We start from the raw sequence: 72089 nt of genomic DNA on the forward strand, positions 1-72089 counted from the left end.
AATATATATATATATATATATACACACACACACTTATATGTAATATATAACAATTTTAATTAAATCTCTTTAAAAAAAATTATTTAAACTTTGTATTATTTTATGCATAATTATAATTGACAGTAAATTATAGCATTTATTAATTATTAAATATTCTAATTATTATATAATGATTATTAAAAATCATAAACACATGTTAATATTAAATCTACTAAGTGATAAAATTAAGTAATAATAATAATAATAATAATAATAATAATAATAATAATAATAATAATAATAATAATAATAACAACTATAAATTGTACGATCATGTTATATAAGTTATATTATTAATAATAATATAAAAATAATACATAATCGTAAATAGTAATTTGATATATTTTATAATTAATATTTAAATAAATATAGTTAAATTTTAATATGTATGTTTTGTACACATATTTTTTTAATTAAAATTTAAGTTTTTCGACAATAATATTTTATAGTAAAAAGGTATTCAGAAAATTTTTATAATATTAATAAAAAAATAAATTTTGATAATGAAATAAATAAATTTCGATAATTAAAAAAATTTTATAATTATAATAAACAAAAATTTTACACATGTATTTTTAAATTATAAAAGATAATAAGAAGAAATAATTATATAATTCATTAACACTATTCATTAATCAAACTAAAGTTAGCCAGGTGAAGGAAAATTTATTTTTGTTTAATTTATAATTATTACGGGATCGACTCTCAATAGAAATACAATTCTATTTAATAATTATTAATTATGTTATATTGATTAGTAAAATATAATTTTAATATATGTTATAGGAAATAATTTAGCAAAAACTTTTAATTTTGATATAATTATAAAATGAAAGAATATATATATATAATAACCATTCTGTTGAGACGGATTCAATTTTTTATTTTTAGTATTTTTATTTTTTATATCTTCAATTTCAAAGAAAATTGAGGTTTAGGCACTATTTGTTTTGTAAAAAATATTTTTATATTTTTTAATATTTAAAACATTCAAAATATAAATCAATGAAAAATTTTTTTGATAAAAAGAAAAAATAATTTTTAAATTTTAATAATATTATTAAAATTTAAAAATATTTACACATATAAAATATAAATATATATTATAAATTTTAAATTATAATTAAAAAATAATTTTATGAGAAAGTTTTCCATATAAGATATTCTTTGCTTTACAAGTGAAGCTTTTTGAAATTTCTCAAACCCCGAATGGATTGCTGCCAGCCCACTTAACTTGATTGCTCCGAAGCCGCCATAATTTACCATGTAGCTTTGAATATGTGGCCATCGCTTTCCATTATATCTGTTCCTGCTGGAAGTCAAAAATTAAGACATCAATGTTCCATATTATTATTATTTTACTTGTTTTTCTTCAAATATCAGGTTAAATATAATATACATAAATGATCAATCAAATTAAAATTTATAATCTTTGATGTGTGACATTAATTAAAATATGATACAAATCAGTGTTTGGTGCTAATAATTCATTGACAAATATTATATTATTAGATTGAATATATATATATATATACAGCTAGGTAGCTAAACAATATTAATTCACATAAAATTACAAACAAATCCTTATATACGTTTTACTATTTGCAAGTTGATGCAACAAATTTTGGTATTTGGCTAACCATATTTTCGTCATTAGAAATTGTAAAATTGTCGCCTTAAGCTCTGTTGCTAATCACATATTGTGACGAGGATTAGTCAGAGACTAAAAAATAAAAGTTCATCACCTAAGCCCTTTCGTTGCCAAATGGTATACAGAGCTAAGTGGTATTGGCTCAAAATTTTAACCCTTAGCCTCGACATCCCAAAACTCAGAAGGGTCCAACCACATGCTTGAAAGTTGAATCTTGATAAATTTTTTAAACATTCATAGGGATACAACTCAACTCAACTCAATTAAACTTTTATTCCAATAATTTGGGGTCAGCTATATGGATTATCTTTCTCCATTCTAAATAATTTTGGATTAAATCATCGAAAATGTATAATGCTTCTAGGTCATGTTGTACTACTTTTCTCCAAGTAAGTTTAGGTCTATCCCTTCTTTTCTTTCTATCCTCTAACCTAATGTGCTCTACTTATCTAACTGGAGCCTTCGTATGTCTACGCTTCATATGACCAAACTACCTCAATCTTCCTTCTATCAACTTATCCTCAATTGGCACTACTACATTTTCTTTAATACTCTCATTACGGACTTTATCTAGTCTAGTATGACTACTCATCCACCTTAACATTCTTTTCCCATAACTCTTATCTTAGACATATATGACTACTTCAATGCCCAACACTCAATACCATATAACATGGTGGGTCGTATGATTATGCAGTAAAATTTTTCTTTCAACTTATTGGGAATTTTGCAATTCGTAAAACTCTCATAGCATTTCTCCACTTTAACCATCGGCTTTAATCCTATAACTAATATCCTCTTCACATCCCTATCTACTTGAAGGATTGAGCCTAGATATTTAAAGTGATTACTTTGGGGTAATACTACTCCATCCAAACTAACTCATTCCCTATCACTAGTTCGACTTTCACTGAATTTACAATGCATGTATTATATTTTCGTTCTACTTAACTTAAAACCCTTTGACTCTAGAGTACTTCTCCAAAGCTCCAACTTTCTATTGACTCATTCTCGCATCTCATCTATCAAAACTGTATCATTCGCGAACATCATGCACCAAAAGATACTCTCTTGTATATGTTTCGTCAATTCATATAAAACTAATGTAAAAAGGTAAGGGCTTACAGAGGGCTTACAATTGAACCTTGGTGTAATCCAATTGAGATAGGAAAATTTCTTGTGTTCCCTCCCACTGTGCGCACAATAGTAGTTGCTCCATTATACATATCTTTCAACATTTGTATGTACCTAATAGATACCCTCTTTTATTCTAACACTCTCTATAAGACATCTCTTGGAATACTATCATAAGCCTTCTCCAAATCGATAAAAATCATGTATAGATCTTTCTTCATATCTCTATATTTCTCCATCAAGCTTCTAATGAGAAAGATCGCTTCCATAGTTGAACGACCGGGCATTAAGCCAAATTGATTGGGAGAAATAGAAGTGTCATCACGTAGTAGATGTTTCACAACTCTCTCCCACAACTTCATAGTATGGCTCATGAGTTTAATTCCGCTGTAGTTTGAGCAACTCTATATGTCTCCTTATTTTTTAAAAATAGATACTAAAATACTCCTCCTCCGTTCATCAGGCGTTTTCTTTGAGTTTAAAATCTTATTAAACAATTTAGTTAACCATGTCACTCCCATATCTCCCAAACACTTCCACACTACAATTGGTATTCAATCGGGTCCGCAGGTTTTACCCACTTTCATTCTTTTAAGTGCTTTCTTTACTTCTAAAGATCTAATCCTTCTAGTATAATTCACATTTCTTTTTATTGCTCTGTAGTCTATATTTACGCTATTACCACTTTGACTATTGTTAAAGAGATCATCAAAATAATTTATTCATCTTTCTTCAATGTCCTCATCTTTCACCAACACTTTCCTTCTTTATCCTTAATGCACCTAACTTGATTAAAATCTTGACATTTCTTTTCTCTCCTCCTTGCTAATTTATAAATATCTTTCTCCCATTCTTTAGTTTCAAGTTTCTCATATAACTTTTCAAAGGTCTGCGCTCTTGCTTAACTAACTATCTTTTTTGCCTCTTTCTTTGCTATCTTGTACTGTTCATATGCCTCATTATTATCATACTTAGATAATTTCTTTTACCATTTCTTCTTTCTCTTCACCGCCTTTTGTACTTCCTCATTCCATCACCATCTCTCTTTTGAGGGTGGTCTATGTCCTCTAGACTCTAAGTACTTTTCTAGCTACTTCTCTAATCTTTGATGCCATCTGTATCCACATATCATCGGCCTCCACATTCAGCTTCCATGCTTCGGACTCCAGAAGCTCATTTTTGAACTTCACTTGCTTTACTCTTTTCAACTCCCACCACTTTGTTCGAGCTAGGGGTAGTCACGGTTCAGGAACTACCGATTACGGTTCTTGAACCGCCGGTTTAGGTTCAATGAAATCATGAACCTGAACTAAACCGCCAGGGGACGGTTTAGAAGACGGTTCCAACTCCGCTGGTTTCGGTTTAAGCCCCGGTTTATAACAGTTTGAAAGACGATTCGAAAGAAGCTATTTAAAACGATTTGGAGGATAGTTTGGAAGCGGTTTAGAGATGGTTTAAGAGTAGTTTAGACAAAAAAAATTAATGAAAAATTTTATTGATTCAAAATTTAAGTTATATTTGTAAAAATATTTTAATTTTTCTTAGAAATTATTCAATCAAAATAAAATAAGAAAAAAAAAGAAAGAAAATAATTTATCTTTAAGAAAAATTTAATAAATAAAGACTTGAACCTGATTAAAAAACTAGAGATGAAATTAATTTTTTTAAAAGAAATTAGCAAAAAGTGTATGAACTTAATTTTGCCTAAATATCCCTTTAGGATTTAGAGGAATAAAAATTTTTAGTTCTATTACTTGCCTTTTTTTAAAAATTATATAATAATTGATAATTAAAAGGCATAAAAGAAAAAAAAAATTAAAATAGAGGGTATTGAAAATTTTATTGAGGATTTAAAGTAATAACAAAGTAATTGAGATAGTATTGAAAATTTCAGTAAGTATATAAAATAATAAAGTAGGAAAATTGAGAGAGTATTGAAAATTAAAATGAGTGTAGAAAATAATTATTTAGAGAATTTGAAAAAAATTGAAAAAATATTAAGAATTGAAAAAAATGCAGAGAATAATTGTGTAGAGAATTAATGATATATATAAATGAATTAGGAGTGAGGTAACATATTTATTGAATTTTTTTATATTAAAATCGCAGATTTAATCCGGTTCGAAATCGTCGATTCAATCCAGTTCGGAATCGCCGGTTCACGGTTCTTAAAAAATAGAACCTGAACCAAACCGCAGAATAGCGATTTGGTCAGGTTGAGCGGTTTCGAATTTGATCGATTTTAATCGAACCGGTTCCGGTTCAAAACCGGACCGTGGCCACCCCTAGTTCGAGCCACACTATTTTTTTTAACCTTACTTGAATTGTTCCTAAACTTGATATCCAAGACCACTAACCGATGTTGACTTGTTAAAACCTCTCCTGGAATGACCTTACAATCTTTGCATAGAGTTTTATTTGTCTTCCTGGTTAAGAGGAAGTCAATTTGGCTTCTATGTTTCCCACTTTTAAAAGTCACTAAATGTGACGCTTTTTTTATAAAGTAGGTATTTGCTAATATTAGGTCATATGTTATAGCAAAATTCAGGATGCTTTTTTCCTCTTCATTTATTTGCCAAAACCAAAACTTCAATGAACATTCTCATAACCTTGCCTATTACTTCCTACATGTCCATTCAAATCTCCACCAATGAACATTCTCTTCATTCGGTATGCTTTGTATTAGAGTTAAATGAAAAAATTAATTCATATAATCAATTTTAATTAATTTAAAATTAAAGCTTAATTGTTATTAATATCGTCACGTCAAGGCATCTGACTGCTGGAATAAAGTTAATGACAAATTTTTGCGACATTCACAGTAGAGCACCGAATTTATTGAAAAACAAATTAGAGTTATCACTCTTTTCAAACGTTAGCATAAATTTGGAAAACTTGAGAAATTGATTCCCAGGCTTCCACTTGGGAAAATTATATAATTGAACACCAAACTCCTACTTACATTTTCCTTGGAATAGTTTTCTAGGAAACAGAACAGACCTCATTTTCTACAACTAAGCAAGGCCTAAATTGGCCAAGATTTGCAAAAAATAACTAAATTAATTCATGTCTAAGGTGCGTAAAATATCATGGGAGAACTGATGGGTTTATCCTGTTCTTTGTAAGAGCATCATAGAAGCATTCCCATCTGTGGCTCTTAACCATTTGTAATGTTTTCTAGAGCCAAACGCAATTTGAGTACGTATCCAGTGCTCAGAATCCACGATTTCTTATCCTTAGATCAGCAAATACTAGACCACTTTACCATTGATCACAGAAATTAGACCCCATAAAAGATTACTGTGCTCTATATTTCCTTATATAAACATTTGCTGACAAGAAATTTAATGTACAAGATGCATGAAGCACAAAGGCATTTCACAAACAAAATTTGTACAAAGTTGGTAAACAAGAATGGGGATAAAATACTTAGTCATGCTTGAGCAATCCCCTTTTTCACCAGCATATCATAAACTTTATCCACTTTGCTTGGCTCCACTTTGAACAGGATATGTGCATCAGATTTCTTGCTAACAGTGCCCTTCATAATCTCCAATGACATTTTCTGAAGCATGCTGAGATAATGTGAAGGTAGTATTCTCAGCTCACCACAAAGACGTTTCTCCTGTGTGCAAGAATACCACACAAGAAGTAAAAAAACCTCAAGCTTTGAACACAATTTGTGCACACATATATTTTAGATCAAGCAGTTTGGGTGGTGGCTTCCAAAATTAACTGAGAACTAAAAATTGTAAGGGCACAGTGGAAAATATAAACATCATCTGACAACTAAGAGTTAAAGATTAGAAAATTCCAAAGATTATCCAATTTCAAGTACAATCAATCCTTTTAATCTTGTAAATTGTTACCAAACTTGCACGGGCATTAAACTCTCAAATTGCTAACGTGGCATACATTCAACTCAAAAAAGATTCATACAAAAATATGAGATGGTCGTGTAAGACCCACAGAAAGAAAAAACACTAATGCTATATTTTAAAATGATTAATTATTTTTAACACAAATAAAAATAGGGAAAATAAAGATAATTCACGTCATGCTTTCTCTTTAGTTTACCCTTCACTGTTAAATATACTGTCATGATTTTAATGAAAAATATGTGCCACATCAGCATTTTGGAGTTTGGCATGTCCTTTGAAGTTTAACTGTAATGGACACTGATTTAAAACTGTGTATATAATTGACTAAAGAACTAGTTATCATTGCAAATTGGACAAAGGTGGAGTCTTTTGTTGATTAACCATAACAAAATTATCAATAAGTTGAAACAGCATCTTACTGATTCAGAGAGCAAATCCGCCCCAAGGAATCCAGAGATATCCCAATCATCTAGGGGGCTTGAGATATAAGCGGACCCCCTAACAACTCCACAGGGGCTTCCATCAACATCTCCTTTAACATTACTAGGCCTCTGCAACACTTTAGCACCTGGACCAGCTATTGTACTTTCTTTCACTCTTTGGGCACTTTCATCAGATTCCTTCTGTTGCTTCTGCTCGATAAATCTATTCACCTCAGCAGCTGTTTGACAGCCAGCAGCTCGAGCTTCCTGCACAATTATTTTTCTCAAACATTACAGAGAGACCACATCTTATTTGGTATGAGTACAAAATGGGCTCAAGTCAGTTACCAAAAGTGTTTTTAGAAGCAATATCTTGTCATAGGAATTAGGGGTGACCATTGGTTGGTTCAGTTTGGAAAACCGAAAAACAAAATAAATCGAAATTTGTAGCAAACCAAACTGAACCAGTTCGGTGCGGTTTTTCAGTTTGGGCCTCATATTGGTCTTTTTTTTTGGCTTATTTTGGACTTATTTCACAACTAATCAAAGTTATATTTTCTCATTTTAATTCTAATTTGAGACCCAATAAAAATTAATTCAAAACTAAAAACTATTCAGTTCGGTTTTATCAATTTTTTCCTCAAAAGACCGAACCGATCCAAATGGACCTAATTCCTTAAAATAAAAGCCCAAATCAAATTTCCAAATTAGATCAGTTTAGCCAGTATTTTCGGTTTTGAATTGAATTCTGCTTACCCCTAATAGATTGCTCAATTACAAATTCCAAGAAGAGCAAACAGCTTCTTTTTGTTTTCTTTTAGGCCTTTTATTACGGCATGGCGCATATATGTTTACTATTTTGTTGAGAATACATTTTTTAATATTTTTCAATTATTATCATTCATAAAAGACAAAATTGTATTTTGATGGAAGAGAAATGTGTTGTAAGCATTGTGAGTTTTTTCTCACTTGCTATTACACAATGATGCAGCTTGTACTATTTGGAATTGGATTTTTCATAGGGTTTGTATAGGTAACTCGAAGATGTTTGTTGCTTTAAAAATGAGAAGATTTGGTGGTAGAAACTATGCCAAATACCGTCGGAGTTGTGCTTTCGGAAGAGTTTTATGATGGAAAAAATGTCCAGATTTTCAAGGATAGGGTCGCATTTCCTAATCTATTGCAGGATAAGGTAGTTTTCCTGGCTTTTTGACAGGCTTATGCTTCAGGGACTTTTACAGGAGTTTATAGTGTCATTCAGTATGATTTGGAGAACAGTACTTTCATAATTGGCTTTTTTTGCATGTTTTCATCTTCTTCTTCTTTTTTTTTTTTTTTAAAAGGGGGTGGGGGGGGGGTGGGGGGGGGGGTGGTTGTCCTTGCTCTTTTTCCTAGAAAATGTATATTTTCTTATAACAACATAAACGGGAAATGCAATTGCAAAAGGGCAGAACAGGTTTGCAGTTCACTCCAAAGTAACATGGAATTAAGAAAAGAAAGAAAAAACTAATATTAATACAAAAGAGATGTACAATCATACTGATTATTCATCAAAGAAACCCTGGTAAACAGCAAGTGAGAATGCAAAAAAAAAAAAAAAAAAAATTTATATATATCCATCCCATAAAAGTCTAACATAATAATTTAATGAATAAGGAAAAAAAAAATTTTTTTTGAATTGGTTAAGAAGAAACAGATATAAATCCTAGCATTTGGGCAGTGAAAAATAGTTTGATAAAGTATCATTTTATTCTCAAACAGCCAGTTACTATTGATAGCACTAGCACTATAACAATGGCCAAAATTTACTGAGATATGATAAACTAGATAAGCATATGGAGGTCTGTTGAGTTATTTTTTTTAGAGGGAAATTACTGTTCACTAAGGCCCCCAGCAAAGGGAAGGAGCTCTGCGATGAGGGGCTGAATGCTTGTGTTCATTTTTCTCTCTATATTTTCTAATCTCTGTGTGTTCAATAGTGTTTTCGCTAACAAGGTCAAGTGTGAGGCATGCATCAAACCTGGAGATCCTGTATTCTTTTAACAATCCGATGTTCCTCAATAACACACTTCATCAATTCTTCATGCTCTTCTTTTGAGTGGAACCTCATGAAGACCTTGTAACGTTGATATATTTCTCTCTCTTCACGTGAAAGGGTATTCTCAAATGCATCTGGGTAAAGTAAATTTCTTTCTAGTATGAAATCTTTCCTACGCTTCCTCTCATCCAGCCTGTCAACAATTCCAAAAGTATAAGGTTAGTGGTCAAATTTGAAGCTAAAATTTCATGAAATTGAGTTCTAGTCTAACACCTACTTTCTTAAGATCTTTCAAGCTTGAGCATTAAATGCCCAAAGTCTACTGCAGTAAAAATAGGGATCAATAAATTCATGATATCACATTGTGGGGTAGTGGATTTGCTATTGAAGGACTACAACAGACCAAGACCAAAACCATCATTTGCTTGTGGACTGGATTAAAATATGCTGATAGTTCTGGCCCTAATGCCAAATAAAATTTCCTGATTTATCTCATTCTGAAATAAATAAAAGTGTAGACTGTTTATCAGTTTGCCTAAATATTTCTTATGTGCATATTTATGCAAGTCCATGTACCTTTTTGAGTATATATGCAGAACTCGTAGTTTCAGCTCACGTTCAGCATCAGTGTCAGTATCCTTGAACTCCATATCTGCCAACAACTGCTCTGCATCATTATCATATTCAATCTCAAATTCCTGCCTCTTGAAATTGTAGCCACTCAACTCTGTCATGGAAGGCCCTTCCTCCCTGAAATCCTAAGTTTTTCTCTCGATTACTCCTGTCTGCCAGAGAATCTGGCAATTATTCAGCCAATTGTCAAATAAGAACAGTCCCTTGAAGAATGCAGTTCTCAAACAGCAATGATTCTGATATACAATAAACTGTAGAAAGCATACCTTCCACTTTAATGCCATCCTTAATCTGGGCCATATTGGAGGCCTTCTTGACTGCACCTGTGGAAGTGTTACCACTGCTTGAACTCATAAAAGAACCGAATTCTGATGCAAAAAGAAAAGGACATAAACACATGGATTTACTTGCATATTCATCCACAAAAGGAAACCTTCAAGACAGCCAACAGAAAAAAAAAATGTGTGTCAAGACTCGAGAGTCAAGACCATCAATAGCCAATCCGTACCTGCTTTTAAGCTTGATGACAATTGACAAGCTACATCTTTGTTTTGTTCTTCACTTCTGATCAAGCACATTGATGATGACCAGCAAATTAATATTACAGTGCAAATGGAATTACGTAATTCTATAATGGAGAAGATGGATATACTTGATTCTTGCAGATAAATGAGACTCATCTTTCGGTGTAAGCTCCCCAAGGGCAGGAAACTCTGTGGCAATAAAACTACCTGTCAATATAGCATCTTATCTCACATATATATCCAAAATACCATGCCAATAAAAAAAAATAAAGGAAAATAGGAATACCAACAAATAGACTCAAGGCCCATTCAGCATTGCATTTTGTTGAAAATCTAAGTCCCACAACGGGAGTGAACAAGAATAAAAAGGTAAATATAAGTGGTTGGATTGCAACATTGAATCAGCTAATCATTTTGATATATAAAATAACTCAATCACTTATATAAGCCTACATTAAAATGAATTAATACGTAATTTGTCTGGCACTCTTTCCGAAGGTAGCAAACTTTAGTTGCTTTCAATAAAAAGTTTCAAGGTGTTTTTCTCAATAGCAATGTGCAACAGAACATTAGGAGAATGAACACAAGTAGACTCCCCATATAAAGAAAGGGTGAATTGAAAAACTTTAGATTAATGCAAGAGAATCGATTTAAAATATGTATGCAGAGCTTTAAAATATAAGACACAACTAACAAAAACATATAACTAATTGTCCCTTCAATTAAATTTGCCCAAAGGAAATAGCCCCCATATATAATGCAAACTCATATCAACAACCTATGAATTTTCTTAATGGTTTGTCACAACCACATAGTTTATCCAATTTCCAAAGAATATATCAATGCAAATAGTTTATCCAATTTCCAAAGAATATACCATTGCCAACTAGTCAAAATTGTTATTAAAAAACTGGTTATTCAATTTCCACATCACTTATAGCCTCAAAATGTCTCCAAGTAAAAATCAAATCAATGGGAATCTAACCTTTCTTGATTATACAGTTTTCTTTAGCCATTGCAAGGAGCTCCTCTCTGCTCTTTCCCATAACATGAGACATGTCCTAGGCAAATAAAATATAGTATTATAATTATTACCATTTGATATGCATGCATATTTTTATACTTTTATCTATTAGGCTGAATGACATATACTATGATATTAAATCTTACTGGAAGAGGAAAGCATGGAGAATTCATGTAAACAGCATTATAATGATCAATACATTGCAACTTGCTCTTGGTTCCAACATGTTCTGCAACTTCAGTCCAATTTCCAAATCCATACATTTCAATGCCCTAAAAATAAGAAATGTTCAGCCAAACATCATGTGTAAAAACATGCAGATTCACATTTACTGTTAGCAGCATTTAAGAGAGATTAGACGAATACTTAAAAAACATGAAGTAAATCTAAATTGATTCATAAAAGAAATACCTCAAGAAGTAAAATCTCTTCATCTGCATTCCAGTCTGGACAAATGAGAGGAAAAGACAAATTGTCCTGTGAAAAGAAATAATTCAATCGTATACCAGCTTAGGTAAATGACATTTGATCCATAATTTCAATTTTATTTCATAGTGGACCATAGAATAGAGGAATGAGGAATATGTTCTTCTACATGTGATTTTACATATACAAATATTGACGAGAAGACTCCTCATACATGTTTGTCTAAACATCAACAGAAGCACAGTACACAGACGATTTTAGTCACAACAAACTATATATGTTCGAAGGGATGTCTTACCATAACCCTGTACGGATGACTGCTTTTATGAGGAGTAACCTCAGCTCCAACAGAAAAGCACTCTATGCAAAGGTCAAAATCTGGACACACTGCACACTTAATGCGAACCATTCCAGAGATATCTTTATTGCAATAATTACAGTGATACAGTGCTGCTTTCCCTTCACTCATTTCTTGGCATACTGCATTTTATGAGACAAGAGACATGAATGCAACTAAGAATGTATGCTTGCTCTTGCAATTGTAAGGAAGGGCAACAAAAATATACCTGTAGATGCAGTCTGTGCACTCTCTAGACTGGAAGCTGTCTTTTTTCTCTTTGATCTGCTCAAAAAACAAAGGGGACAGAGACAGATATCATATCCAGTGGGGCAATGCCGAAGATAAAACACCACAGTCTAGAAGCCAAATCTAATGCCATGATCCAACACCAAAACAGCTACAAAAGGCTATCCAATACTCCAAAACCAAGTATGAATCAGAGAATCCATAAGGTTGCAATTGCACGGGTTCTCAGGACAAACATTAAGCACTTCTTGTATTTCATTTTTCATTGGAACTAAAAGAGCAGTCCTTTAAATGCTGAACTCGAGTGCTTGACCTCAAAGTAATAGTTTTAAATGAATTTTCTTTTATCTTTTTCCGCCACTTATGACTTCCAGAATGAGTTCTGGGAACTGAAAACAACCCTTGCTAATGAGTTGGACATTAAAAAGTGAATAATCCCTCATAAACGCTCACAAAAAAAAATCAGATTATTTGCAATATAGCCTATAAAAAACACAATCGAATTCTTTTTTCAACAGAAAAACTAAGCAAGCAAATTAATTGTGCATAACCTTGTAACTGAACCAAAAACGAAAAGGGAATTGAAAATGATCTCCGATTTTGCAGCTAGTCACGATTAGGCACTGTTTAATAGAGTATCACTGAAATAAAAACTAGAAATTCATTCAGAAGGGCAGCAAGTGTTCCCATTTTTTGTGAATTTCTCAGCAACAAACCAATCAATCAATGTCGGATAAAATTGATATTTTCTGCAGCAATTTCGAAATATAAAAGAATAAATAATTTACGGTACAGACCTTTGGTTGACGTCTTCAAGAACAGAATGGGACACTGCTCGCGAGCGGCCCATGGTCGACTAACTTGAGGAAGAGACTCAAAGAACAAATCCTCTAATCGCTGGGAACAGATAAATTACTATCAGAAAATCAGATGCCAAAAACTATCGAAAAGCTCAGCTTGATCGGAGCTTCTTTAGGCTTAAGTCCTAATTCGTTTCTTCCGGCGTAGAAACGTCGAGGTCCGCTGTTCCAGGTGAGGCGGTTGATATATGCCACGTCGACCTACTTGGATCCAACGGTTAAAAAAATTAAAGACTAAGGTGCAGGAGGTGGAATAATTTCCTGTTTATTTTCCTTTTTTTTTCTTTCTTTTCTTAAAATTTTCAATATCATTTCATAAATTGCTAAAGGGGATGATAATGTTGAAACAATTTTTATTATTTTAAAATTGCTTCTTATTTTATTGTATATTTATCGATTTTTTAGGTGAAATTTCTAAAGATTGTCTATTTTCTATGCTAGAGATTTTTTTTTTTTAACAATTTTATGCTCAATCCTATTTAAATTAGCCACTTTATTAGAATAGATAAATTCGGAAAGTATAATTTTGTTATATTAAAAAAAGTGCACTTCTGATTCGATTTTGGATTTACTTAAAAATTGAAATTAAATTAAAATTTTAATAAAGTTTCAATTTGATTTTTGATTATTTTGATTTCAATTCAATATAATTCTTAATTTTTCAGTTTCAATTTTGATTTGATTCTTAGTTCTTGAAATGATTTTATGTAATTATTTATTTAAAAAATATATATATTTGAATTAAAATTTCGATAAAGTTTCAATTTAATTTTTTATTGTTTCGATTTCAATTCAATATAATTCTTAATATTTTAGTTTCAATTTTGATTTGATTCTCAATTTTTGAAATAATTTTATGTAATTATTTATTTAAAAAAAATCATATTTAAATTAAAATTTCGATAAAGTTTCAATTTGGTTTTTTATTGTTTTGATTTCGATTCAACATGATTCTTAATTTTTCAATTTCAATTTTGATTTGATTCTCAGTTCTTGAAATGATTTTATATAATTAATTATTTTAAAAAAATCATATTTGAATTAACATCTAAGTTTTAAATTAGATTATTAATACATAATATATCGTATAATATATTTTTTAATTGTTTCTAAATTATACCATCATTAACTACAAAGTGTATATATAATATATGTATTATATACTATAATAGTACAGATATATTATATAATATATATTTTAAATATTTATTAATTATATAATATTTAAGTATAAGATATAAATATAATTATAAATTAACATATATAATAGTACATTCATAATTAAGAATTACAGAGTAATTTAATGTATTTATAATTAATATTATTAAAAAATATAAAAATAAAATATAATATTATATTGTATTTAATTCATGATTGTATTTAATTCATAACTATGTATTTATATATATATATAATTATATTAAAAGTATATAATATATCTAAAAAAATAGAAAAAAATATATGTATGAATTCAATTTTCTGTTCGATATGATTATAGTTTAGTTTCAATATAATTCTAATTCAGTTCTTTATAAAAAATTAGAACCGAATTAAAATATCATAATAATTTCAATTTAGTATGATTCTTGTTAGTTTGGTATGATTATTTAATTCGAAACTCTTGAAAATCGTGCACAACCCTAAAAGAAATCATTAAAATATAAGATATATTTTTAAGCTTTTTTTTTTCAATTCTACCATTAAATAATCAACCTAGCACTTTATTTTTTAGGAAAGAAAAGTAGTTTCATTAAACAGTTAAATTCGACTAATTTCTATTAAATTAAAATTAAAATAATTAATATTTTTAAAATTTTTATTTATAAGCTAGCTAGAAATAAAATAAAAAAAATAAATAACGATGGGCTTGTGGATGCAATAACGTTATTATAATTTTGAATAAAAAATTTTAAAATAAAATATTTATATAAAATATAATAATAATTATATTAATTTAAATGATCAAATTTTATTAATAAAATATTTAATTTGACCATTTGTATGAATTATATTTTATTATAATTTATCACTATTTAATTTCACGTTCTTTTTACAAGTTCGATTAAAACTATCAAATTTTGAAATACTCATCAAGAGAAAAATATGACTCTCTTATTATTACACTCTTACTTAAATAATAAAAGTAAAATACCTAATTTCATAATAATAAAAAAAATAACTTGCAATAAAAAAAAATAATAAATTCTGAAAAGTAGAAAAAATCAAATTCTCATATGAGAAGAGACATTAGATCTTTCCAAATAAGATAACAAAACTGATTTATTAAAATGATAAATACAAATATATTATAAAATAATACAAATCTAAAAATTATTAAAAAAATAACAAAAAAAAAGGAAAATGGAAAGGACCAATAATGAAAGCGCTCATCAATGGTTACCCTAAAAAACCTACAAGGAAAGAATGAGAGAGAAAAAAGAAAGAGAGTATGTTTCTTTAACCATTACTTAGAAAAAAATTGCATTGATTTCATGAAAACATTTTCATATGCATTTTTAACATATGAGGCGTTTAGAAAAATTAATTAATAAAAAATTTAAATAAAATTAAGTTATTTTAAAAAATTAATTATTCTTTAAATTTTAAAAATGTTATTAAAACTTTTAATTTATATATTACTATCAATTAAATTTAAATATAAATAAACTGATAAATATATGACTTAAACATATATCCATTAGTTCACCATCAACTCGGTACAGCAACTACCAACAACTATTATTAATCAATAACGATCATTTATATAATTATTTTCTTAGCTATATTCTTCTTCAATTCTTTAATTCTTGGGACTTCAAAACTACCCCTTACACTTGATTGAAATTAAGTTTATAAATTCAATCGTCACTTAAATGACATGGAGATGGTCCATTTATGATTTCGCCTCTTCTTTTGAGTTGAGACTTCGACTCTAATTTTTTTAACTAACCCCTTAATCTATCTAAATTTAACTCGTTATAGTATTACTCAACCTGTTTTTTTTTTTTATCTCAAATTATAATTTACTCTGATATATATAAGTATTTGAATTTGAAGAAAAAATTGAACGATTGATTATCATTCCTTAATTATAGGAAGATTACATAAATGTTTAAAGAATGTAATACACTTGCACTAACTCTACAAAATTCAACAAACTATCGCTGTACAAATAACTCAACAAAATAAAATAAATTAATTCTTTTTCTGCCAGAAGACACTTCCAGCTACTTCTCTCAAAATTTATCTATTTGATCGATTTCAAGGATTCATCGTCAATCACGTTATAAGTAAAGAACACCACTCAAATACTAAGCAATCTCATGAAATTAATTGGAAATGTCAAATTTTGAAAGTAATTTCTTCTTATATGCCGTATTTGAGAACATATCTGCAAAATAAAATAGACAATAATAAATACAAGCATGCATGAATGAGAATTATTGTCTAACTTGACTTAATTTGGTGACTAAATAGATGTAAATTCAATTCAAAACCAGTTGAATTTTAGGTGATGGTCTTATGTATAGTCATACACAATTTCAGCTTGTCATGTGCTACTTCTATAATATAAGAAAAATGTGACCTTTTACAGTTTATTTATAGCTTGGTTAATTAAAGCACTTTTAAATAAAAAAATATTTATAAACTAATATATTATACAATACCTTTTTTTTTTTTATCCAAGTAGTTATTTCTACGAACAAAGGAAATTTATAAAATATTCGAAATACATTAAAAAGTAATGCGTCTCTTATAAAATTTTCAATTGATGATTAAAATATGCAAAGTGAGTCTTACATTGATTTAAGAGAAAAAAAAAAAAAGCTAAAAAAATTGAATAATTTCTCATAAATTAAGATTAATTGCATCAATTGACATAGTATAAAGTAATCAGATGAGAAAGCAAAAACTACAATAATCCAGCAAGAAATAACCTAAATCTGATGAGGACAGGTGATAATTAGCTTTCAGTATATTTTTTATCTCAGTCTTTAAGATAAAGGAACACATGAGCAAATTAAATTCAACGATTGTTCGCTAAAGATACAAAGAGAAGCAAACAATTAATTAGAAAAATCAGAGGCTGCAATATATTAATAAATTGATAATATATCTCTTTCTTTTTCTTTCCTTATTTGTTGAATAAATAATCGAAAACGGCATTAAATGTTTTAAAACAACAACCTAACTATTTCCACTTCAAGAATGCAAATCCCAATAGACTTCTGCAAAATCAAAAGCTTTCTGTTTTTGTTTTTGTGTTGCAATAGGATCGTGGTTATTGTATGACAGTTTGATTTTTATCTTAGTGTAGTACTTTTTAATTTTTTTTCACCTAACACTTCAGATTTTAGGTTGGGTGTTTTTGAAAAAAGCCTATTAATTTAGGTTTAATTGAATCTGTTTATACTAAGTTTTTGCTGGTTTGATTTTAATAAGATTTGAATCACTTATAAAAAAAAAAAAAGTTAATAAAATAACTTGTCAACTAGGAAACTTACCATATATATTTAGAGGAATTATTACAGAAAAGGACAACCTATATATGCTAAGTGGCAAATATTTAAGCATACAAATATTGGGAGTGGCAAGAGACGTATATATTGCTCCTTCTACAATGGTTCCCTTTTATTATTCATAACAACAGGATTCCCATTCACTATTCATAAAAACATGGAGGCAGGCGAGGCGAGACTACAGCTTCCAGAGGGGTTGTTTTCATATTTGTTAGTCCAACGCCAGGAGTCATATCAACAGCAGCATCTGTAGGAGTAGAAATCTCAAAAGCCTGCAGTAAGGTGGCCAATGTCAAATGCACAATGTGAAGTCCATAAGATGCTGCAGGGCAAGCTCTTCTGCCACCTCCAAATGGAAGCAACTCAAAATTTTGACTCCTGACATCAACGTTCTTATGGGTTGTGAGAAACCTTTCTGGCTTGAACTCTGTTGGGTCTGGCCACACACGAGGGTCCCTTTGGATCTTCCAAACGTTCACCATCAGCCAAGTGTTTTTTGGGACGTAATAGCCACCTATATTACAGTCCTGAGTGAATTGACGAGGTCCAGGGATAAAAGCTGGTGGGTAGAGGCGTAGTGTTTCTTTAACTATGGCTTGGAGATAAACAAGCTTGCTGATGTCTTTATCATTTACTAGTCTTTCCCTGCCAACAATTTTGTCGAGTTCTTCCTGCGCCTTTTTCAATACAGGCTGGTTGTTCAGCAACAGTGCGAGTGCCCATGTCATAGCTACTGTAACGGTCTCATTCCCAGCAATCATACTCTGCAAATAATTTTGGCCTGTCAATTTCATAACAATCAAAATCTAGCCATAATTCTATTATACTACTCTTATTTCATTGGAATAATTTCTCTAAATAATTTTTTGTATTTTAATATCTTTTGGAGTAGAATTAGTATGAAAGATTGTTTCAATCAAGGGCTAATTAAGTTTTTTTCAAACAGATGGTCATTTTCACCTTTAGAAGTCATTTTGTGGATAATAAACTAATTTTTAAAATAGAAAATTTTATAATTTTATGTATTCAGAGAATATATATATATATATATATATATATATATATATATATATATATATATATAGGTTACCAAGGATGTAGCTTTGTTGATTGTATCAGCATCATAACCTTCAAGGCTTTTGCCATCAAGAAATGAAAGCATAACGTCCATAAAATCTTGATCTCCTTTAGATTTTTCACCCAAATACCTATTCCGTTTATGCTCTTGTAGCCATTTCTCCAGAGCATCGTCTAGTTCTTTAGCAGTTTTCTTCATTACCTTCTCATGTCCACCCACATCCATCCATCCAAGAAATGGAACAGCGTCCCTTAAAACAAGCGTACCTAGATAATGAAAAAGTATCGTTATCCCCTTCTGGAACAGTCGCCCTTCTTTCTCGTCACCAACAGCACCACCACCAAAATATTTCTTGCCTATAATCATCCTAAGAAGGACGTTCAAATTTAAGTCACTGAACCATTGCTTCATATCAACAACCTTTTTGTCCTCCCATGCTTTGTGCAACTCTTTTATGGAAGTTTCCACTTCCTGGATTCTAATGTGCTTGAGAAGCTCAAGCCGCCTGTTGGAGAGAAGTTCAAAGGTGGATATCTTGCGCGTTTCGCTCCAATATGGACCACCAGGGGTGAAAGGAAACAAACCATAGTTGTAGCCCATAAGTTCTGCGGCTACCAGTGCTGGACGGAAGGTCACAATCACGTCATTAGCACCCGTGAATAATTCCTTAGCCACCTCCGAACTATTCACCACGAGAACAGGGTGAACCCCGACTCGTATAGTGAAGACTGGACCATATTTGTCAGCGAGTGCACCCAATGTTACATGAGGAGGGTGGGATCCTGATAACAGAGACAAATGACCAGTTAAAGGCCATGCGCCTCGTGGTTGGGGTGCTAGTATGCCCTTGGAAGCTCTAGACTTCCATTTTCTTAGTAGATAGTAGGGGAGGATAAGCAAGGCAAAGACGCCTGCTGCTGCTATGGTGGTGTTAAAATATGGACATATATAATCCATTCTACAAAGATTTTGGTGGAGGGAGGGTGGATTTTGTTTTGAGATTAAGTGCAGAAAGAAGCTTAAGTTGCCCACATATATAGAGTATCAAAATCGTGGATGCCAACGTGATCCATGTTCTTAATATCTAATAAATAAAGTTACCGACGAATGTATTTTTAGCATGGTAGAAAGAAATTATATATATATTTTTTAAATAAACGTAAAAGGTTAAAATGTTTTAATTTTAGATCATAAATCTCAACTAACGAGATTGGATATAATTATAGGCAAAACTTAAAATTAATTTAGATAAATTTAAATTTTATTTATTAAATTTATAATCATATAATTAAATACTCTAAAAATATTTTATACTTTAATAATTAAGCTATTTGATTATTTTAAAAATTATTATCACATTAATAAAAAAAATAAAAATAACTCTTTTAAAATATATATAAATAGATTTTTTTATGAATTTGAGTAATAAAATTTAAAATTTGTGATGTTTGATTATCATAATTATAAATTTAGTAAATAAAATTTAAATTTTCTTAAATTAATTATTGATTTTGATTATAATTATATAAAATTTTAATTTAAAATCAGCACGTTTAATTATAATTATAAATTATTCAACTATTTGATTTTTTATATCCAGTTTTGTTTAAAAAAAAACAAACAAATGAGGAGGATTTTTTTAAAATACGGTACAAAAAATAAAATTATCAAAAAATATGGTATATGAAAATTGGATAAATTTAGCTTATCACACATCTGCTAAATGAGAAATTAAATAATATACTTTAATTATATTAGATTAAGTTAAGCTAAACAACTTAATTCATTTTCTTATTTATATAATATATCAATAATATCATTCCATGTCAAAATACTATTGGATTAATTTATTAATTATTTATAATTATTTTTAGATAAATTTAAAGATAAAATTTGGGTTGGCGGTTAGTCTTGGAAAAGTCGGATGCGGCGGCTACGATTTTATTAAAATAATAAAAAATCACGTGACAGACAATTTTTCTTCATTGATTTTGATTTAATTAATTAATATATTATAATTGTGAAAATCGATTATATTACTAATTAAAATTCATTAATCGCCTCGTGCAGCTGATTTCATGGCCAACGATGCAGCAATGTTGCCCATCCTTAAAAAAACAAAACATTAGTCACGTGGTGGACACGGGACAATAAGATAACTCTAATCAATTATAATATTGGAGAGTGTTTTTTTTTATAAAATATATTTTATTTTAATAATAATTATTATTATTTAATAAATTAATCTAATAGTAAAAGCATAAAATGAACACAAAGGTGACTTCAACACTTAGTCAACGCTTTATTAATTTTTTATGCTATGCTACTATTATTTATTAATATTATATTAAAAAACCATCTGCCATATTTATTTATAAATATTATTTCCAAATAAAAAATTTTATTTTTAAAAAAATCATATTCTTTTAATATAAAATTATATATAAAATGTTAAGAAAAAATTTATCTTATTATGGAATTAAAATTAAAAAGTTTATAACACTTATTTTATAATTTAAATAAAATTGAAAGCTATAAATATATAATAAAATGTCAGACAATAAAATTATTTTTTTACCTGGTTAAAATTGTTATTTACTATTTCGAAGAAAATTTTAATTAATCAATATATAGAAATATTTAATTAAATAAAATAAAATTTTAAATATTGGTTAAATAATTGATGTAGCTACAGTGGTCCATCTTTGAATAAATTTGGCTTATAAATTATTCTTATGGTTTATGGAGAGACACGTTTTGAATGTTTATGGCACTCTTTAATATTTTTTATTTTTACCACGTTCTGAAAAAAATAAAAAATCGCATGACGTTGTTCATGACGTGCAGCACAGAAAGCCGTGGTTCCAATATGGCAACATTTTATTCTACCTTTATTTGGATGTGGGGTTTGTATTATATATATATATATATATATATTTTTTAAATATGATATTGGAGTTCACATTGCTTCAATATATATTTATTTATAAATTTTATATTTTAAATATTTATATTTAAATATATGATGAATATATTATCTCGTATTAATTTAAAATAAAATATTTATATTATATATATATATTATATATAAAATTTGTATAAATTTCTCATAAATTAATTTTTAAAGTGAAATTAAATTTAATTAATTTTGTTTTATACAAGGGAAATTGCTTGTTTTTGAAAAATTGATTTAAAATTATTTTATTTAATATTTAAAAAATGATAAGAAATGATTATTTTGTTTTTCAAATTTATTACACTGAAATATATTAAATTTAAATTTACATTAAATTATTATTGAATTAGATTCTAAATATTCTTTGGATATATTAATTTTCATAAATTTAATTATTGAATTATTGTTTTTATAAAATATAAAATTAATTGAGGGAAAAGGCATATTATGCATTCAAAAATTTATTTAACTTTATAATTATACTGTAACTTTTTTAATAGTAAATTTTATCAAAATAAAATAATATAATTATATATGTGATAAATTGAGAAATAACTTTTAATTGTTTATACCAGATTATATATATTTAATAGTATTAATAATAATAATATATATTTTTTATTTTATAACTTTTGATGTATTAGATTTTGTTGAGTCGTACACATTAATTTAATTCACTCTCTCCTCTCATCTTCTCTTTTACTTTTTCTTTTTGAAATCTCTTTCTTGAGCGACCACTTGTGACTTTCTGTTAGCAGCTACCCCATACCACTTTTCATTATTTGTTTTTTTTTTTTTTTTTTTTTAGTTTTCTTTTTATAAACTCTTAAATTTGCATCCATTTTGTTTGAAATATATTTCAGTTTTTCTTCAAATATTTATATTCATTAGGATTAAATTTAAGGTTTTCTCCTTAATAATGGTCATATTCTTCTTATTACTAGGGTTTTATTTTAGTAGGAGTTTTATTTTATTTTTTTAGTATTTGAATGAATTTTTTGACAGTTATAAATATATCATGGATTATTGATTTCTTTAATTTGTTGAAGAATTAAAATTTTCAAGTATGAATAATAATTTTTTTATCAATTGAGTTTATTAGCATTACTTGTTCTTTCATTAATATTCAGAGGTTTAATCTCTTATGTGACCACAAAAATATCAAGGTTTCAAAATGATAATATTCTAAAATTTTATTTAATCATCCAAAATGAAAATGATTAAATTTAATTTATATATTTTAATAAAATTGACTATTTGATCTTTGTATTTAAAAAAATATAATGTTTAATCTATGTAAAAAGTTTGATTAAACTATTTAGTTTCTCTGTCAAATTTTTCGTTAGTCAATATTAGTCAATTTACTATTTAGTTTATATATTTTAATAAAACTAATTAATTAGTTCTTATATTTAAAAAAATATATATATTAGTTAGTCCATATAATTTGACTCTATTAAATATTTAGTTGCATAATTATTTTTTACACCTAAACTACCATAATTCTCTCCCCCTTATTCCTTTATTATCCTTTTTTTTTTAATTTTTTTCCACTATAATCACTCATTTTCCTTATTTTTTTTTATTTTAATCTGTTAATAAAAATAGTGTAAGTTATAATTTTTAAAAATTTCTAAATAATTAAAGAAATTTATTTCTAATTAAATAAAACATAAAAATAATATTCAAAGAATTAAAAATTAAAAAAATATAAATTAAAATTGAATTTTCATAGCAAATTTTATATTTTTATCTAATAATATATTTTTTAAAATATATTAAACAACTAATTAATTTTATTAAAATAAAAAGACTAAATAATAATATTTTTTAAAATATATACATATATATATATTAAATAATTAGTTTCTTTAAAATAAAAAATAATATAAATAATATGAATAAAAAAATTTAATAAAGAAATTAAGTAATTTAACGATAAATTTCATAAGAAAAAATAAAATATTTTTTAAAATATAAAAATTAATTAATTAATTATATTAAAATATAAAAATCAAACAGTAATTTTCCCTTAACAATTGGTATCATTTTCGAGCTGAAATTTGCCGGCACGAGTTGTAGAAGACGAGGAAAAGAAGAATCTTACGCGTGAGGACGATAGGGGTTCCTCGATCAAAATCATTCGATGACACAACAACTATGCCCATGATTCTCTCTGCCTCAAGAATAACATCCACCTCGCTCTTACGTATGGATTACTCCAAAATTCAGTTTATTCCTTTTTTTTTTTAATTTTTAAAACTTAGATTATCTTTTTCTATCTTGCTTTTTTATTCCTTGCTTGATATATATAAATTAATTTAAAAAAAAATAAAAAATCTACTAATTGTCAAAAATTTAAAATTAAATAATTGTTATTAAATAATTAATTATGATTATTAAATAATTTATTTATTAATAATTATTATTTAAAGTGTTATTAAATTTAATATTTAAATTAATTATTATAAAATAATTTATTTATTAATAATTGTGATTTGCTATTGTCGATAAATTTTTTTAATAATATATAGTTTTTTTAAAATGTAATTACACTATAAAAATATTATCTTATTACATTCTTATTAAAGAATATTAAAAAAATAGTTAATATTATTTAAAAAATAAAAAATATAATTTATTTTAATAGATATATAATTATTAAAAATTTAACTATAAATTTATATTATATTTAATACAATTAATTAAGAATTATCTAATTAGCTAAATTTTATAGTATAATTTATAAAATATAAAATTTAAAATTTATCATCAAAATAAAAAATAAATAAACGTTACATGATTATTTATAAAAGGAAGAAAAAGAACATTCAACCCTCACCGACTGGATTCTTGTTTTATATTTGATTTATAAAATGAAAAAAAAAATCTCTATAGAATAAAAAATTTCCCAATTGCCAAAAAAATAAAATATATATATAAAGAAAATCTCAACAACCATTATCCTAGCATTTGATTGGCAAACATTAAAAGAATATATATATATATATATATATATATATATATATATATATATATATATATATATATATATATATATATATTATACTATTGAATTGGTAATTACGCGGAAACAATCTGCCAGATGCCAATAATTATAATCAATAAATTTAAAATTATAAAATTTTAAATTTCAATTATAATTAATTATAGTATTACAATTTGCTAGAAGGAAGCATCTATTACCTATAATTAACAAATTTAGCTGTTACGCGTGTAGTCATCACACAATTACATTATCATGAGCAGCCAATCAGCAATAGCCTCCACGCCACCCTTCCAATAGAGGGAGGGGAAACATAATCTGATAATACTTCAAAATTTTCACGTGTAACACGTTCGCGCTGTAGATTTTTTTTTTTTTAATAAAAAATTAGGAAAGAAGACTGATTTTAATTATGGTAATTGTTGGACTAGATTGCTGCATTTAAAAATCAAAATTTCTTGACCCGTTCAACTTATAATAATATATTATTATTTCCATTAAAAATTATTTTTATATATTTAGAAAAATAAAATATTTGTCATTTTAAAAGAAATAAAATAATCATAATTTTATTTTATTATAAGAATATCTATGATGAAACTATTTATTTATAATTAAGTGTTTTTTGAAAATTTTTTATTACATAATTAATTATGTAAGATGTGAAAATCAATTATTAAGAATATAAAATTACAAAAGAAGATTGAAGAAAAAAAAAGTGATTATTCCACTTAGAGTTAAATAAGAGTAATCTTATCGTTTCTTTATTATTATTATTATTTTTAATGCTACTGCTTTTATCATAGGATGAGACTAATTATTGGCTATTCATTAAGAAGAATGATTTTCAAAAATGATGTCACGTAAATGAATTCACACCATGAAAGTGGAAAATTATGTCACGTATATGAAGTCACAGCCATCAATTAGTTTTTTTTTTTAATATAAATTTCTTATTTAACTTTAATCCTTTATTTAAAAATTAAAATATTAATTCAGTTTAATTGACAAGGTATTCAATTTTTAATTAAAAAAATTTTTAAATAATAGAAATTAAATTTGAATATGTGAAATTTCAATTGAATAAAAAATAAAAGTAAACAATGACATCACATGAATGAATTCACACCCATTAAATGAAAGTGAAAAATGATGTCACTTTTATGAAGTCACACCCTTCAATTGGGCTATAGGAAATTGCTAAATAGTGTAATTATACATATTTCAACTCTGTCCCATTTATTATTATTATTATTTTAATTTGAATTAAGATTTAACTGTTCATATTTATAACTTATTACATGCGTTGTAAAAAGTACAACAAAATTGATAATTTTTGTCATGATCCAACCTATGGACCGGACCGGCACTAGGACCTGAGCCAGCCTAAAGTCCCCGAAGTCCTTAGTAAGTCTAACTATTCCTTAACCCAACTCTAAGGCCCATTTGGGCTCAATTTCAAGAATTCAACCGGACAGAGTCTAGTCATAAAATTGATAATTTAACGGGGAGTTTTTGACTTGACCGACCTGTAAACACAATATGTAATAAATTCAGGAGATCAACTCAACCTCCACATAATCAAAAGGTCATAACTCAAATGGGAGCTCAACTCCCTCATTCAATACCATCATGCATACAGTTAATGATCTTACAGGTACAACATAACTTTTATAATACAAGCACAAATAAAATAAATGCTTCTAATACATGTAGAGTCTAAAAATTTAACTCAATTGTATAAAATATATTAAATACTATCAATGAACCTGCGAAGAAGAATAACAGGTTAGCCACAACAAATAATCCTTCTGTAGCCTGAAAAAATAGATGAACAGAAGTGAGCATTCGACTCAAAGAGTAAAATACCAATTTTAGTCGTAATCTCTATAGCTATCTAAAGCTAATACACCATGTGGAATGATATGCAACATCCTCATAATTTTCATACAAATCATATCATAACAGCAAAAAGATAATTTGGAGCACTCACACACCCAACACTGTCAAACAATACATATATGGGATTTGATCCCTATACAGCCCTCTTAATCCAACATCTGCCAGCGAGTGTCTCTCAAGCCGAACTTTTGCTTAATAAACCAAATGTGGGGTCCCAACGAGTGTCTCTCAAGCCGTGTCTACCCGTCCTGTCCATATCCAATACCAAACCACATGCACGCCACGCACACACAGTGCTCAAAATTACCACAAACAATATCCATGTCACTTCAATAATTATAAATGCAATATAAAATGTATATAGTGTTTAACTACATAGATACATATTTATAAGTGATGCATGGGCATACTTGAACATATAATAGTACCGAAATTACAATTAAAATTAATATTTTACTCACAAACTTGAACCGAGGTCACTGCGGCGGCTGGGCAAAGGAGGAAGGCTATCCCGGCTCACCTGATAATTTCATTGCAATTATTTAATATATTTGACTCAATACAAGTTTAGAAAAGACCAAAAACACCCTAAGTTGTGCTGAAAATTCGACAAAATCTCCCCTATACCTATAACCAACCCAACCTGCAAAATGGTTTAAATAATACTTCTAAACCCAACCTATATCTCATCATCATTATATGGCTCCTCTTGGGCCCTCCAAACCAAGCAATAAGCACAACATCAAACAACTCAATTATAAGACTTCAAAACTAATATTTTTCAAAGACTATCCAAACTAACTTTAAAAATTCTATAAACCTGTCCCGCAGTCCTTAACAATATTATAAGGCTATTGCAATAGGAATCTTAATTTTCTTATTATCCACGAATATTTTATAAATTTTATTCTAACCCAGTACAAGGCAAAAATTGAGTAATATAGAGTTCGAGTTTACATATGACAAATCGACAAGCTGGTCGTAACGTCTAAAAGCGGTGGAGTAGCATATAATCTTGACCTGGTTCTGAAATGGTTCCATGAGTTTATCTGCTCGGCCCGAAATTACAGATCCGGGTGACGATCGAATTTCCACGAAATGAAAGTACATACGTGAAGTTCACAATACCATAATTAAAATAAAATATACATATATATAAAATAATTATTTAAAAATTAAGGATGTTACAATTTTGAATTGAATTGAAGCACTAGTGTTATGAAAATGATATCCACCAAACATATTGGTGCAATAATTGGGAAAAAGGATAAGCACTTAGCTGGGTTCATTTTTAGAGTAAAGAGATATATTTCTTTTATAAAATATTCATAATAAAATTTATTTTTTGAATTTAAAATATTTTAATAAATTTGTTCTTTCATTTTTTTTTGTCATGTGGTGATTTGATCATGTAAAACGTAGATATACGGAGGCTCTAGTTATACAAGTTTGTAAATTGATTGCTAACAGCAAAGCAAATGATTTTTGAAAACCTATTTTGCAACTAATTTTTTTCCCTTAAAAAATTCTCGTCCATTTTTTTTTAATTTTTTATTTTATTTTAATTTGCAACTGATTTGCAAATTAGTTGCGAACAGCAACCGATTGCAATCAGTTACTATTAGTAATCAATTGTGAATTGATTACAAAATTTTCCTCCAAAATAATTCCGTTCAATTTTTTAAAAAAATTAGTAACTGACAATCGATTGCTAATTCACTTATATAAACTGCTGCTCATTTTCTTTCCCACTACTCATTTTGTTTCTTTTTATTCCCTTTTCTCTAAATTTTTTTTTAATTTTTTTTCTATTCTCGTCTTTTTTATTTACCATATTTTCTTTTTTAATATATTTTCTTCATTATTTTTTATTTCTCACCTATTTTCCTCATTATTTTTTTTCATCTATTTTATTCATCATTTTTTTTTCTTATCTATTGTGACACCCCTTACCCGTGTACAGTATACCCGAGTAAGTAATGCCACACGGTGTACCGGCACACTGTAATATTCCTCAATTAATTTATACAATGCTTTTGCATATAATTTATGAAATACAATTTATTTAAACCATTTATCAAAAGTATTATTCATTTAAGGTTCCGAAAATTTTAAAGAAAATCCGGCGGAGTACCGGCTAAAAATGGAGAAAACCGTTCTTCGGAACCTGTTAAAAACACTTCCAATATTTTTATTCCATCATCTCAAACTCCAATATCCACAATCTCAACAATATTTCTCAATTTCAATTCTCAATAATCTTTTCATTTCTCAACATCCATTTCTCATATACAAGCGATAAATATATGCTCAAATTTTGCATTCATAGTCATAACTTTCATTATTTACATGAACATCAAAATATATTACATGAGTTCAAATACATATGAGAAAGTAAAAATCTGCTACAAAATATCAAAATGACAAAATGACACCTAGTGCCCTACCAATGCACTGCAGGTGGTGAGGTGACACGGACACTGTGCAGATCTACAGGATGAACTCACCCAGTCTGCGGTCAACTGGGCTCACGATCAGGATCTCCAGTACCTACGCGTGGCAAAAGCAACGCGCTAAGCAATGATGCTTAGTGGTGCAATAATATAATAAAACAAAATAGCAAGAAAATAAATGTGTATAGAATGTGTATGCTTTCTTTGTTTGGTGTTGGTATATTCATTAACTTTGTTCACTTTTATTCATTTGGTTGCCCAAGTAACCTACACTAGATGACTGGACTGGATAACGGGTAAACTGGCACTGGGTACCTAGTACCTCGGGCCGTCACACCATCGGTCACATATGCATCTCCCGGTGTGCAACAGAACAGCTAACAAGCTGTAAATAATATCAGGCACAAGGCCAAGTCTCAATACAAAGTCAGAATGGCTAAAAGCCATGAAATCACGGAATGGCATATTGCCATGTGCAGTACTGCTAACTGAACCCTATTGGCATGCCAAACTATCAAAACCAATCTTGTTAGGTATACTAGGGCATTTGAAACTTTTAAATTCTTCAATTTGTGAATTTCATGTTTTTGGTGTCACTATTCATCATTGGTCAACAAAAATGTTGACTTTTAGAATAAAAATGTATACATTGACTTTGGCACTCCCAACACAGCACATTTGGTGTTTAAAACTTGTTGGCATTAAGTGTTAATACCATTCCAAAGTGTAACTCAACACAAGCAAAATTTTCAGTTTTGGTGAGTCAACTTCACTGTTCCATTGGACACTGTTACTGTGGGAATTTGAAGAAATGTAAAACATGAAAGTTGTTCCTTATTTTGTCTAGTTGAATTTCCTTTTTTGAATCACTCCATTTGGAGTTTTATAGCTCTAGATATGGCCCAAAAACCCAAGCTGGCCGGATTGCCAAATCTGCAGAATTACCATATCTACAGTAACATGAACAGTAACTAGAGCCACTTGGTTGGATAGGTTCTGGCCATAATTTGGGGTAGGTTCCTCCATTAAAGTTGTTTATCTATGTCTTAACTTGTTGCTGTAAAAATTTCAGGTCAATTGACCAAATCTACAGTGAGTTATGGCCAAATGAACATTTACTGTTCATTTGGTCAATTCTGCAGAATCAGTGCAGGGTATCCGGATTGGGACCAAGTTTTGGTCCTCTTGCTTTGGTCTTTTGGGCATGGTTTCTTCAGCAAAAATGTGCCATTATAAGCCTAGTTTCATGTCCAATTGGCCAAACACCAATTGGACTAACACAGCCCAAGTTATGGCAGTGCAAAGGGACTGAATTTTTAGTCACCATTCTGCCCCTCTAGGCAGCACACACCTTCCCTTTGCCATGCTTTATTCCAGTCCCAATTAAGGTCAAATTCCTTCAAATGGTCACTAATTGACCATTTGGATGTACTTTAACAATTTTCATAAGCCAAGCTAATTTTTACTCCCCAAAACCCTAGCTTCACAATATAATTTCTACAAAGATGCCTTAGTTAGCATACCAATTCATCACCTATATATATATATATATATATATATATATATATATATATATATATATATATATATATATATATATCCTCAACATCATTTTTAGTCCACTTTAAGACCAACAAAACACTTATTCCTATACCTTCAATAGGGCTGCCGAATTCTATATTGGACATACACATGAGTTTGGTTCATTTCATTCACAAATACTTGTTGGTTTCAAGTCCTTAACATAGAAATTAAAAGTTTTAAGTGTATATATGCACTAACCTCAAGTGGCAGAATTTTTCCAAGCCCTAAACTTCAATTTCCTTCCTCTTGTTGGCTGCCAAGAGCTTGGTTAAGATGTGAGATTAATTTTTGATGAAGGGACTTATGGGTTTTAGGGTGAGGAAGCATGGAAATTTGAAGCTTGAAAGAGCTTTCATGGAGGGTGGCTATGGGACTAGGGTTTCGGCTTGTTTCTTTTGGGGAGGATGGCTGCTGCAATTTGTGGTTATTTAGTCTTCATTTTGTCTCTTTATTAGTTAGTCAAATGGTAGATTAATTATGATTGGTTGAACATTTTAAATGGCATCACTTTGATGTCATAATTTGCATTTTTTTTTATTTTTCTTCTCTTTTTTCCACTACTCATTTCAAATTTCATTTTTAGTAATGTTTCTTCATATTTTATGTCATATTAATTATTTACTTAACTGGACAAGTCGGCCAAAAATCACCTCTGAAGGCGAAATGACCAAAATGCCCTCCGTTTGGCTCAACGGGCCAAAATCGTCTGTACCGATTGAAAAATTTTTCTAGGTATTTTCTTGGCATTATAATGCCATAGGAACCTCAATGACCCTTCTCTGGAGTCCCAAAAATTATTTTATAATTTTTCCCCTGGGTCTAGGGCTCCTAGTTGCGAGAACCGCAACTTCCCTCCGGTTTACCCCTCGCTAGGGCACCGGCTCGTTTAACTTGGTTGTATTTTATTTCTAAAATTTTTACTAAGTGTTTCTTATTAATATTTGAGTTAATTATGGTCCCTCACTTAAGTTTAATTATTTTTCCGGACGTTCTAACTGTCCGGACCGACATCGGTCACCGGAACAGTAGAATGTACGGAATGGTTACCGGGAGGGTGTTACAACTCTTCCCCTCTAATTTAAATTTCGTCCTCGAAATTTACCTGATGCAAAAGTTGAGGGAACTGTTGCCTCATCGTCTCCTCACTTTCCCAAGTTGCCTCCTCGGTGTTGTGGTGCCTCCAAAGCACTTTCACCAGTGGAATCTGCTTGTTCCTCAATTCTTTTACTTCCCAAGCCAGGATCCGTAGAGGTTCTTCTTCATATGTCAAATCCGGCTGTATTTCAATTTCTTCTCTGGAGATGACATGTGAAGGATCTCGAGCGGTATCTCCAGAGCATGGACACGTGGAACACATTATGGATCTTGTCCACTCGGTGGTAAAGCTAGCCTATAGGCCATCGGACCCACACGCTCAATGACTTCATATGGGCCAATGAACCTAGGGCTTAACTTACCTTTTCTTCCAAACCTCAACACTTTCTTCCACGGTGACACCTTGAGGAACACTTTGTCGCCAACCACATATTCTATTTCTTTTCTCTTGGTCGGCATAAGATTTACATGCATGCGAGGCAACCTTTAAGTTGGCTTTGATTGATTTCACCTTCTCCTCACTGTTTCACTGTGTCCGGCCCTACCGCTTGTCTTCGCCCAATTCAGTCCAAAGACACTGAGTTCTACATTTTCTCCCATACAAGGCTTCATACGGGGCCATTTGGATACTAGCTTGGTAGCTATTGTTGTATGCAAATTACCGCTGGGAGGTATCTATCCCAACTTCCTCAAACTCAATAACACAACTCCTCAAAGATATCCTCAAGGACCTGACAAATTTTTCATGTCATTACTATCATTTCAATTCAATATTTGTATCTATTTCGTTGGTTTCAATTGTTTACCTGGATTACTCTTTCTGATTGCCCATCCGTCTGAGGATGGAAAGCTGTGCTGAAGTGGAGTTGTGTACCCAAGGATTCATGCAACTTCTTCCAGAATCTCGATGTAAACCTTGGGTCTCGATCAGATATGATGGAAAGTGGAATTCCATGCAATCTAACTATCTCACCGATATACACCGCTAACTTCTCCGGTGAGTAGTCACCCTAATCGCGTAAAGTGTGCTGACTTTGTCAATCTATCCACTATTACCCATGCTGCATCATGTTTCTTCTGGGTGAGAGGTAGACCACTTACAAAATCCATGGTGACCCGATCCCATTTCCATTCAGGTATGCGTATAGGCTGTAGCAAACCCGATGGAACTTGATGTTCTGCCTTGACTTGCTGACATGTCAAGCATTTAGTCACATAGTCAATTATGTCCTTCTTCATACTGTGCCACCAATCTGAAGCTGCAGATCATGATACATCTTTGTACTACAAGGTAGCATAGCATATACACTATAGAGTGCCTCTTTTAGAATACTGGTCTTCAATTCCCCATCATCCGGTACACACGCCTTCCTTTGTAGTACAGACACCCATCCGCTTTCACCCCATAGTCGCTTGCTTTTCCTCCGAGATCTTGCTCATAATAGCCATTAACTTCTCATCCGCTTTTGCCCATCTAGTATCTGCTGTAGGTGTTTGGCCTCACTTGCAACTCACCAAAATAGCTCCATCTCGAACCAAAGATAGACGTGCATTCAATGATCTCAAGGTCGCATGGATTTTCTGCTCAAAGCATCAAGAACTACATTTGCCTTCCTGTGATGGTAGTCAATTACACAAATATAATCCTTCAGAACTCAATCCATCGCCTCATGCGAGGTTGAGCTCCTTCAGGTTGGCAAGTATTTCGTGCTTTTGTGGTCCGTGTAAATGTAACACTTTTCACCATACAAGTAATGCCTCCATATCTTCAAGCATAAGATAATTGCCGCAAGCTCTAGATCATGGGTAGGGTAATTGCTCATGTGGCCTTAATCGCTCGGAAGCATAGGCGACCACCTTCCTCACATGCATCAATACACACCCTAGCCCATTATGTGAGGCATCACTGTAGACCACAAAGTCTTTTCCTGACACTGGCTGTGTTAACACTGGTGCCTCTGTCAACATAGCCTTCAATTTCTCAAAACTGGTCTGACACTTGTCATTCCAGTCAAATTTGACATTCTTGTGTAACAACTTGGTCATTGGAGCAGCTATTAGGGAAAATCCCTTCACAAATCTCCTGTAATACCCAGCTAGCCCCAAGAAGCTTCTGACCTCAGTTGTATTCTCGGGAGGCTTCCATTCCATCATCGCTTCTATTTTCTTGGGATCCACCTAATCCCATCACCGACACTATGTGTCCAAGGAATGCAATCTCATCCAACCAGAAGTCACACTTGGACAACTTAGCATACAGCTTCTTTTCTCTCAGGGTTTGCAGAACAATTCTCAAATGCTCATCATGTTCTTCCCTGGTGTTGGAATACACCAAAATATCATCAATAAAGACCACTACGAACCGATCTAAGTGTGGATGGAAGATACGGTTCATAAGGTCCATGAATGCCGCTGGTGCATTTGTTAAGCCAAAGGGCATCACCAGAAACTCATAATGCCCATACCGGGTCCTGAATGCAGTCTTGGGCACATCTACATCCTTTACCCTCAGCTGATGATACCCTGATCTGAGATCAATCTTAGAAAATACTCCTGCTCCCTTCAACTGATCAAACAGATCATCAATTCTAGGCAACGGATATTTGTTCTTCATACCACTTTATTCAATCGCAGTAATTGATGCATAGCCTCAAAGTCCCATCCTTCTTTTTCACAAACAAAGACCGAGCTCCCCATGGTGACACACTAGGCGTATGAACCCTTATCAAGCAACTCTTGCAACCGAGTTTTCAACTCCTCAATTCAAGAGGTGCCATCCTATAAGGAGCAATGGAAATGGGTGCCAGATCTGCAGTTGTCTCAATAGCAAATTCAACTTCCCTTTCTGGTGGCAAACCAGGCAACTCTTCAGGAAACACCTCTGGGAAGTCTCTCACTGTGGGTATGTCACTCAGGTTTGGCTTAGCCTGCCTAGTATCCACCACATGTGCTAGGTAGGCTTCACAGCCTTTTCTCATCATTCTTCTTGCAACTGTGGCTGAGATGACATTGGACAGGAAATCTGTCCTTTCACCCACAACAGTAATCTCATTACCCTCAGGAGTTTTCAAAGAAATTCTCTTCAATTTGCAATCAACTATTGCCTGATGACATGATAGCCAGTCCATTCCCAAAATCACGTCAAACTCGTGGAAGGGCAACTCAATCAGGTCTGCCAAGAATTCATACTCCTGAATCCTTAACGGGCAACCCTTGTATACTTTGTTCACTACCACACTGTGGCCCAATGGATTAGTGACCAGAATGTCTTGGTCACTCTCCCCTACCAGTATCCCCCTTTCTACGGGTAGATTGATGCAGATGTATGAATGAGTGGATCCTGGATCCACCAATGCATGCACAGGTGTAGTGTAGAGGAAGAACGTACTCGATGACGCCCGGCATCTTGCTCCTCCCGAGCTCTAATAGCATAGGCTCTTCTGGTGGTCTCTGTCAGCCTCTCACGACTCGGATGTAGGCCTCTGTGATGGTCCAACGACCTCAGATTTACTGCATTTTCTACCCTCTGCGTGGTGCGGTGTCTGCTCGCTTGTGTTGGAGCAATGTAGTAGTTCTGCGTGGACAGTTTCTCAACTGATGCTCTGCTGACCCACACCTCAAGCAAGCACCAGTCACTCTCCAACACTCCCCCTTATGCCATTTCTGACAGTGTGGGCACGCAGAAGATGCTGGGGCTGGTCCCCTGAACCCCATCCCTGGAGAGCTGCCCACTGATGGTGTGGACTGACCTCTCCTAAGGGTTAATCGTGGCACGGGCCCCGAGACGACCACGACCGTGGCTGACCGAACTCGTGCGGGAGGACCCTTAAACTTCTTCCCAAATCCAGAGCGGAACTAGACCGACTGTCCCTCTTCTGCTGTCTATCCCTTCTGGTCTGCTCACTGATTCTTACTTTTTCCACCTTTATTGCAGCTTCCACTAACTTGGTAAATTCTGTGATTCCCAAGGCAGTGAGCTGGATCTTGATGTTGTCATTTAGTCCCTTTTCAAATCTCTTGCATCTTTCAGCTTCATTTGGGACTATCACCCTTCCATAGCGGCTCAATCTTACAAATTCCTTCTCATACTCAGCCACTGACAATTGTCTCTGCCTCAGGTTAATAAATTCTCTTCTTCTCTCTTCCAGGTATACAGTACCCACATATTTCTTCTTGAATTCAGAGAGGAAGAAGTCCCAAGTTACAGCTTCTGGCTGCACTTCACTGGACACGGTGTCCCACCTCTCATATGCATCGTCTTGCAGCAAAGATATGGCAGCTTCCAGGTTTTGCTCTGGAGTGCAGTGAAGTTGTTTTAGTACTCTACTGCCTGCTCAACCAATTCTACCGCAATGCAGTCATCTTCTCTCTTGCCATAGAAGTCCACGGCTCCAAACTTCCTTAGCCTTTCCGGTGTGATTTACTGTGGTGGGTGGTGGTGGTGGTGGTGCTGGCATTACCCCGGCCATTTGTCTAAAGAAGTCGGCCATTTATTGGAACATGGCCTGTGGAGGCTGAACAGGCTCTGCTTGAGCTGGCGGAGCAGATTCTCTCATGCCCCCAGTCTCAGCTGCTGCAGGTGGAGCATGACTCTCCACTTCCTCCTCGACGGCTCTCTGAGATGAGGGATCCATATCCTATTCAAAATAAGAAAGATAAACAGATCTGCGTTAGTGTTACCTCGACTCTTACAAATGCAATGCATGGTATGGACTCAATCTAGGCCCAGAAACGCCTAAACCGTGCTCTGATACCACTAAATGTGACACCCCTTACCCGTGTACAGTATACCCGAGTAAGTAATGCCACACGGTGTACCGGCACACTCTAATATTCCTCAATTAATTTATATAATGCTTTTGCATATAATTTATGAAATACAATTTATTTAAACCATTTATCAAAAGTATTATTCATTTAAGGTTCCGAAAATTTTAAAGAAAATCCGGCGGAGTACCGGTTAAAAATGGAGAAAACCGTTCTTCGGAACCTGTTAAAAACACTTCCAATATTTTTATTCCATCATCTCAAACTCCAATATCCACAATCTCAACAATATTTCTCAATTTCAATTCTCAATAATCTTTTCATTTCTCAACATCCATTTCTCATATACAAGCGATAAATACATGCTCAAATTTTGCATTCATAGTCATAACTTTCATTATTTACATGAACATCAAAATATATTACATGAGTTCAAATACATATGAGAAAGTAAAAATCTGCTACAAAATATCAAAATGACAAAATGACACCTAGTGCCCTACCAATGCACTGCAGGTAGTGAGGTGACACGGACACTGTGCAGATCTACAGGATGAACTCACCCAGTCTGCGGTCTACTGGGCTCACGATCAGGATCTCCAGTACCTACGCGTGGCAAAAGCAACGCGCTAAGCAATGATGCATAGTGGTGCAATAATATAATAAAAGAAAATAGCAAGAAAATAAATGTGTATAAAATGTGTATGCTTTCTTTGTTTGGTGTTGGTATATTCATTAACTTTGTTCACTTTTATTCATTTGGTTGCCCCAAGTAACCTACACTAGATGACTGGACTGGATAACGGGTAAACTGGCACTGGGTACCTAGTACCTCGGGCCGTCACACCATCGGTCACATATGCATCTCCCGGTGTGCAACAGAACAGCTAACAAGCTGTAAATAATATCAGGCACAAGGCCAAGTCTCAATACAAAGTCAGAATGGCTAAAAGCCATGAAATCACGGAATGGCATATTGCCATGTGCAGTACTGCTAACTGAACCCTATTGGCATGCCAAACTATCCAAACCAATCTTGTTAGGTATACTAGGGCATTTGAAACTTTTAAATTCTTCAATTTGTGAATTTCATGTTTTTGGTGTCACTATTCATCATTGGTCAACAAAAATGTTGACTTTTAGAATAAAAATGTGTACATTGACTTTGGCACTCCCAACACACCACATTTGGTGTTTAAAACTTGTTGGCATTAAGTGTTAATACCATTCCAAAGTGTAACTCAATACAAGCAGAATTTTTAGTTTTGGTGAGTCAACTTCACTGTTCCATTGGACACTGTTACTGTGGGAATTTGAAGAAATGTAAAACATGAAAGTTGTTCCTTATTTTGTCTAGTTGAATTTCCTTTTTTGAATCACTCCATTTGGAGTTTTGTAGCTCCAGATATGGCCCAAAAACCCAAGCTGGCCGGATTGCCAAATCTGCAGAATTACCATATCTACAGTAACATGAACAGTAACTAGAGCCACTTGGTTGGATGGGTTCTGGCCATAATTTGGGGTAGGTTCCTTCATGAAAGTTGTTTATCTATGTCTTAACTTGTTGCTGTAAAAATTTCAGGTCAATTGACCAAATCTACAGTGAGTTATGGCTAAATGAACATTTACTGTTCATTTGGTCAATTCTGCAGAATCAGTGCAGGGTATCCGGATTGGGGCCAAGTTTTGGTCCTCTTGCTTTGGTCTTTTGGGCATGGTTTCTTCAGCAAAAATGTGCCATTATAAGCCTAGTTTCATGTCCAATTGGCCAAACACCAATTGGACTAACACAGCCCAAGTTATGGCAGTGCAAAGGGACTGAATTTTCAGTCACCATTCTGCCCCCTCTAGGCAGCACACACCTTCCCTTTGCCATGCTTTATTCCAGTCCCAATTAAGGTCAAATTCCTTCAAATGGTCACTAATTGACCATTTGGATGTACTTTAACAATTTTCATAAGCCAAGCTAATTTTTACTCCCCAAAACCCTAGCTTCACAATATAATTTCTACAAGATGCCTTAGTTAGCATACCAATTCATCACCTATATATATATATATATATATATATATATATATATATATATATATATATATATATATATATATATATCCTCAACATCATTTTTAGTCCACTTTAAGACCAACAAAACACTTATTCCTATACCTTCAATAGGGCTGCCGAATTCTATATTGGACATACACATGAGTTTGGTTCATTTCATTCACAAATACTTGTTGGTTTCAAGTCCTTAACATAGAAATTAAAAGTTTTAAGTGTATATATGCACTAACCTCAAGTGGCAGAATTTTTTCAAGCCCTAAACTTCAATTTCCTTCCTCTTGTTGGCTGCCAAGAGCTTGGTTAAGATGTGGGATTAATTTTTGATGAAGGGACTTATGGGTTTTAGGGTGAGGAAGCATGGAAATTTGAAGCATGGAAATTTGAAGCTTGAAAGAGCTTTCATGGAGGGTGGCTATGGGACTAGGGTTTCGGCTTGTTTCTTTTGGGGAGGATGGCTGCTGCAATTTGTGGTTATTTAGTCTTCATTTTGTCTCTTTATTAGTTAGTCAAATGGTAGATTAATTGTGATTGGTTGAACATTTTAAATGGCATCACTTTGATGTCATAATTTGCTTTTTTTTATTTTTCTTCTGTTTTTTCCACTACTCATTTCAAATTTCATTTTTAGTAATGTTTCTTCATATTTTATGTCATATTAATTATTTACTTAACTGGACAAGTCGGCCAAAAATCACCTCTGAAGGCAAAATGATCAAAATGCCCTCCGTTTGGCTCAACGGGCCAAAATCGTCTATACCGATTGAAAAATTTTTCTAGGTATTTTCTTGGCATTCTAATGCCATAGGAACCTCAATGACCCTTCTCTGGAGTCCCAAAAATTATTTTATAATTTTTCCCCCGGGTCTAGGGCTCCTAGTTGCGAGAACCGCAACTTCCCTCCGGTTTACCCCTCGCTAGGGCACCGGTTCGTTTAACTTGGTTGTATTTTATTTCTAAAATTTTTACTAAGTGTTTCTTATTAATATTTGAGTTAATTATGGTCCCTCACTTAAGTTTAATTATTTTTCCGAACGTTCTAACTGTCCGGACCGACATCGGTCACCGGAATAGTAGAATGTACGGAATGGTTACCGGGAGGGTGTTACATCTATTTTCTTCTTCATATTTTTCTTTTCCATATATTTTATTCTTCATCATTTTGTTCTTTCTCATCTATTTTGTTCATTATCTTTTTCTTTTCCACCTTTTTTCTTTATCTTCTTTTTCTTTCTCATATTTTTTATTTAATTTATTTTTCTTTTACATAAAATAAAAATTTGTGTACAAATATATTTTTTTTAGTGAATTATTTGTAGTATTTAATATATATATAGGGGTAATTTTTTAGGTAATTTGTCTTATAAATATGTTTTTATATTTAATTTTTTGTTAATATTTTTTAAAATGGTTAATAATAATAATTTTTTATAATATTTTTATATTAATTCCAATGCTAATTTTCATTAATAATTTATTATTTTAGTAATTTTTGAAAATTTTATGCATTTGAATTTTTTATTTTTTATCTGAAAATTCAATTTTTTGTAATTTTTAAAAAAATAGCAACCAACTTTTCAATTACTAAAGCAAATAATTTATAAAATATTTATAAAATTATAAAATTAAAGACACCAAAATTTTTATTACATAATTAATTATGTCAGATGTGAAAATCAATTATTAAGAATATAAAATTACAAAAGAATATTGAAGAAAAAAAAAAGTGATTATTCCACTTAGAATTAAATAAGAGAAATCTTATCGTTTCTTTATTATTATTATTTTTTTAATGCCACTGCTTTATCATAGGATGAGACTAATTATTGGCTATTCATTAAGAAGAATGATTTTCCAAAATGATGTCACGTAAATGAATTCACACCATGAAAGTGGAAAATTATGTCACGTATATGAAGTCACAGCCATCAATTAGTTTTTTTTTTAATATAAATTTCTTATTTAACTTTAATCCTTTATTTAAAAATTAAAATATTAATTTAGTTTAATTGACAAGGTATTCAATTTTTAATTAAAAAAATTTTAAAATAATAGAAATTAAATGTGAATATGTGAAATTTTAATTGAATAAAAAATAAAAGTAAAAAATGACATCACATGTATGAATTCACACCCATTAACTGAAAGTGAAAAATGATGTCACTTTTATGAAGTCACACCCTTCAATTAGGCTATAGGAAATTGCTAAATAGTGTAATTATACATATTTCAACTCTGTCCCATTTATTTTTTTTTTAATTTGAATTAAGATTTAACTGTTTATATTTATAACTTATTCAAGTGTTGAAAAAAGTACAACAAAATTGACAATTTTGAATTGAATTTGGAGCACTAGTGTTATGAAAATGACAAACACTTTGCTGGGCCCATTTTTAGAGTAAAGAGATATATTTCTTTTTATAAAATATTCATAATAAAATTTATTTTTTAAAATTAAAATATTTTAATAAATTTGTTCTTTCATATTATTTGGTCATGAGGTGATTTAGTCATGTAAAGTGTAGGCATATAGAAGCTCCAGTTAGACAAGTAGAGCACATTAAATTAGATAATAGAAAGAAAAAAGAAATGAGCAGACCTAAATTGATTTTGAGGAGAGTAGTACAACATGTCCTAGAAACATTACACATTTGGATTTAATCCAAAATCATTTAGAGTTGAGAAAGCGAATCCTAAATTTTTTGGATAAAAATTTAGTTGAGTTGAGTTGAGTTATTCTTTCACATTATTAATAATTGTAATTTAGCTCAACCTTGAAATCGTAGCTTTAATTTATTATCGTCATAAAAAATTTTTAAAAACATTGAATCTTTATATTGATGGGAGATCTTCACCTTAATTAGTGCTACAATATTTTAGGAATTTAACTTCATATAATATAACATATTAATCTTAAGAAAGGTGTCGAATTGTAGAATCTTAATGAACATCAAAATCAATTAATATCTGTCAATGGTAAAGAGTGTAAAACTCTCATTATGAGAGAAATAACGAATGAATAACAAATAATTAATAAAAATAATGAAGAAAAAAAAAAGAATAAAATATCTTACTTTATTTTTAAAATAAAGAAAAAAAAGTACTTACGATCAATAAAAATGGTCAATGATTGTCCCTAAAGATTTTTTCTTACGGGGAGAGGCAAAAACAAGTGGATGAGAAAGGAGGTATTTAAATTTTATTATAATTGATAAAATTAATTAAAAAATTATGTAAAAGAAAAATTATAATAGTCTTATGCTTAGTTTGGATCAATGAAAAATATTTTTTTAATTAAAAAAACAAGTCATTATAAGGAAAATAATTTTCTCTTTTTAAAAAAGAAAGTTATTTTTTATTTTTTAAATTTTAATAATTTTATTAAAATGTAAATATTATGAACAAATCACTTAATCTAAAATTTTAAATTTATAAATGAAAATTTTAAAAATAATTTTACACCTATTTATTAACATTGCAATCAAATATTTTTTTTAAAAAAATTATTTTTATGAAAAATATTTTTCAGAGGCTCTTAATTTATATATTTTGTAAAGGCAATTTTATAAAAAAATTACTTTATGAAATTAGATAAGTTAAAAAATTAATAATAATAAGATTCACTAGTTAGATAAATTATGAAATTAAAAAAAAATGATAAATATATAGTATAAACAGGCAATTTACAATCGATTGCTAAAATCAGTTATCATTCGTAACATATTCTTTATCGATTCCTAATAGTAACTGATTTTTACAACCAATTGTAAATCAGTTGCTAAATTTTTTTCCTGAAAAATTTTTACCTATTTTTTTTATTTTTTTGATTTACAACTGTTTTATGAATCGATTACTAATGGCAACTAATTTTTGTAACTGATTTTGTAACCAATTTTACAACTGGTTTCTCCCCAAAAAATTTTCACTCTTTTTTTTTATTTGCAACTGATTAGTGAATCGTTTACTAATAGCAATCGATTTTTATAACTGATTAAAATTCGTTACTATTAGCAATCAATTTTGTAACTAATTTTTTTATTCAAAAATTCTCGTCCAATTTTTTTTTCTATTTGTAATTAATTTGTAAATTGATTGCTAATAACAAATGATTTTTGAAAACCTATTTTGCAACTAAAATTTTTCTCTTAAAAAATTCTCGTCCACTTTTTTTTTAATTTTTTTTTATTTTAATTTACAACTGATTTGCAAATCAGTTGCGAATAGCAACCGATTGAAATCGATTAGTATTAGTAATCAATTTTGTAACTAATTATGAATTGATTACAAAATTTTTTCCAAAATATTTCCGTTCAATTTTTTTTAAAAAAATTAGCAACTGATAATCAATTGCTAAAATCGATTGCTAATTCACTTATATAAACTACTACTCATTTTCTTTTCCACTACTCTTTTTTTTCCCTTTATTCTCTTTTCTCTCAATTTTTTTTTCCATTCTCATCTTTTTTATTTATCATCTTTTATTTTTTAAAATATTTTCTTCATTATTTTTTATTTCTCACCCATTTTCTTTATTATTTTTTTTTATCTATTTTATTCATCATTTTTTTTCTCATCTATTTTCTTCTTCATATTTTTCTTTTCCATATATTTTATTTTTCATCATTTTTTTCTTTCTCATATATTTTGTTTATTATCTTTTTCTTTCCCACCTTTTTTCTTTATCTTCTTTTTCTTTCTCATATTTTTTATTTAATTTATTTTTCTTTTACATAAATAAAAATTTTTGTACAAATATATTTTTTGTTAGTGAATTATTTGTAGTTTATATATATATATATATATATATATATATATATATATATATATATATATATATATATATATATATATATATGGAGTAATTTTTTAGGTAATTTGTCTTATAAATATGTTTTTATATTTAATTTATTTTGTTAATATTTTTTAAAATGGTTATTACTAATAATTTGTATATTAATTCCAATGCTAATTTTCATTAATAATTTATTATTTTAGTAATTTTTGAAAATTTTATGTATTTGAATTTTTTAATTTTTATCTGAAAATTCAATTTTTTGTAATTTTTTAAAAATCAGCAATCAACTTTCCAATTGCTAAATTAGTTACAAATAGCAAATAATTTATAAAATATTTGTAAAATTATAAAATTAAAGACACTAAATTTTTTCATAACCCATTATGTTTTAGTTGCTATTAGTAAATCGGTTGCTACTAGCAACGGATAATTTTTTTACTAAATTTTTTTTTCCTTTTTAATTTAGTTACTTTGACAGCCGATTTGATCATCTGTTCTTGTTTGCAATTGATTTAATTACTATTTATAGCCAAATTTATTGTAACTAATTGAATCGATTGCTAAATCTATTAGTAACCAATTTTAATGATCGCTTTGGTTTCCTGTGAATGAAAATCTGCATTTGTATCAGCTCGCTATTGGAGGCTGCAAGATATGCGGTGAGCAGAGTTCCTTTACTTGGAGGGATAGAGGAAGACTGCAAAGATAAGCATGAAGCCTCAATGAAGGAAAGTCCTTCGCTAGCTTGGTGTGCGTGTTCTCTCCCCATCGCTGAGTCCAGATGTGTATATTTTTGTGTATCTTTTGTGTTGTAGATCCGAAGTACCATTCGAGAGAGAAAAGTTTGGATCGGTATTGGCCTGCTTGTCCCTTGTGCTAGGTGTGTTTGTGTTGGGTTGTATGTCCTTTGTATGAGGTGTGAATTTTCACTTTGTGGGGAAAATGTTTCTGCTATTGTGAAAGGAGGAATATATCCCTGGGATTATAAATGTAGACTAGATTATTATGGTTGACCCTTCTGACTATAAGAGATTGCGATGTCGTTTTGGACTTTACCTTCTCTTCCCCTATTTTTTTTTTCCCATGAGTAACTGGAAGCAAAGCAGTGGTGCTCCCTTATGTGGTTGGTGGTAAGCTGCGTTGTAGATCTCCTTCCTTCTGCCTTGTTAAGGCTTGCCCATTCAGTTTTCGGCTCCAGTCTTGTTAAGATTTGGGAGGTTCTAGTATTGCTCTGACTGCTCACCACAATGGAAGTTGCGGTGGTTGGTTATAGTGTTACCGGCAACTTGAGTTTCAATAGACACCAGCTTGACTTAGGGTTTTCTTTGGGTTTATGTATTGGGTTGAGTGGCGTAGGCTGCTGCTCCTTTCGCTTCTAGTCTAGATTGCCCATTCAGCCTTCAGCCATGTAATGAATTCTAATTAATGAAATTATCTTTGACAAAAAAATAAAAAGGCTTTTGTGGAATCTTGGGCTGGGCTGTTAGCTTGGGGGCATATATGCCATGAAGAATTAGTTGTAGCTCCTATATTGGGTAGGTATTAAAAATCTTTAGCCATGTGGACTGAAAATGGATGAACTGGTTCAAAGGCCTCCCTGAATTGACAGTGATGCCCAGAATGTGTGGCCCAATCTCCACTTTTGCGATTAAAATGTAAATTGGGAATCCAGAAAGATTTTTTTTTTTCACAAATTTAAAATCTAGTTACTAACTCTAGTTACCACCTAACTGCGACCTTTCGATATTCTAGCTCTGGATCCCTAACCAAGAGTTCCCAACTCCTCTGCAGATATAGAACTATGTTCTGGCATACTTGTACCAAAACAGAGGTCATCCACAAACACCTTCATTATGAAGTACCACGGGGATGCACGCAGCTCTACACAATAATCTCATGTCAGTATTGTAATCTGTAGCTTACAGCATAAACATCGAGAACATTGTATAGTTACTACGGTACGTCCCACATACTAGATTTCCTGAATATCTTATATCTCTTGAACTCACTAATACTATACACTTACTTTGACGGGTTTATCCACTAATGACTACTAGCAGTGGTATCCTTACTCCCATCTGAAGCAACTATATTGCCAAAAAATCACCTTTATGTGCTCGTGTCTTACACCATATAGGCACGACACTTAAACCCATACTGATAGAAACATAGCATTTCTTGGAGTACGTATCCTCATGACAAGCCTCAACATGTCTGCTAACTCTATTTCACATTTCTATGTACTCCACGAAAATCAAGACACAAACTGAGGCACTTTTATATTTCCTGAAGTATAACGCAGAATCTAGAAATAAAGAATTATAGAAGGAAACGAAACAGAATCCTATACTCTGCATGTGAACTCCTAATTGGACTCTTCATAAAGCTTTAGACATGTACTTCCCATGAATCTAGAGCCTAAGCTCTGATACCAAACTTTGTCATGACCCAACCTATGGTGGGATGGCACTAGGATCCAGGCGACTAAAGCTTAGAGGCCGTAGTAAGCCTAACTATTCCTCAACCCATGACCAGGCCCACAATTTAGGCCCAATATGCATATATAATAATTTAAATTAAGCTGTTATTATTTTATTTCGGGCCAACTTAGCCCATAAATTATCAGAAACTAAAATTAGGGGAGCCCAGCTCAACCCCGTTATATCATTTATAAACTATTTAAAACTCATAAAAAATTTTTATTTGTTAATACAAAAACTTAAATTCATGAAGTCCCTGACAGGATTAATGCTACTATTAGTACATGCGGAGTTCTAAATTACAATTTAGACAAAAATAATACAATTAAGTAATTTTCTCCATAACCTACGAGGAAATGAACTGGTTATTCTGAAAAATGTCTCCTCGTATAGCCTAGAAAAATAGGTGAACAGGAGTGAGCGTTCGACTCAGAGAGTAAAATATCAATTTTAACCATAATCTCTATAGCTATCTAAAGCTAATGCACCATGTGGAGTGAAATGCAACATCGTCATAATTTTCATATCATAACAGCAAAAAGGCAATTTGGAGCACTCACACACCCGATAACGTCAAACAATACATATACGAGAGCCGATCCCCTATACAGCCCTCTTAATCCGACCTCTGCCAGCGAAGATCTCAAGCCGGACTTTCGCTTAATAAACCAAATACAGGGTCCCAGCGAAGATTTCAAGCCGTGTCTACCCGTCCTATCCATATCCAGTACCATATCATACGCACGCCAACGCACGCATACTGCTCCAAATTATCACAAATAATACCCATGACAATTCAGCAATTAAGAATGCAATATAAAACATGCCTAGTGTTTAACTAAATAGCTATATACATATAAGTGATGCATGAGCATGCTTGAACATATAGTACTATCAAAATTATAATTAAAATTAATATTTTACTCACAGTACACCGAGGACTATTGTGACTGCTAGATGGAGGAAAATAGCTGACATCGATCACCTAATAATTAAATAATAAATTTATTAGTACTAAGTTAAAATAAAACTCTAAAGAGACAACAGATAGCCTAATTTATGCCAGAAATCCTGCAGAATTTTCTCTATACCTGGGACCTACCCAACCTGCAAAAAGGTTCAGAATAGACTTCTATATCCACAAATCTCACAATCGTAACTCAATCACATCACAAGGCCCCTCCTGGGCCCATCCAAACAGTCAACGACCTATAACCAGGTCTTTTGCAAAAACTACCCAAACAAGCCCTAAAAATTCTAAAAATTGTTGTCTCTCAGTCCTTAATAATATTACAAAGCTATTGCAAAAGGAATTATAATTTTCTGATCATCCACGAATATTTTATGAATTTTATTCTAAATCGGTATTAGCCGAAATGAGTAACTTGGAGTTCGAGTTTACCTATGCCAATTCTGACACCTGGAACGCGTCCAGAACGTCTGAAAATACTAGGATTGACTATAATATGGACCACATTCTGAGACGGGCCGTTGAGCAGCCGGATCTGACTGAAAATGTGGTCCCAACGCTGGTGAGCTATAATCGATCAGATCTCACCTAAATTAAGTCCAAATTTTGTTAATAATTATCATAAAATTATTTTTAAATTTTGGGAATCGAAAAAGTTAGAAAATCTCACCAAGCGATCTGGACCGTCCGATTATTGTCTTTTTCAAACGGTGTCCGATCGGAGCGGGACTAGTCCTATCTCAAAGATCTCGTCGTCCTGAGTCCATCGGTGGCCTCGGATTTTCGATCTGACCGTCGGATCGTCGGAAAAGTGGCCGGAAAACCACTGCCATCGCTTTCTCTCTCCTCTTTCTCTCTCTTCGTTTATTGTAAAAAAACTTCATTAAAACCGGTGAGTCTTAGTCGGACGAGGAACCCAGTGCTGCCAGAAGCTCGCTGCCGGCGTCCCTTGTCTTCCCGTCGCCGGAGATGGCCGGAAACGGCCTTGGATGGTCCTCTCCCCATCGCACGGGTTCCTCTATTTACTCTCTTCATTCCGGTGGTTGGAGCAGCTTTGGCTGGCGTCCATGGCTATTGGAGGTCGACTGGTCGACACTAGAGTGGTCACCAGCAAGGGGTCCCTCACCGGCAAGGAGAAAAACGAGAGGGAGGAGGGAGAGTCGGGGAGAAAGAGAAGGGAGCTAGGGGGGGGGGGGGAGAATCCTGCACAGCGTTTTTGGGTTTCTGTATTTTTTTTTTATCTTTTAATTACATAGCTAGTCCCTAAAGTTTCATGAGTTATTCACTTAAGTCCAAATTTTTAATTCTTTGAAATTTTTGCTTTCAATTTAAAACAATAATGATAATAATAATAATTATAATATATGAAAAACAAAATGATGCCCATTTAACAAAAATTACCATTGTGAAAATATTAATTTAAATTCATGAATAAAATATCAATAAATTATCAGGTCAATAAAAGAAAAATAAAATATATTTATTAGAAAAATTGGGTTGTTACATTTAGATAGAAAAGTTGGTTTGTTACATTTAGATGTAAATTCAATTCATAACCAGTTGAATTTTAGGTGATGGTCTTATGTATAGTCACACACAATTTCAGCTTGTCATGTGCTACTTCTATGATATAAGAAAAATGTGACCTTTTACAGTTTATTTATAACTTGGTTAATTAAAGCACTTTTAAATAAAAAAACATATTTATAAACTAATATATTATACAATACCTTTTTTTATATCCAAGTCGTTATTTCTATGAATAAAGGAAATTTATAAAATATTCAAAATACATTAAAAAGTAATGTGTCTCTTATAAAATTTTTAATTATTGATTAAAATATGTGTCGCAAGGTATTTTGCGGTCGCCTGGACGAACACTCACCGAAGTGGGAAAGAGTGAGGAGTCGCCACTTTAATTTTGAGGGAAATTAAAAAAAACCATTTATGAAAAATAAATTTAAATGAAACCACTTCAAAAATAGAGATTCTAGGTTCGGGGTCCATATACGGGCGGGAAAGGTGTTAGGCACCCCGCCTCGTCTCTCCATGAGGGTAAACAGATTTAACATTATGCTCTTTACAAATTAAAATCAGAAATTAGGGGGGTTTAGAATGATGATGTCAGTCCCTTTGATAAAAGGGAATATTTGATTTTTCACTATTTCGGGTTGCCTAGATACATAAGTAAATGAGACGACCTTTAGTGAGTTGGCGTTGCGTAGCGGTTTTTTGGTTTAGAGGGTTACTTTGTGTATTGTGTTATTTTAGTCTGGATTTGAGAGAATCCGGGTAAAAGCTTCTCCCGATCTCTAGGGATAATCTGTTCAAAATTTGAGTGAGGAATCTCGGATAAGAACTCTCCTCCAATCTCTCCATATTTATTAAAATTTGACTGAGAATCGGATAAGAACTCTCCTCCGATCTCTTTAAATAATTATTAACATTTTTGATTGAGGACCAGATAAGAACTCTCCTCCGATCTCTTTAAATATTTATAATTTGATTGAGAATCGGATAAGAAGTCTCCTCCGACCTCTTTAAATTTGTAATTTTAATTGAGAATCAGATAAGAACTCTCCTCCGATCTCTTTAGGTATTCATTAAAATCTTGATTGAGAATCGGATAAGAACTCTCCTCCGATCTCTTTAGGTATTCATTAAAATTTTGGTTGAGAATCGGATAAGAGCTCTCCTCCGATCTCCTGTTTTTAGTTTGAATAAGGATCGGGTAAGAACTCTTGTCCGACCTCTTAAAATTTAATTACTATCGTATATCGTAAGAACCTTAGACTAAGGGTTCTGGCATCTGAAGACGCTGGGAACCCGAAAAAAGCTTCCCTTAACCCATTGATACCTTATAACTAGGTAGGGGATACCAGACTGAATTTGTACCGATCTCCTTTGTGATCGCCTTACCAGTACCTTTTGATAGGCAATGTTCGATCCTTCGTTTATTAGTCTGGGATACGATCTCACCTCGATCCCCCACTATACCAGGCTATCTCATGGGCTTATTTAGTGGTTCGACTTCATAACTTTTCCTCCGATTTATTATCCAAACTTTTATTATTTTAAAGAAACTCTCGTGTTAAGATACAGCTACCAACATTTTATCTAACTACCTATACGTTACCCGTAACCAGAACACCTACATTTGAAGGTAATAAAGGCTAAGAACAAATAAATAACATGAACTGATGAATCAAAAGGAAAACTCAAGAGAATAACCACCTACGTGGGGGCCTTTTAACATAACATGAACTTAACGAAAATTACGAGCATGAAATCAAAGAAAATAAAAAATGAACTCTTGATAAAGCAACGGTCTAGACACTCACCTGTAGGGGTTTGAATCTATTGAACTAACTATGGAGTCACAAATACTGTGGAGCTGCGTGCTAATAGTCTGGGGACTAATGCTTGCCTTGAAATTAAGAATACCAAGTTAGAAAGCAGTCGAGCTGAAGCAACAGTAACCGAGTTGGAATGAGATTGAGTTTGGAAAATAAAAGGTTGATATTAAGACAAAACTGAAACTGAGAGATGGTATCGCAGAGTAATGAACAAACTGAAAATGAAGAGTTTCAGTGTCCAACACTCCTTCAATGGAAATACTTTAGAAAACTGGTTTTTGAAGTTTTTCTATTTTGAAAGTTTAAAAAATAGCAGAGTAGCAAGACTGAATCAAGTTTCAGAGCCTTTCCACTATAATCACTACCCTTTTTTTTGTCCTCCCCCTCAACAGCATTGCATGCAGGTATTTATAGGGAACGGGTGCTCCCAATAAAGGGCCAGGATTTCCTCTGAGGGAGATGGAAGGTTTGGATTTTAAAGGACATGATCTGATGCCTGAGAATTGAAGAGAATCAAAATGGACGGCTGAGATCTTATTCAGAATATTTGTCCTTTCTCTTTTCTAATCCAACAATTCAAAATCTTCTTGTCAAGGGAGATCCGAGGGCTGGGAATAAAAGGCGTCAGTCTTGTCATCTTCTCTTTGATCCAAGGGCTCCGGACTTGTCCTTACAAGTAAGATCAACGGTGGGGATCGAGATGTACAGGACTGTCATGACATGTCCTGGCAACTGTCAGTAATGTGGGTGATTCTGCAAATGAGGCGTGGACTTTTCCTGAAGAAGACTTTTCCCGAATGGTGGACCTGGCTCCCCAAGACGAAAAGGAGAGCAAAGAGGAGGCCGAAAGAGATAGAGATGTTGAGCAAAATGTAGAACAGGCTGGGGGTGATCCTCCAGCCGAATGACTTATATTTTTTTTACTTTGAAATGAAATGAAGTTCTTTCTTTTATTTAATGACTTGATGAGGTCGGAAAGTATCTAAGTTGTATAAGCGCCTGATTGTTTGAACATATTAGAACGCCATACTTGAAAGCGATTATTAACCTAAGTATGAGAGATCGGAGAAGCATTGTAAGCATGAGATCGACCTAAGCTGAGAACAAAACTGAGCGGAACTTAAGATTATTAAGATTGGAAACATGATTTGAACACTCAAGATCGGAAGCAACATTAAGCCGGATTAAAACCTTAACTTTATTAAACAATTATCCACAATATTTATAAAAGGAGATCGGAAATAAGACTAGATGGCATGAAGACCTAATGTTGGTTTGATTTTGTTTGACGAGAGATCGGAAATGTGATTGACTGGCCAGGAGACTTGATAATTGGTTTGAGAGACCGGTAAGGATTTGAATGATATGGAGACTTGGTGCTGGGGATCGATTTCAAAGTCTATTGATTTCGGGGATTGACCAAAATATGGTGTCGACAGCTGCCCCTCTTTACATAATTTCTATTGAAGGGAAAAATTTTCCCTTGTAGGAATTATGTAAAGATTCAGACCCATATTTTGGACGATTAAAACTTTGAAACTCAAAATTAAAGTTGGGAAACTAAAACCCACTTAGGTCAATGACCCAGAGGTTGGTAACAGGAATTTAAATGCTGAAAAATTAAAATCAACTTAGATCAAGGAACCAGAGGTTGATAACAGAAATTTGAATGCTGAAAAATTAAAATCAACTTAGATCAAGGAACCAAATTAAAGTCAACTTAGATCAAGGAATCAGAGGTTGATAACAGAAATTTAAATGCTGAAAAATTAAAATCAACTTCGATCAAGGAACCAGAGGTTGATAACAGAAATTTAAATACTGAAAATTAAAATCAACTTAGATCAAGGAACCAGAGGTTGATAACAGAAATTTAAATGCTGAAAAATTAAAATAAACTTAGATCAAGGAACCAGAGGTTGATAACAGAAATTTAAATGCTGAAAATTAAAATCAACTTAGATTAAGGAATCAGAGGTTGATAACAGAAATTTAAATGATGAAAATTAAAATCAACTTGAATCAAGGAACCAGAGGTTGATAACAAGAATTAAAATGCTGAAAATTAAAATGTTTACAAAGCAAGTCTAACCTGACACGAGAAGTTCTTCTGCGACGAAAAGATAGACGATTAATGGAGGACGAGTTGCAAAACTTAACCCATCATTTTCCATTTCTTACTCACTTCCCAAGACTCTTTTTCTGTTCTTGATTTCCTTATTTTGCGAAAAGCGCCCTTGCGGGTTTTCACTTTCCCTTTTTCCCATTCGACTAGAGGCGCCCTCCCAGGTTTTCGCCTCTATTTTTTTTTTTCTTTTTTTTTTAGGGCATTCCCTGCAAATCTCATAGCAAAGTACATGAGGTTATCAATATCCAAATCCTAATCTTATGACAAAATTCTAACAGATTAATAGCGCATAAAATAAAGAGGTTGAAAAAGACAGTATTAGAGTGTGAGTATACGGGAAAAATAAATGCGAAGAAAATATATCAATAGCTTCAAAGATAAAGGTATAGCTTCAAAGAAAAAGGGTACAAGGATAGACCTCAGAGATTCCTCGTAGTTAGTTTTGAAGTCTCTTAACTGCCATTACTTTAAATACTCTGATAGCAAAGATTCATGCCGTGGTGGTTTATTTCCGTTTCTGATCCCGTGTCCCCTTCCTTATTTCTCCATTTTCTGGTTCTAAGGGAGCCCTTTCGGGCTTTCGCCCTTAGATTTTATTTTCTTTTTTTTCTTTTTTTTTCTTTCTTTTCTTTTTCAGGGTGCCTTTTTGGGTTTTCACCCTTCACTCATTTTACAGAAAGTGCCCTTTCTGTTTTCACCCTCTTTCGCACATTTTGTTAGGAGCGTCCTTTTGGATTTTCACCCCCTTTTTTTTTTTTTTTTTAGGCATAATACCTTTTGACAGTGTCAGTATTCACGGGTCTTAGAAATTCTTCACTATCCATATGGGTCAGAATCAGGGCCCCACCAGAAAACGCCTTTTTTAACCACGTAGGGTGGGCGACCATTTACCTCTGGCATCGTTTTGATTCGGTAGCACCTTTTTCAGGACGAGATCTCCTGGTTGAAATTTGTGTGTGCGAACGCCTTTGTTGAATGCCCTAGCCATTCTTCTCTGGTACAACTGCTCATGACATGCTGCTGCTAGCCTTTTCTAGTCTAGCAAATTCAATTGGTCCAACCTTGACTGGATCCATTTTGACTCATCAATTCCCCATTCCTTCAGAATTCTTAGGGAAGGAATCTCTACTTCAATAGGCAGAACAGCTTCCATCCCGTAAACTAGTGAGTATGGAGTTGCCCCAGTCGATGTTCTTATAGAGGTCCGGTATGCATGAAGAGCGTAGGGAAGCATATCATGCCAATCTCTATAGGTGACTGTCATTTTTAGGATGATCCTCTTGAGATTTTTGTTGGCGGCTTCCACTGCTCCATTCATCTGGGGACGGTATGGTGAGGAATTGAGATGTCGAATCTTGTATTGGTCACATAAACTTTAGACCTTTGGACCATTCAAATTCTTGGCGTTGTCAGTGACTATCTTGCTGGGGAGGCCGTGTCGGCAGATGATATTATTTCTGAGAAATTTGAGGAATGTATTCTACGTGATGTGGGCATATGATGTCGCTTCAACCCATTTTGAAATATAGTCAATAGCTACCAGGATAAATCTATGCCCATTGGATGCCTTAGGATTGATGGGACCAATCACATCGATGCCCCACATTGCGAAAGGCCATGGTGAGACGAGGTTGAACAATTGGTTAGGCGGAACATTTATCGGATCCGCGTAGATCTGACATTTATGACACTTCTGAAAGTACTCGATGCAATCCTTCTCTATAGTAGTCCAGAAATATCCCCGTCTCATGATTTGCTTAGCCATCATATGCCCATTAGCATAGGTTGCACAATTCCCCTCATGAGTCTCAAAAAGGATCCTCTTTGCTTCTTTTGCATCTACGCATCTCAACAATTCGCCATTGGAGCTCCTTTTGTATAAAATTTCGCCACTGGGAAAGTATCCCAAAGCTAATCTCCGGATCATTCTTCTTTCATTTCTGCTTGCCTCTGGAGGGAATTCTCTGGTTTTGATGTAGACCTGGATGTCATGATACCAAGGTTTACCATCAGTTTCTTCCTCTATCATGAAGCAGTACGCCGGCTCACTCCTTGCTTTGATCCGCAATACTTGAGTCGTCTGCCCTTCTTCCATTTGAGCCATGATAGCCAGGGTGGCTAAGGCATCTGCAAATTGATTCTTATCTCGACTGAGGTGAGTGAAAGAGATTTCTTCAAATTTCTTAATCAACTCCAATAGGTACTTTTGATATGGGATTAACTTTGGATCCTTAGTTTGCCATTTTCTCTTGACTTGATAAATGATTAAGGCCGAATCACCATACACCTCCAACTTTCTGACTTTCATTTCGATGGCAGCCTGTAAACCCATCACACAGGCTTCGTATTCTGCGACGTTGTTGGTGCAGTCAAACCTTAATTTGATAGCTATCGGGAAGTGTTTCCCGTCAGGGGATACTAGCAATGCTCCAATTCCATTACCAAACAAATTGACAGCTCTGTCAAAATATATTTTCCATACATCAGCTGGCTCTTTTTCCTCGCCGTCGACTTCATTAACATGCTCATCAGGGAACTCAAAATCCAAGGCTTCATAATCCTGGATAGGGTTTTCTGCTAGGAGATCAGCTATTACGCTACCTTTCACTGCTTTTTGGGTCATATAGACAATGTCATATTGAGAGAGTATGACCTGTCATTTAGCTATCCTTCCCGGCACAAATGGGCTTTCGAATACATACTTAATAGGATCCATCCTAGAGATAAGCCATGTCTTATGATTCAACATGTAGTGTTTAAACCGATTCGCCGTCCAGGCCAACGCGCAATAAGTTTTCTCTAGGAAAGAGTACCTCGACTCGCAATCATTGAACTTCTTGCTCAGGTAATAAATGGCCCTCTCCTTTCGACCAGTATCATCATACTGCCCCAAAACACATCCCATTGAGCTTTGTTGGACTACCATGTATAGAATCAGCGGCCTTCCTGCCACCGGAGGAACCAATATCGTCGGGTTTGACAGGTACTGCTTAATTTTCTCGAAAGCCTCTTGGCAAACTGAATCCCATTGAGTGGTGTTGTTCTTTCGGAGTAGTCTAAAGATAGGCTCAGCTTTAGTAGTGAGGTTGGAAATAAATCTTGAAATGTAGTTCAGCTTTTCCAGGAAACTGCGCACTTCCCTCTCTGTTTTTGGGGATGGTATTTCTTGAATGGCTTGAACTTTGTCTTGATCTACTTCTATTCCCTTCTCACTCACTATGAATCCCAACAACTTCCCAGATCTAGCTCCGAACACGCATTTGGCATGGTTCAATTTTAGCTGATACTTCCTGAGTCTCTCGAATACTTTCCTCAGCACCTGCACATGGCTTTCTCCTTCCTTGGATTTGATGATCATATCATCCACGTACACCTCCACTTCTTTGTGCATCATATCGCAGAATAACGTGACCATAACGTGTTGGTAGGTAGCGCTAGCATTCTTTAATCCAAAAGGCATGACCCGATAACAAAATACCCCCCACTGAGTGATAAAATCAGTTTTCTCCTTATCTTGTTCATCCATGGGGATTTGATTGTACCCGGACGCCCCATCGATACATGAACATCTGCCCAATCCTGCAACATTGTCTACTAACACGTCTATGTGTGGGAGAGGGAAATCATCTTTCAAGCTTGCTTTATTAAGATCCCTGTAATCAACGCACACCCTGACTCTCTCGTCCTTCTTCATTACCGGGACAACGTTAGCTATCTATTGGGGATATTTGACTACTTCCAGAAACCCAGCATCATACTGCTTTTTGACTTCATCCCTAACTTTGAGTAGCGTGTCAGGGTTCATTCTTCTTAGCTTCTGCTTTACTGGGATCGTCCCGGAAATTAAGGAAATTTTGTGTGTCACAATCTGAGGGTTTAAACCGATCATATCGTCATAGCTCCATGAAAATACATCCAAGAATTCTTTGAGCAAACTGACCATATCTTCTAATTTTCCACTCCCCACAACCTTAAGTTTCCTTTTTATTTCTTCCGTGCCTAGATTTATGGTGTGCGTTTCGTCTCCACAAGGCACTAGGGAAGGTTCATCTCTTTCTTCTGCGAGTTCCTCCTCAGAATCACTTGCAGTAATGGCAGTTATGGGGATTTCAAAATTAACCAGATGAATTTTTGAGTCTATTGGATTATTAGGTGTTGATTGATGAATGGTCCTGAAGAGACGAAAGTGGAATATATTATGAAAATGGCAAAAACAAGGAAAAGAGAATTGGATGTAAAATGTGCTAATAATCCATTAATATTTGCATCATAAGAAAAAGGGTCCATTTACAGTATTACACTTGTCACCATGGACGAAATGATCAAGTGTAGATAACCAAAAGTACTTTACTCAAAATTAAGTACAGGAATGTCCTCTGCTGTCCAGTTGTCCAATTCTTGCCCTTCAGCTATTGGCGAGATCAGGGCTTCATACAAGGAATCGAGATGGATGACATCAATGGATGGTTCATCGGGTGATTCTACTGGATTTTCAATGACCGGCTTGGTGAAGACCTCTGTGATTTTCGGGACTACCTTCATTTTCCCGATTTTCTGATCAAATCTCTAATCCCGAAGCATATTTCTCATCCAAAATCGTCCATCCATGAGGGCGTCTTCCTCATAACCCAAGCCGCATTGGCCAACCTTTTGGATGGCTAGTATAGGTTCGACGATCCCTTGTAATGTGGCGCCTAGTCCCTTGCCCATCTCATATCCGTTCTTGAGCATCACCTTGGCGACCATAGTCATGGCCCCTTTATCCCGCAGGATAGTTTCTTGCAATTCTAGAGCCTGGAAAGAACTTTCTAAGGATTCTTCAGCTGCTTCCACATAAGGAAGTGATTGCGGCTTGGTGACCAACATGGCTTCCTCCCCCTCCATAGTGATGATTTTACCATCCATAATCTATTTAATCTTCTGGTGCAAAGTCGAAGGTACGACATTTGCTGAATGGATCCATGACCTCCCTAGCAGCATGGTGTATGCAGGTTCAATATCCATCACTTGAAATGTGACGTTGAAAGTGCATACCTCGATTTGAAGCGGCAAGTCAATGTCCCCCCAGTACTTCTCTCCTTGTGCAGTTAAAAGCTCTTACTACCATAGCACTTTGACGTATGTTTGACCGGTCGACCAGTAGCCTAGCCAAGGTGGCATTAGGTAAGACGTTAAGCACAGATCCATTGTCAATGAGGACCTTAGCAACTATGCAGCCTTTGCATTTTACTGTCACATGCAGAGCTTTAGTGTGCTTTAAGCCAGCCAGGTCTATCTCTTCTTTGGAGAAAGTGATAAAACTGGATGCCTGGATTTGTCCTACTATCTTTTCAAATTGCCCCGGCATGATATCGGGATTAACGAAGGCCTGACCCAGAATTTTCTGTACGGTTTGACGATGCACTTTCGAGCTTATGATCAATGACAATAATGAAATCCGGGCATGCATCTTCCTTAGCTGCTCAACAACATCGTACTCACTTTGCTTTATTATCTGGAGTAACAGTTCATTTTCCCCACTTGGTCCGGCAGGTTGTCTTTTCTCCACTTTCTTAACCTTTTCTGTGTCCTCTTGCGGCTCTCCCATTTTTACTTTCCCTCTCTTCTTTTCCTTCCTCACATCCCCGTAACATCTCCCATTTCGGGTTATAAATTCTATCTCTTGCTCAGGTGGGTGGGAGCTACTGGTTGTGACAGGTTTGGGGTTTGGTTGGGGAATAGCATTGCCAAAAGGTCCAGTGTAAGTTACTTTGAAATGCTCGTGAGGAGCAAAGCAAGGTTTAGGAGGTGCTGAGGGCGAGGCAAGGTTAGGAGCCGGTGTACTGCTCGATGCTCCTTGGGTGAAGACTTGAAAACTGTAGTTCCAGGGCACAACACGAGTGTTTGTGACTGGGAGCTGGGGCGGGGTTCGGATGATTGTTACTGGTGGTGATGATGCTGGGGCAGAGAAGGTCATTCTGGGATTAGAGGTGGAGGCATTTAGGCCGAATCGGGCTGTATTTACTCCGCCCTTCATTTTCGACCTTGCTTGGCATCTTAGAATTTTGAGGGACAGTAAGTTCTGGATCTCTTGTTTGAACTCCCCACAATTTTGTAGCTCGTGGTCAGCTGCTTCTCCGTGATAGGGGCATCCTGCATTATCTTCAGACTCTGGTGTTTGAGGGTAGAGGTAACCTTCCCTCACTGCCATTGTAAAAATTTCCTTAAAGTGAGGAATCAATTGATCTTCCTCCAAAGTTGACCCTTCTTCTTCTGAATCTATCATATTCACTCCATTGCCTGCACGATGATTGGGCAATGGGTTTGAGGTAACATTGGGAAGGGAGCCATTCCCTTCGATTTTCAACCACCCATTTCTGATTAGAGCGTGCACCCTCCCCCTGAGTGCCCCGCAATTATCGATCGAGTGCCCCTATGCCCCTCCATGATACTCACACTGGGCACTGGCATCATACCACCTGGGGTATGGCGGCTGAATTGGGTCAAGGGGGATCGGAACTATTTGATTTATACCGATGAGGTATCGATATATTTCGCTAAGTGAGAGGGGAAGGGGCGGATCAGGATTTTTTGGTAGTCTTGGGTTATTTTGGGGAGGTCTTGGTTGAGTAGGTTAAGGAGGTGGTCTGGGCTGGTAGGTTATTAGTGGTGGATACTGTGGGCATGGATGAGGATAATTTGGGAAAGGAGGTGGAACGTTAGCAATTGTTAGGCCATGGGGGGGATATGGCCAGTAATTATTTTTAGGGAATGAAGATTGGGTGTTCTGTCGGATGATGGAGTGCACATCACCTTCCTTCTTTTTGCCAAAACTGGCAATCTTCTTTGTAGGATTCTTAGCCATCTCCTACAATCGCCCTAACCTAAGGTTAGCTTCGATTCTCTCACTAGCTTGAATGATGTCCGAGAAACTATTAGAGGTGTTTCCAATCATCAGATTGAAATATGGAGCCTTCAACGTCTCAATGAACAGGGAGCAAAGCTCATTATCAGTAACTGGAGGATATACCTCTGCCGCTTTCTCTCTCCACCTCTGGGCATACTCCTTGAAGCTTTCTCTTTCTCTCTGAACCAGGTTTTGCAGGTCTCTTCTTGTGGGGGCTACATCAAAGTTGAATTTATACTGTTTTAAGAAGGCGTCGGCCAAATCTTTCCAGGAACGCAATTTGCTCCTGTCCAACTGAATACACCATCTCAGAGCTGCCCCGGAGAGACTTTCATGGAAGAAGTGGACTAGGAGTCGATCGTCTTCTATCAGGGCAGACATTTTTGGAATGTAAGTAGCTAGATGAATGCGAGGATCTGAATTCCTGGTATATTTGTCGAAGTCCGAGACTTTGAACTTGGGCGGCACCACCACATCTGGCACCAATCTCAGTGATACCACATCAACTGAACCATACATGTTCAGTCCCTCTATTGCTCTTAATCTCTCTTTTAGAGCAGATAACTTCTCGTTTTCTCTTGTCTTATTTTCTCCTCCTACTACATGAGATATTCCCCCAGTTGGGAAGTGAGGGGCTGAATGAACCGGAGGGATCAGGATTGAAGGGTGTGGCTCAGCATTTGGGACAGCCGGGTAATAGGAGAAGGGTGAGTCATTATTTAGGGGGGTTGGATTGACAGTGATCGTCGGATCCGGGATAGGTGGCTGGAAGGTAAAAGAGGTTGAAGCATGATGAGAATCAACCATTGTAGGAGGTGGGGGAGGTAGTGGCAAGTTGGGCTCCGAGGCAGGCTTATTTTGGGACATCTCCCTCATTAGTCTCATGAGCTCTGAGACCTGGTCTTTTAACTTGGACACTTGTCCTTGTAGGTTCTGGACTTGCTCCTGATCTTCCATTAGCCTTCTTGTTCGTGACCTTGTTAAGTACACTCGTCTTAGTTGAACTGCGTGTTTGGTCAGGCTTGCTTTGCTTGAAGCAATTTTGATTTTCTGTAGGAAGTAAAAAAAAGAGAAGTCTTTTAGTGAATTTTGAATTTTGTTGAAAATTAAAAGGGTCCTGGTTTGGACAAAGGATACGGTGGCATCTGAAAGCCGAGAACCAAATCTGCAGAAGAATAATTGCATCAATTTTATATGGCATCGTTCGATAGTCTGACAGTGAATGACTGGATTGAATGCATATCTATGATACTTGTCCATATGGCGCATTTAACTTTTCGCAAAACCCTAATGAGGGCAGTTCCTACAGGAGTTATGCTATTCATTCACAATTATGCTAAACAATGGCTCAAAGTTAATCCATTAACCGAATAGTTCATACATAGCGTTCTTTACATTGGCCTAGGCTCAGGAAGACTCTTTATAATGTAATGACATTTTCTGAGATATTTGTAAAGTCTCTCTTATTGTCTGGCGGGGTCAAACATTTTCAAGGCATATTCGGATTCGGGCAAGAGTTCTTGTTTCCCCTGTGGTATCATTCTCTCCAGCTGGTCAATATTTTCTTTTAGCTCTTGATAGAGAGTGACTTGTCTTTCTTTTTCCTTTTTTTCTTTAGCACATTCTTTTAAAATATCATTGATAAGCTGTGCTTGCTCCTTCAGTTCAAGCTTCGTCTTTTTCCCCTCTCATTTGTACTCTTCCATGAGTATCTCTTGGTATTCCACTTTCTCTTGGAGCTTGCTATTCTGGACTTCCACCTCTCTCATTGTAGCTTGGAGAGAGATCTTTTCCTTTTCCCATCGTGTTTCTTGCCCCTCAAACTCTGTCTTTTCGATCATTGCCTCTTCCCTGAGCCTTCTTACTTTCTTTTTTGAGGATCTGCTGTTGGTCCTCCAACAGTTTTATTTGTTCTTGTAATTACCAATTTTTAGTATCCACCTTTTGTAGAGAGTTGGCCAAACGAGCACTAGCTTCTTCTGAAAGGATGTTTCGACGGGGGTCGCTACCTTCGAGTTCGGTTGGATAGGCAGTTAGATGTCCTTGATCCCTGCCAGCCCTCCATTTAAGATAATCGCCCGTGGCACTCGGTCCTTTAGGCGACCTTTTCATTATAGTGACGTTTTCCCAGGATTTGCGAGCTGTTTTCAATTCTTCTTCATTATCGAGCTCATGATAGAAATGACCTTGGTGGTATTCTTCAATACTGGTTGCGGACTGGGTTGAGCCGAACTGTCTCATTACCAATGCTGGAATGTAACTTGTGTATTCGGTCACTCCGATTAGGGATACTGAATGATTACCCACTGTGCTGAATAAAATGGGTTGACCCGACGTTCACAATTTCTTCCAACAGTAGTCGTGGCAGTTGAAGCTTAGAATTCGTTCTTGCCACTGCAGCTCATCCTTTGGGCTAATTACTAATCTGGTCATCTTTTCAATAAGAGGCTGGTCAAGATACCAAGTTAACCCCTTTGTCTCTATAGGGCACATGTGGCTAATGATCCAGAGGTGCAACAATTAAGGACAGCACTTAATGGATCCCTTGCCTTGTTGTCTGCAGTAAGTAAGAGTCAATAAAGTCTCTGCAAGGATTGCCGGTAGTGGGTTGATCTTCTGTTTTTCTACAGCCCAAAACATTTCCGCTACACTGCAGGTTATAATTCCCGAAGGCCTAAGGAACAAGATCAGGCCATAGATCCCCAAAGCAAGTGCCAATGAAGCTTGCTCCCATTGTTCATCTTGGATGTATCGATCCAACCACTTCTTGAGGTAAGTCCAATACCATCCACGCGTGTTTCCTTTGACAGTTTCTCTCTGTAACACCCCCATTTGTATAGCCTGGAATATTTTACTATTCCGGTGACCGGTGTCGGTTCGGACAATTAAGGGGATTAGAACCATACTTAAGACAACTTGAGAAGCCATAAATACAAATAATTAGTAATGTTTAATTAGTTAACTATAAATAAGAAAAACAGAACATAAGAAGTTAAACGAGCCGAGAGTCACAGCGATGAGTGACCTCCTCGGGAACGACTGCAAAGTTGTTTTAAACTCAAATTTCGAACCGTAAAAAGTGACGCTGCGGTCCTTAAGACCCTTATGAACACAGTGAAAAAGAGAAAATCACGAAAAGAAGCTGTTAAGCTACCAAATAATTAGGTCGAACCAGGAAGAAATATTAGATTATTTACAAACGGGATGAGCGGCGAGGGGCAATTTGGTCAATTGACCCGAGAGTGACTCGACCTAATCACAAATAAAATCGGAGAAAAGAAAATTTCGGAATCGAGAATTAAATTAAAGAACTAATAGAAAAATATAAAAAAAAGAGAGAAAAATCAAAAAGTAAAAAAAAAGTGATGACATCATGCATGATCTCATGCATGATGCCATAACTAAATTAATTAATTTGATTAATTAAATTGGATTTAGTGGTCTTCCATAAGCAAAAAAACGTATAAAGGAAAACAAAAGAAAAAAAATAGAAAATCTCTTCTTCTTTCTTCTTCCTTGCCACCCCACTTTCCTCCCAAGTTCCTCCATGAATGGTCCTCCATTTAAGCTTACATTTAAGCTTAATTTTCTTCACTTAATCCAAATAACTCCCTTAAAAACCTCCCTAGAGCTTGTTATTGCAACTTAAGAAGAAGAAAGAAGAGTTCAAGATAGGATTTGAAGATTTAAGAAAGGTTAGTGTGCTAACTTACAAATTATTTCTTTAAATGCATCAATTGTTGTTGAAATGAACTTAAAAACTAATAAAGTGAAATAAAAATATGGGGAAGGACCAAACTGAATTTTCGTCCAGCCTATGTAGGGGTGAGTATTGCATGAGTTTGATTGAATGAAAAATGTTAGAAAGCTTGAATAAGTTGAGGAATTGTGTTTGTATGGTTGAAATGTAGTTAAATGCATGAAATTGATGAGTTAGGGTTTTGAATGCTAGGGTTTGTGAACCAAATTTTGGAGAAATGCATAAATGATGACCTTGGTCTATTGTGAGATGAAAAATGGTCAATAATGACCAAAAGAGATGTGTGGGAATTGTTGGAATGAGAATCAAATTCGTAGGTCAAATGGTCATGCTGCTGGCAGCATGACCAAAGCCATTTTGAGGGACCAAAACTCAAATTTTACAAGTCCAATTGATATGCCACCAATTGGAGATGAAAATAGACATAAAAGAGCACAATTTTCATTAAGGAACCATGACCAAAAACTGACCAAAACTGGGTGAACCAATTGACCAAAGTGAAATGAGAGCAGGCTGCTACTGCACCAAACTGACCAAATGAACAGTAACTGTTTATTTGGTCATAACTCGATCTAGGAAGGTCAAATTGACCTGAAATTTTACTAGAAATTAGATAAGACATAGATCTAAAACTTTTATGAAGAACACCAACCCAAATTATGTCATTAACCCATTCAAATCATTGAACAAAGTTGAGTTACTGTACCTGAGATTCTGTAAAATTCCATTTGAGCAGTAATGTTTGAAGGGCTATAACTCTCTCTAGGAAACTCGGATTTAGGCGATTCTTGAACCGATGGAAACCTAAGAGATAGTAGAACATTTCATATGAAGAAAGTTAGACCAAATTATGAACTTAACTTAATCAAATTACTGACCAAAGTTGGATCAAAATCTGCCAGAACCCAAAATCTCAGTATGAACAGTGTACATGAACAGTAATTTTATTTTAGCCATAACTTGAGCTACAAAACTCCGATTGAGGTGATCCAAAAATGAGAATACACTTAAGACAATAAGGAACATTTTCTATGAAGGAAGTTTTGTCAAATTCCAACAGTAGGTCGACCAATGAAATAGTGCAACTTCGGAGCACCAAAACCGAAAATTGGCAATTTTGCCAAAATGACTTAAGCTTTGAGAAAATGACCAAAACTAACAAGTTTGGTGACCAAAATGTGGTATGTGGGTGAAGTTGGAGTTCCCATACCTATTAAGCCTTAGAAAGTCAACAATTTGACTTGAATAGTGTAGTGAATAGTAACCGGAAACACAAAATTTCAAGAATGTCGAATTTAACACGTTAGAGCTAAATAAAAGTGAAGTTAAATTTATTATTGGATTTATGTTAAGTTCTAGTACTGAAACATTATAAAATTGTGTGTTTCAGTTGAAAAGAATATCGGAAAGGAACCCGAGGAACCGAGTCGAGGCTAAGGGGCGACTCGCTTGAGGTTTGTGCACAACTAACTTTTTTGTTATTTTTCAATTCCAAATTGATTTGAAATAAATTTATTGTATGATTTATGATTTTTGTTATATTGGGAATTTTAACTTATTAAATAAAATTGTATAATTTGAATATAAATTTTCTTATGCATTTAAGGATTTATTGCATTGTTTTGAGGATTGTAAATTTTAAGTTTGATGTGTTGCCAACCTTGAGCATGAATTTATGATGATTTGCAAATACTTTGTAAATAGAAATTGTTTGAATATGATTTGAAACCACAGTTGACATGACAAAATATGTTGTGAATTCTCATTAGCTTGTCTAGTGAGGTAACTCCTCCACTTGATGGGCGAGTTTCTTCCTCTCTGGCTTGCCAGTTGGGGAATGATGTGAATGAGTACTCATATATACTAGCTAGTCTTTGTTTCTCCCTTTTAGCCTCGGTTATTGGGAGAATGTGAAATGTCGTGGTGTACAACACGGCATCTATTCGAATTTTGGGTCATGGGTTCGACTGTGTGTATTGTTGGCAACGCCCTTTAAATTATGCATGATTTGATAAATTGTGATTGAAATAAATAATTTGTCAGTGATTCAAAAGATTTTGTACTGTTTTGGAATCTAAAAGAAATGTAAATTAATAGTTACTATTTGATCAAAATGTTATTCAAATGAATAATTTGCATGAATGAAAATATTGATTGCAGAAGGTCATGGATTTTGAAGAAGTTAGAAATTTTAAAATTCTATTTGTTATGAATTGTCAAGCATAAATTGTATTAAGTTTTAAATTATTAGTTTGTGCACCACTGAGTTCACCACTCGTGATAGCTTTGTATCTTGTCATGAGATATAGAACTAGAGGAAGCAGATTGAGTCTTGAGGACAGGGGAGCTACCTGCTAGAAGTTATCGGGTATAATTTATACCCTGACTGTAAATATTCATTTTGATGTATGTATTGCACATAAATGTATGGACATGTAAAAATGGGTCTTGAACAGTTTGTATAAAATTTGTATAAAGTTTGTATAAAGTTGTAATAAATTTTAGTTTGGATTTTCTTAATGTAAATTTCTTGTAATGATGTATCTAAATTGTTTTGTTTCTAATGAACTATGAATGAAATGTATTAATAGTATGCTGAGAATTATTGAGTTTTGAACTTGAGAAATTTATTGAAATGATTGTGAAATTGGTTGAGATTGAGTATGAAATTGAAGTAGTGGTTGAGAAAAATTTTTAGAAGTGCTTTTTACAGGTATTTGAAGAACGGTTTTCTCAAAATACAGAGGAAACTCTGTCAAAATTTTTATAGAATTTGCGGAAAACTAAAATGGACCAAAAATATTAACTAGTTTTAATTTTAACTAAATGTTTTAAGTACTTACTAGAAAATGCTCACCACTTGTCAAAAGAAAAAAAATTGTTTTAAAATCCCTTGTAGGGTACTTAATGAGTTATCGGTAGGTGAAGTTCGGTAATTCATTAGGTACTCTACGGGATCATGTTATGCCTTACAGAGGGGTAAGGTGTGACATGTTTTAGTGGTATCACAGCAAAATTTTTGAAGTATGTTTTAACTTGTGAATTTGTGTCTTTCCTTGTTAAGTACAACTGCTCAAAGTCCATATTTGTTACATACAGTGCATTACATCAGGAATATGAACTAACGGGGAGAAATCTCCTTGTGTTGGGTGTACAGGAAAAAGAAAAAAATCCTGTGAATAGATATGGACAAGAGGGATAAAATTGTAGAGCAATCTGATATAGCTAACATACAAAGAGAAGCCCCAGTTTCACAGAGCGTTGGAGGTCCAACTGTATCAGTCCCTCCTATACAAATTACTGCACAAACGGCCCAGCAGATGGCCACGTTTTTTCAGCAAATGGCTGATAATCTGTCAGCCCAGGCCCAAGTACAAACTCAACCCCCTCAAGAGCAGAATGAAAAAGAGAAAAGTGGGAAATCTATTGGTCAAAGTTCGAGTAGTAATTTGGGAAAGAGAAAAGATTTTGAGGGACCCCGAGCTCCTAAGTATGACAGAGGTGGATCTTCAGGGCGGAAGCAATCAAGAACCATTCGTCAAAGAATCAGAAGTTCCTACCCTACCCGTCTCTGTGACGTTTATGGGAAATTACACGGAGGTATATGCCATAGGGTCACTGGAGCCTGCTTCAATTGTGGTGGAATTGGACATTTCGCCTGAGATTGTACTAGCGCACGTCGAGTTATGCCATATACTACACCAAAGGAGTCAGTCCAAGGTTCTGATTTTAGAGGCTCATTAATAGTCAGTAGGGGCAGAGGCAGAAGTAAAGACAATACTTCAGGTAATCCTCGCACAATGGACCAACCCGAGCAGAGGAATACACTAGAAAGAGGGAACGCCATGCATCGAGGGGAAGAAGCAGAGACTTCAGATGTAGTTGCCAGTATGTTCTTAACTTGTGAAGGGAATAATTATGTACTACTTGATTCCGGCTCTACTTGTTTATGTGCTAATGCAAAATTATATGTTCTACTAATATTCCCTTGCATGGAGATAAATTTTAATGTGTTAGTAATTAGTCTTTTAGGATAAGGATTGTGATAATAAGCATGATTGGAATTAATTTTGGAAAAGTTTCTAGTGAGAGACATCTCCTAGACTATGATAAATTATAAAGTTAATTAGTAAGAATAATTAGGTAAGGCAAGAGGACCTAAAAGTAAATTGTAGTAATATATCTGCCCTAGATGAAAGTAAAGTTATTACTGTTGATAGATGTCAGTAAGTACCATAATCAAAATAAGTTAAGATATTAGTGGATTTGAAAGAAATAAGACATAGGGAAGTTTGATCTATTGGGATGTATCGTAGTAACTATGCAATATACTTGATGTTTGTCTTTGTAAGCTCTGATTCTGATATTGACTTGAGATTTATTGTGTAGAGCTACGTACTACCCAATAGTACATAAGGATAAGAATAGTTATAAATGATTTTCGCTCTGGTACAAATATACAAGAGTAGAGTTTTATTACTAGGACTAAGTTTGAAAATCCTAATTCGGGATTTAAAACTCTACAATTAGAATATCAAAATATCATGGTTGCAAGGTAGTGAAAGTTAAAGACTCCGTTACCCTAGCACGAATTACAATACATCAAGAATTGTTATGGAACTAGAGATTTTAGCATCGTAAAAAAAAAATTTAAAAATAAAACCTATAGGGCTAAGTCATCCAGTCTCTGATATGGGGTTTATAGTGTTTTGATATTGCAATGGATCTTTTGCTCAAAGTTTAGTGAGGAACAGTATTCTATTTGTGTAACGGTAAGACACAAAATATAATTTTGTTTCCCTAGAAGAGACAGGATGCTATGGATGACAATTATAACTTATAAAATAGTTAAGAAATGATATTCTATTGATAACAGTAATTCGATAGGAGCTAGTTGGCCAGGTATTCTTTAGGAAGAGCACAATTTTATTATGCGAATCATAAGGATTAGATCAAATTTCAAGCGGAACTTTTGAATAGCATGGGAAACAGGAGAGTTCGGTAGACTCCCTTCTTAAGATTAAAGAATTGTTTATGGTTAAAAAAATAAAATAAAATAAATAAGGTAATGATCACAAACCAGCGGAAAATAAGCTATAGAATATTGATAGATAAAAGAGTTGTGGAAGTAAAAATTTGAATAGTTAGTGCGAACGTAATAAGGAAACATTATGAATATTAGTTAAAGTGTTGATTAGAATGGTCAAAGGACCAAATCAAGTAATATTGAAGTATAATGGATTTATTAGGGACGATAAGAAGTACTAAATTACGATTCGATAGCCAAGTTAAGGAAGAAGATAAGATTGAGGAATACAATAATTAAAGTTAAGTTGTGGAATGAAAAGAAACAAATAGAACAATAAGAAATGAGAAAAACACTAAATGAGAATTTGCCACCAGGGCAAACAACTTACTTAAGACGCGTAATGATATCCCGAACTATTTTATCAAGCGTAATGATATCTCGAACTATTTTATCAAGAAGGAAATAAGTTAAACAAAAGCAAATAAGATAGTGCAAAATGGCACATAGGCCTTGGTCATAAATGGAGATAGTAAGATAATGGTTATGGACCTATGGCCAAGAAAGAGATAAGGAGTTCATATACGACCAACAAGGTCATTTAAGAAAAAGGCTATAAAAGAAAATAGTTGTTAAAACAACAACAAGAAAAGACTAAAATATTCTAAACTAAACTGAAAATTGCATCAAATGATCAAGAGATTTGATAAGAAAAGAGCAAAACTAAGTTCTCACCCATAGGATCATACGAGGTCCTAAAAAAGAGTGAATCTACTAGCACACAGATTTGCTTACCTCTAAAATTGAAATGAAATTGAATCTAACTTATGACAGAAGCTCATAAGAAACTTGGCACACGAGGTAAGCAATCGACGAGTAAATAGTATTGGTTAAAGTGCTAAGGAACCATCATTCAGGCCAGGAAGCTACTTGAAAGCATGAATAGGATATGAGGAGACAACACCCACAACTGTTCAAAGATTGATACCAGGTAAAATTTCGAGGACGAAATTTATTTTAAGGGGGGGAGAATTGTAACACCCCCATTTGTATAGCCTGGTATATTTCACTATTCCGGTGACCGGGGTCGGTTCGGACAATTAAGGGGATTAGAACCATACTTAAGACAACTTGAGAAGCCATAAATACAAATAATTAGTAATATTTAATTAGTTAACTATAAATAAGAAAAACAGAACATAAGAAGTTAAACGAGCCGAGAGTCACAGCGATGAGTGACCTCCTCGGGAACGACTGCAAAGTCGTTTTAAACTCAAATTTCGAACCGTAAAAAGTGACGCTGCGGTCCTTAAGACCCTTATGAACACAGTGGAAAAGAGAAAATCACGAAAAAGAACTGTTAAGCCAGTCAAATAATTAGGTCAGGGAACCGGAAGAAATATTAGATTATTTACAAACCGGGATGAACCGGCGAGGGGCAATTTGGTCAATTGACCAGAGGCGACTCTGACCTAATCACAAATAAAATCGGAGAAAAGAAAATTTCGGAATCGAGAATTAAATTAAAGAACTAATAGAAAAATATAAAAAAAAGAGAGAAAAATCAAAAAGTAAAAAAAAAGTGATGACATCATGCATGATCTCATGCATGATGCCATAACTAAATTAATTAATTTGATTAATTAAATTGGATTTAGTGGTCTTCCATAAGCAAAAAAATGTATAAAGGAAAACAAAAGAAAAAAAAAAGAAAATCTCTTCTTCTTTCTTCTTCCTTGCCACCCCACTTTCCTCCCAAGTTCCTCCATGAATGGTCCTCCATTTAAGCTTACATTTAAGCTTAATTTTCTTCACTTAATCCAAATAACTCCCTTAAAAACCTCCCTAGAGCTTGTTATTGCAACTTAAGAAGAAGAATTCAAGAAGAAAGAAGAGTTCAAGATAGGATTTTGAAGATTTAAGAAGGTTAGTGTGCTAACTTACAAATTATTTCTTTAAATGCATCAATTGTTGTTGAAATGAACTTAAAAACTAATAAAGTGAAATAAAAATATGGGGAAGGACCAAACTGAATTTTCATCCAGCCTATGTAGGGGTGAGTATTGCATGAGTTTGATTGAATGAAAAATGTTAGAAAGCTTGAATAAGTTGAGGAATTGTGTTTGTATGGTTGAAATGTAGTTAAATGCATGAAATTGATGAGTTAGGGTTTTGAATGCTAGGGTTTGTGAACCAAATTTTGGAGAAATGCATAAATGATGACCTTGGTCTATTGTGAGATGAAAAATGGTCAATAATGAACAAAAGAGATGTGTGGGAATTGTTGGAATGAGAATCAAATTCGTAGGTCAAATGGTCATGCTGCTGGCAGCATGACCAAACCCACTTTGAGGGACCAAAACTCAAATTTTACAAGTCCAATTGATATGCCACCAATTGGAGATGAAAATAGACATAAAAGAGCACAATTTTCATTAAGGAACCATGACCAAAAACTGACCAAAACTGGGTGAACCAATTGACCAAAGTGAAATGAGAGCAGGCTGCCACTGCACCAAACTGACCAAATGAACAGTAACTGTTCATTTGGTCATAACTCGAGATAGGAAGGTCAAATTGACCTGAAATTTTACCAGAAGTTAGATAAGACATAGATCTAAAACTTTTATGAAGAACACCAACCCAAATTATGTCATTAACCCATTCAAATCATTGAACAAAGTTGAGTTACTGTACCTGCGATTCTGTAAAATTCCATTTGAGCAGTAATGTTTGAAGGGCTATAACTCTCTCTAGGAAACTCGGATTTAGGCGATTCTTGAACCGATGGAAACCTAAGACATAGTAGAACATTTCATATGAAGAACGTTAGACCAAATTATGAACTTAACTTAATCAAATTACTGACCAAAGTTGGATCAAAATCTGCCAGAACCCAAAATCTCAGCATGAACAGTGCACGTGAAAAGTAATTTTATTTTGGCCATAACTTGAGCTACAAAACTCCAATTGAGGTGATCCAAAAATGAGAATACACTTAAGACAATAAGGAACATTTTCTATGAAGGAAGTTTTGTCAAATTCCAACAGTAGGTCGACCAATGAAACAGTGCAACTTCGGAGCACCAAAACTGAAAATTGGCAATTTTGCCAAAATGACTTAAGCTTTGAGAAAATGACCAAAACCAACAAGTTTGGTGACCAAAATGTGGTATGTGGGTGAATTTGGAGTTCCCATACCTATTAAGCCTTAGAAAGTCAACAATTTGACTTGAATAGTGTAGTGAATAGTAACCCGAAACACAAAATTTCAAGAACGTCGAATTTAACACGTTAGAGCTAAATAAAAGTGAAGTTAAATTTATTATTGGATTTATGTTAAGTTCTAGTACTGAAACATTATAAAATTGTGTGTTTCAGTTGAAAAGAATATCGGAAAGGAACCCGAGGAACCGAGTCGAGGCTAAGGGGCGACTCGCTTGAGGTTTGTGCACAACTAACTTTTTTGTTATTTTTCAATTCCAAATTGATCTGAAATAAATTTATTTTATGATTTATGATTTTTGTTATGTTGGGAATTTTAACTTATTAAATAAAATTGTATAATTTGAATATAAATTTTCTTATGCATTTAAGGATTTATTGCATTGTTTTGAGGATTGTAAATTTTAAGTTTGATGTGTTGCCAACCTTGAGCATGAATTTATGATGATTTGCAAATACTTTGTAAATAGAAATTGTTTGAATATGATTTGAAACCACAGTTGACATGACAAAATATGTTGTGAATTCTCATTAGCTTGTCTAGTGAGATAACTCCTCCACTTGATGGGCGAGTTTCTTCCTCTCTGGCTTGCCAGTTGGGGAATGATGTGAATGAGTACTCATATATACTAGCTAGTCTTTGTTTCTCCCTTTTAGCCTCGGTTATTGGGAGAATGTGAAATGTCGTGGTGTACAACACGGCATCTATTCGAATTTTAGGTCATGGGTTCGACTGTGTGTATTGTTGGCAACGCCCTTTAAATTATGCATGATTTGATAAATTGTGATTGAAATAAATAATTTGTCAGTGATTCAAAAGAT

The 72089-nt window shown here is 33.4% G+C and overlaps 1 protein-coding gene and 1 pseudogene across 1 annotated transcript; both read right to left on the minus strand.

Moving 5' to 3' along the window:
- Window positions 1–6104: 6104 nt before the first annotated feature.
- LOC131168856 (transcriptional adapter ADA2-like) lies at window positions 6105–13425 on the minus strand (annotated as a pseudogene).
- Window positions 13426–17741: 4316 nt separating this feature from the next.
- LOC131171289 (cytochrome P450 CYP82D47-like) lies at window positions 17742–19788 on the minus strand. Its single transcript, XM_058130849.1, has 2 exons — window positions 18829–19788; window positions 17742–18502 (listed from the first exon to the last, which is right to left on the minus strand). Exons 1-2 carry the CDS (start codon window positions 19771–19773, stop codon window positions 17882–17884), a joined length of 1566 nt encoding a protein of 521 aa, XP_057986832.1. The 5' UTR covers window positions 19774–19788; the 3' UTR covers window positions 17742–17881.
- Window positions 19789–72089: the final 52301 nt, after the last annotated feature.

The sequence above is a fragment of the Hevea brasiliensis genome, chromosome 12 (genome assembly GCF_030052815.1).
Source record: "Hevea brasiliensis isolate MT/VB/25A 57/8 chromosome 12, ASM3005281v1, whole genome shotgun sequence".
In the NCBI taxonomy this organism is placed as follows: Eukaryota; Viridiplantae; Streptophyta; class Magnoliopsida; order Malpighiales; family Euphorbiaceae; genus Hevea; species Hevea brasiliensis.

Bases quoted from the DNA above. Each gene is read 5' to 3' on its own strand.
- LOC131171289 (XM_058130849.1), bottom strand. From the start codon at position 19,773: ATGGATTATATATGTCCATATTTTAACACCACCATAGCAGCAGCAGGC. The intron at 18,503-18,828 runs GTAACCTATATA...AATTATTTGCAG, and splicing joins TCAACAAAGCTACATCCTTG to AGTATGATTGCTGGGAATGA.